The sequence below is a fragment of the Oncorhynchus mykiss genome, chromosome 18 (assembly GCF_013265735.2).
Source record: "Oncorhynchus mykiss isolate Arlee chromosome 18, USDA_OmykA_1.1, whole genome shotgun sequence".
Taxonomy (NCBI): Eukaryota; Metazoa; Chordata; class Actinopteri; order Salmoniformes; family Salmonidae; genus Oncorhynchus; species Oncorhynchus mykiss.
In genome coordinates this window covers 44,357,923-44,430,011 of record NC_048582.1, presented here as the reverse complement: position 1 = coordinate 44,430,011, position 72,089 = coordinate 44,357,923, and the positions used below count along the sequence as shown (strand labels likewise).

The window sequence follows — 72,089 nt, the reverse complement described above, 5'->3', positions numbered from 1 at the left end:
TGCTGCCAGCAGCTTTTGCATAGGCCAGTCATTCATTCCATGGAATTCAACTCTGAAGTCAATGACTACCGAAGTAGGAGACACTTTCAGTTTAAAAAACAGCTCATAACTGCTAGGTAAACTAACTTGATACTTCACATGAATCTGTAATTTGAGCCTTACAGCGACAGTCACATTTGAAATGCATGTAATAATCACAAACTGATCTTCGTCGATTATGCGTATCTACATGGCTAACGTTACACTTGAAAATAAGTTATTCATCATATTGATTTTACGGAATAATTCAATGAGGATCTTACCAGCTGGGTGGTCAACAAGTTGAACAACTTCTTCGTATCTCAAGTACTCATTCTGCTCTCTGCATTTCTGCTTTCCTTTGGCATATTCCACTTTGGCGCATCCAACTCCGAGTACCCTCATAGCCGAGACTCTGGTCACCTCCGCTACTTCCACCACGATCCTCCCGGCTACTTTGTCTCCACTGCAGTAGAAAGCCTTGCTAGGATCGCTGAAAATGACCTCGAACGTCTTCACTCTCTTCGGCATAGCAACCATGTTTGCTATTTAGTCGATATCCAAGTCTAATAGTTACACTGCAAGAAGTTCAGAGTTATTCCAACTCCAAATCAATGTTTTGTTGTTCAATAAGACGGTCAATATAATTAATTGATTGATTGAGGTTTAATGAACTACGACTGTGAAGCAGCGCAAAAATATTGCTTTCGTGTAAGCCTATCCAAAAATATCTCCAACCTACTGTCAAGTTAACTTTAGGAGCTACAAACAAAGGAGGAAGGCGCAGCTTTTATATGAGGAGGCCAGCCAGTGATTCACCAGCGTTGTTGATCACTTCAGCTGAGCATGTGGAAGCAGAATGCACAGCATGGCTCAGCGCATGAACATCGATGTTTGTGTCGTCTGTAACCAATCAGCGCCCGGGAACGGCGCGTGGACACCTCGTGGCTGAGAAGATAGAGCGAGTGCTCAGCAGCTGTCACAGAGGAAGGGTTTATGGAGGAGTGGCTAGATTCTTGTTTGTAGCTTTTTAGTCTGTGGTCTTTTGGAGAACGAAATTAACTTCACAAGCCTGGGACAGGAAGGATAACTCTTAAATATATGAATTAGTATAGGTTTTTTTACAGCCCCGTCGAGGTACATTTTGTTCAGATTTGACCCTCCTGGGAGTGGATAAAGAAGTGTCATGGCACTACAAACTACACTGAGTGTACAAACAATTAGGAACACCTGCTCTTTCCATGACATAGACCAGTGATTCCCATCTTTTTTCAGTTATTGTACCACCAACGGAATTCTGCTCTGCCCAGAGTACCCCTGAAGTATCATCTCATGTGCATTTTACCAGTAGGCCTATGGTCTCATGAGTCTTCTCAAGTACCCCCTGTGGATAGGCTAAGTACCCCCAGGTACCCCTGGTTGGGAAACATTGACATAGACTGGTGAAGGCTATGATCCCTTATTGATGTCACCTGTTATTAAATCCACTTCAAGCAGTGTAGATGAATGGAGGAGAGAGGTTAAAGATGGATTTTTAAGCCTTGAGAGGAAACAAAATCAAATATTATAGGTCGCATACACGTTTAGCATGAGTTATTAAGGGTGTTGCGAAATGCTTGTGTTCTTAGCTCCAACAGTGAGCTATATATATATATATATATATATATATATATATATATATATGTATATACACATATATACACACACCTACTCATTCCAGGGTTTTTCTTTATTTTAAATATTTTCTATGTTGTAGAATAATAGTGAAGACATCAAAACTATGAAATAGCACAGGGAATCTTGTAGTAACCAAAAAAGTGTTAAACAAATCTAAATATATTTTATATTGAGATTCTTCAAAGTAGCCACCCTTTGCCTTGATGACAGCTTTTCACACGCTTGGCATTCTCTCAACCAGCTTCATGAGGTAGTCACCTGGAATGCATTTAAATGATCAGGTGTGCCTTGTTAAAAGTTAATTTGTGGAATTTCTTTCCTTCTTAATGTGTTTGAGCCAATCTGTGGTGTTGTGACAAGGTAGGGGTGGTATACAGAAGATAGCGGTATACCAGGTCAATATTATGGCAAGAACAGCTCAAATAGCAAAGAGAAATGACAGAAAGTTTCTTCAAGTACAGTCGAAAAAACCATCCAGCGCTATGATGAAAATGGCTCTCATGAGGACCACCACAGGAAAGGAAGGCCCAGAGTTACCTCTGCTGCAGAGGATACGTTTATTGGAGTTACCAGCCTCAGAAATTGCAGCCCAAATAAATGCTTCACAGAGTTCAAGAAACAGACACATCTCAACATCAACTGTTCAGAGGAGACTGCATAAATCAGACCTTCATGGTCGAATTGCTGCAAAGAAACCACTACTAAAAGACACCAATAAGAAGAAGAGACTTGCTTGGGCCAAGAAACATGAGTAATGGACATTAGACCGGTGGAAATTATGGTGTGGGGGTGCTTTGCTGGTGACACTGTCAGTGATTTATTTAGAATTCAAAGCACACTTATTAACCTGCATGGCTACCACAGCATTCTGCAGTGATATGCCATCCCATCTGGTTTGCGCTTAGTGGGAATATAATTTGTTTTTCAACAGGACAATGACCCAAAACACACCTCCAAGCTGTGTAAGGGCTATTTGACCACGAAGGAGAGTGATGGAGTGCTGTTTCAGATGACTTGGCCTCCACAATCACCTGACCTCAACGCAATTGAGATGGTTTGGGATGAGTTGGATCACAGAGTGAAGGAAAAGCAGCCAACAAGTGCTCAGCATATGTGGGAACTCCTTTAAGACTTTTGGAAAAGCATTCCTCATTAAGCGGGTTGAGAAAATGCCAAGAGTGTGCAAAGCTGTCATCAAGGCAAAGGGTGGCTACTTTGAAGAATCTCAATATAAAATATATTTAGAGTTGTTTAACACTTGTTTGGTTACTACATGATTCCATATGTAATTATTTCATAGTTTTTATGTCTTCACTATTATTCTATAATATAGAAATAATTTAAAATAAAGAAAAACCCTTGAATGAGTAGGTGTGTCCAAATATTTGACTTGTACTGTATGTATATGATGGGATGTATAGACACATGGACCAAAAGTATGTAGACAACTGCTCGTCAAACATATCATTCCAAAATGATGGGCATTAATATGGAGTTGGCCTCTCCTTTGCTGCTATAACAGCCTCCACTAGATGTTGGAACTTTGCTGCTGGGACTTGCTTCCATTCAGCCACAAAGAGCATTACGCCTCGATCACACCGAAAGTGTCATTGCATGTTGGTACACCAGAAGTGTTTTCATTTCCATTGGAACGCTGTGTTTGCATTGCAGCCATGCTTTGCAGAGGCAGTTGCAGTGCGTTCTTTGTGGTGCATGCATTGGATTTATCAAACGTATGTATCAAACTGTATGTGTAGACTGCTTGACAGAAATGGTAGCAGAAGGTGAATGTTGAACTTTTGTTGCACACATGTCCAGATGATGCTGCAAACCATTTTGCGCAATGACGCTGTCGGTGTGATCGAGGTGTTTGTGAGGTCGGGCACTGATGTTGGGCAATTAGGACTGGCTCGCAGTCGGGATTCCAATTCACCCCAAAGGTGTTCGATGGGGTTGAGGTCAGGGCTCTGTGCAGGCCAGTCAAGTTCTTCAACACCGATCTCAACCACCCATTTCTGTATGGACCTCACTTTGTGCACAAGGGGCATTGTCATGCTGAAACAGGAAAGGGCCTTCCCCAAACTGTTGCCACAAAGTATGAACCACAAAATTGTCTAGAATGTCATTGTATGCTGTAGTGTTAAGATTTCCCTTCACTGGCGCTAAGGGGCCTAGCCCGAACCGTGAAAAACAGCCACAGACCATTATTCCTCCTCCACCAAACTTTACAGTTGGCATTATGCATTCAGGCAGGGAGCGTTCTCCTGGCATCCACCAAGTCCAGGTTCGTCAGTCAGACTGCCAGCTGGTGAAGCATGATTCATCACTCCAGAGAATGTGTTTCTGCTGCTCCAGAGTCCAATGGTGGCAAGCTTTACACCACTCCATCCAATGTTTGGCATTGCGCATTGTGATCTTAGGCTTGTGTGCGGCTGCTGGCCATGGAAACCCATTTCATGAAGCTCTCGACAAACAGTTCTTGTGCTGACATTGCTTCCAGAGGCAGTTTGAAACACAGTGGTGAATGTTGCAACTGAGGACAGATGATCTTTACGCACTACTCTCTTCAGCACTAAATGGTCCTGTTCTGTGAGCTTGTGTGGCCTACCACTTTGCGGCTGAGCCGTTGTTGCTCCTAGACGTTTCCACTTCATAATAACAGTACTTGCAGTTGACCAGGGCAGCTCTAGCTGGGCAGAAGTTGGACTTGTTGGAAAGGTGGCATCCTATGAAGGTGCTACGTTGAAAGTCAATGAGCTCTTCAGTTAGGCCATTCTAGTGCCAATGTTTGTCTATGGAGATTGCATGGCTGGGTGCTCGATTTTATACACCTGTCAACAACGGGTGTGGCTGAAATAGCCGAATCCACTAATTTCAAGGGATGTCCACATACTTTTGTATATAAAGTCTATGTACATCAATAGTTGAATTGCATAGCCTTGACTAGAATACACTATATACATATGAAATAGGTAAAACAGTAAGTAAACATTATTAAAGTGACCAGTGTTCCATGTCTACTGTATGTACATAGGGCAGCAGCCTCTAAGGTGCATGGATGAGTAACTTGGTGGTGGCCAGCTAGTGACAGTGACTAAGTTCAGGAAAGGGGACTGGGTGAAGGCTGGCTAGTGATGGCTATTTAACAGTCTGATGGCCTTGAGATTGAAGTTGTTTTTCAGTCTCTCGGTCCCAGCTTTGATGCACCTGCTCTGACCTCGCCTTCTGGATGATAACGGGGTGAACAGGCCGTGGCTTGGGTCCTTGATGATCTTCTTTGCCTTCCTGTGACACCGGGTGCTTTAGATGTCCTGAAGGGATGTCCTGAATGAGACATGGATTGTGTATGTGTGCCATTCAGAGGGTGAATGAGCATGACAAAATATTTAAGTGACTTTGAACAGGGTATGATAGTAGGCGCCAGGTGTCAAGAACTGCAACACTGCTGGGTTTTTCACGCTAAACAGTTTCCCGTGTGTATCAACAATGGTCCACCACCCAAAGGACATCCAGCCAACTTGACACAACTGAGGGAAGCATTGGAGTCAAATGGACCAGCATACCTGTCGAATGCTTTCGACAACATGTAGAGTCCATGCCCCAACGAATTAAAGCTGTTCTGAGGGCAAAATGAAGCTGTTCCTAAAGTTTTGTACACTCAGTGTATGTCAGAAGTGTTTGGAAAACAAAAAATATATTTTTTGTTAAACCATTTGGTCATGTTTCTACGTAGGCTTGCCCATGCCTACAGTTAGTGGACTAAACTCCACTCCATGTTGATACTTCAAAACATTTATGAAACGCCCAGCTTGAATCTATGTTTGTCCTCTGCAGTTGTGTGCCTTTCTTTGTTTGCTGGAATCCATACTTTTTCAATAAACGTTAATGAAATACCACCAACGACTGTTTCCTTGTTGAGATTCAATTGGCACATCCACATTTGCACGGGGCTGCCATCTTAGAGCAACAGCAACGAGCAAACAGTCGGTGGTTGTATTTTATTCATGTTTTTGGAAAACTCTATCAGATACTAGGTGCACCCTCTAGTGAGATACCGTAGCATGACATTTAAAAAAAAAAAGTAAAACACCAATCATGAGTCTAACTAATGTTGGGTTGAAGACAGACTTGGTAAACAATTTCAGGATAAAGAAGGGTCACACACATAGCTCATTCTTGAACTTGTTTGGAATATCCATTGCAAAACCACAGCTGGTTTCGTGCCAATTACATAATGTGTGAGTAAAGTTTGAAGAGACGTCCTGATGCTTTTGCTTTGACAGCGGTTGTTTATGAATATGCCAGGTGCTTTCTTGGAAGTAGGAAAACAGCAGACTCAAGCAATGTCAATGTTTGACTGCTGGCTTCCTATAGGTAATAGACATACTGTAAGTTTGACCTATTAATTAATATGACCCACAATATAGAGTTCCAAATAGTTATGGATTCTTAAGTTATAAAATGTATATAACTGGGCTTTACCCACATACCTTACTTTTTTCTGTGACTTCATTTAAATGCTAAAAAGTTATCAAGACTTCAAGTGTTCCCCGTCTGCCCTAAAATCTGAGACATTAGATTGTTTGATTAGATGTCATGACTCATATTGTACCCAGATAGCACACATATGTCTCACCAACGTTAGCCTGATGTTTACATGACACGTCGGGAAGATGTAGTATGGAGAGCATTTGGTAATTGGCAAGATCTCAGTGAGACGTATGTGTGCTATCTGGGTATTGAATGGTCTAAATTGGTCAAATTGCACCAGATAATCTGCTTCACCCACATTTTACTGGTGGATGAACTTGAAGGTGAATCAGAAGTGCAGAGAAAGTTGTTTCCCCTGTCACCACTAAAACTGTGATCACATTGCACCATCTAGAGGCAAAAGTGAGCCTGCTATATCTTATGTCAAACCCTGCATACCAACTGGTCAAAAGCCTAGTTTATACCTGCGGTATATTCATTACGTCTTGCAACAGAAAACACTTCCCATTTATTAACCTAACAGAAACAAACAGAGCAAATGGAATGAAGGGACCTACCTGTCCAATAGAAACTCTTCGTTGCAAAATATTTTCCGTTTATACACCCCTGGTTCTAACATGGATCCTGTGTCCTGATCTTACCCATATTCTGATTGTGCCCACATTTTCAGGCGTGTCTATACGTGGTATTTTATTTCCAGCCACTGTCTCATCTCATTCTTCACATTGTGACCAGATTTCCTGGTCCTGTATGACGCATATTGAAGCCCTAAGTCAATGTTGTCAGCTGTAAATGATTTTAGAGGGCGGTATAATGATGATTTAAATAGTATTTCATTTGTCACATGCGCCAAATACAGTTGAAGACTTCACTGTGAAAGCTTACTTACCAGCCCTTTCCCAACAATGCTGAGTTAAAAAGTACGAAAGATTTGTAACACAATAAAATAACAATAAGGAAGTGCATGTGAAGAATGTGGGAGTGTGAAATTATGTCTATGTGGGAGCGTGTGTGTGTGGCGTCAATATGCATGTGTGTGTGTTTTGTGTGTGTTAGAGTATGTGGTGTGTGTATGTGTGTGTTGGTGTGTCACAGGACCAGTGTTATGGGCGGGCCTTACGAGGCCTGGCCCACCCTACCACTCCTCGCCCATCAAAATAAAATGTTGAAATATTGATCATTTATTTGACCGAGACCCACGCTGACAGAAAGACGAGTTAATCTCAGAACGAGCTAAACAGTGCCCCGCTGTCTTAGTAGGTGTAGACCATGTGTCTGATGCTGTCTGGACAAAAAGTGTATAGCATCTCATACTATTTCTGGAGAGACAGCATCAGATACAGGACTACATATAGTAAGACAAAGGGGTGCTGTTTCGCTCATCAGATGCTTTCTCTGGTGAGAGAGATTCTGCAGAGAGGAAGAGGTGAAGCGAAAGCGCTTACTCTCGCCATAGTCTGTCCAGAATAAGCCCGATGCATTTATATGGGCATAATATGCAGACTTAAGCTTGACGCGTGCCTTCCCGCCTTTGGGACAATAACTCACATTGTTAGGGCGGAGACATGAGCATCTCATCATTATATACAGAACTCTGATTTCAGCCTCTTGCAAATCAGAAAGGAATGTTGGCTGGCGTGTGCACAGTGCACTATTAGGATGGTGGCTTCCCCTAACGTATACAAGGCACTCCCCCGACCTCCTTTCGGTAAATCTGACCACGACTCCATTTTGTTCCTCCTGACCTTATAGGCAGAAACTCAAACAGGATGTACCTGTGACAAGAACTATTCAACGCTGGTCTGAATCCATGTATCAAGATTGGTTTGATCACACGGACTGGGATATGTTAAGGGTAGCCTCAGAGAATAATATTGATGTATACTCTGATTCGGTGAGAGAGTTTATAAGGAAGTGCATTGGAGATGTTGTACCCACTGTGACTATTAAAACCTACTGTCGTGTCTGAGGACGTGAGGACTTTTAGTTTTTATTAAAGATTCCCTGTAATTATTATTACGCGATTAAACTGATTAATCATGTAACTGTAATGCAAGTGAGGGCAGGAAAACAACCTCTCACTCAATGTCAACAAAACAAAGGAGATGATCGGGGACTTCAAGAAACAGCAGAGGGAACACCCCCTTATCCACACTGACGGACAGCAGTGGAGAAGGTGGAAAGTTTTAAGTTCCTCGGCGTACACATCAGGGACAAACTGAAATGATCCACCCACACAGACAGTGTGGTGAAGAAGGCGCAACAGCGCCTCTTCAACCTCAGGAGGCTGAAGAAATTTGTCTTGTCACCTAAAACCCTCACAAACCTTTATAGATGCACAATTGAGAACATCCTGTCGGCTGTATCACCGCCTGGAATGGCAACTGCACCGCCCACAACCAAAGGGTTTGAGGGTGGTGCGGTCTGCACAACGCATCACTGGGGGAAAACTACCTGCCCTCTAGGACACCTACAGCACCTGTTGTCACAGAGAGGCCAACAAGATCAACAAGGACAACAACCACCCGAACCACTGTCTGTTTAATCTGCTACCATCCAGAAGGCGAGGTCAGTACAGGTGCATCAAAACTGGGACCGAGAGACAGAAGTTACTTTTCAATCTAAATGCCATCAGACTGTTAAACAGCTGTCGCTAACACAGAGGCTGTTGCCTACATAAGACTTGAAATAATTGGCCACTTTAATACTGCTACTTTAATAATGTTTACATATCTTGCATTAATCATCCCATATGTATGTACTGTATTTTTATACCATCTATTGCATCTTGCCTATGCCACTCGAACATTGCTCAGCCATATGTTTATATGTATATATTCTTATTCCATCCCTTTACTTAGATTTGTGTGTATTAGGTAGTTGTTGTGGAATTGTTAGACTACTTGTTAGATATTACTGCACTGTCAGAACTACAAGCACAAGCATTTTGCTACACTCGCAATAACATCTGCTAACCATTTGTATGTGACCAACACAATTTGATTTGAGATATTCATATGTTAGTCACAGATATAGTTGAAGTCGGAAGTTTACGTACACCTTAGCCAAATACATTTAAACTCAGTTTTTCACAATTCCTGACATTTAATCCTAGTAAAAATGGTCTTAGGTCAGTTAGGATCACCACTTTATTTTAAGAATGTGACATGTCAGAATAATAGTAGAGAGAATGTTTTATTTCAGATTTAATTTCTTTCATCACATTCCCAGTGGGTCAGAAGATTACATACACTCAATTAGTATTTGGTAGCATTGCCTTGAAATTGTTTAACTCGAGTCAAACGTTTCGGGTAGCCTTCCACAAGCTTCCCACAATAAGTTGGGTGAATTTTGGCCCATTCCTCCTGACAAAGCTGGTATAACTGAGTCAGGTTTGTAGGACTCCTAGCTCGCACACACTTTTTCAGTTCTGCCCACACATTTTCTATAGGATTGAGGTCAGGGCTTTGTGATGGCCACTCCAATACCTTTACTTTGTTGTCCTTAAGCCATTTGTCATTGTCCATTTGCGACCAAGATTTAACTTCCTGACTGATGCCTTGAAATGTTGCTTCAATATATCCACATCATTTTCCTCCCTCATGATGCCATCTATTTTGTGAAGTGCACCAGTCCCTCCTGCAGCAAAGCACCTCCACAACATGATGCTGCCACCCCTTGCTTCACGGTTAGGATGGTGTTCTTTGGCTTGCAAGCCTCCCCCTTTTTCTTCCAAACATAAGGATGGTCCTTATGGCCTAACAGTTCTATTTTTATTTCATCAGACCAGAGGACATTTCTCCAAAAAGTACGATATTTCTCCCCATGTGGAGTTGCAAACCGTAGTCTGGCTTTTTTATCGCGGTTTTGGAGCAGTGGCTTCTTCCTTGCTGAGCGGCCTTTCAGGTTGTTTCTATATAGGAATCGTTTTACTGTGGATATAGATACTTTTGTACCTTTTTCCTCCAGCATCTTCACAAGGTCCTTTGCTGTTGTTCTGGGATTGATTTGCACATTTCGCACCAAAGTACGTTCATGTCTAGGAGACATGATGCGTCTCCTTCCTGAGTGGTATGACGGCTGCATGGTCCAATGTTGTTTATACTTGCGTACTATTGTTTGTACAGATGAACGTGGTACCTTCAGGCGTTCGGAAATTGCTCCCAAGGATGAACCAGACTTTTTTTCTGAGGTCTTGGCTGATTTCTGTTGATTTTCCCATGATTTCAAGCAAAGAGGCACTGAGTTTGAAGGTAGGCATCCACAGGTACACCTCAAATTGACTCAAATGATTTCAAGTAGACTATCAGAAGCTTCTAAAACCATGACATCATTTTCTGGAATTTTCCAAGCTGTTTAAAGGCACAGTGTCACGCCCTGTTTATTCACTGTTGGTTGGGGTGTGATAGTGACTAGGGTGGGTCATCTAGGTGATTAATGGTTTATGTTGGCCTGGTATGGTTCCCAATCAGAGACAGCTGTTTATCATTGTCTCTGATAGGGGATCATATTTAGGCAGCCATTTCCCCTTTGTGGGATCTTGTCTACAGAGAGTTTCCTGTGTGCACACCAGTGGCTCCACATTTCGTTTGTGCTTGCTTGCTTGCTTGTTTGTTTGTTTTGTTTGGTGAGTTTCTATTTATTAAAATATGTGGAACTCTATGCACGAAGTGCCTTGGTCCAGTCATTTTGATGAGCGTGACACACAGTCAACTTAATGTATGTAAACTTCTGGAATTGTGATACAGTGAATTTTAAGTGGAATAATCTGTCTGTAAACAGCTGTTGGAAATATTACTTGTCATGCACAAAGTAAATGTCCTATCCGACTTGCCAAAACTATAGTTTGTTAACAAGAAATTTGTGGAGTGGTTGAAGAACAAGTTTTAATGACTCCAACTTAAGTGTATGTGAACTTCCGACTTCCAACTGTACCTTAAAAGGTAGAAGCGTGAATCCGAAAACCAGTCCGTATCTGGTGTGACCACCATTTTCCTCATGCAGAGTTCCACGTCTCCTTCACATAGAGTTGTATCAGTGTCACGTTCGTTATAATGAGTGGACCAAAGCGCAGCGTGAGTAGAGTTCCACAGGTGGAACTTCAAACAACAAATAAATAAATGAACGTGCAGTTTGTAGCGCACATAGCACTAAACACAAACAATATCCCACCACGCAGGTAGGAAAAGGACCACACTAGGTATGATCCCCAATTAGAGGCAATGATCATCAGCTTCCTCCAATTGGGAACCATACTCACACCAACATAGAAATTAAAGACTAGAACACACAGTCACACCCTGACCTAAAACACCATAGAGAACCCCGAGGGCTCTCTATGGTCAGAGCGTGACAATCAGGCTGTTGATTGTGGCCTGTGGAATGTTCTCCCACTCCTCTTCAATGACTGTGCAAAGTTGCTGAATATTGGCGGGAACTGGAAAACGCTGTTGTCCCCGGCGATCCAGAGCATCCAAAACATGCTCAATTAGTGACATCTGGTGAATGTGAAGGCCATGGAAGAACAGGGACATTTTCAGCTTCCAGTAATTGTGTACAGATCCTTGAGTCATGCATTATCATGCTGAAACATGAGGTGATAGCGGCGGGTGAATGGCACGATAATAGACCTCAGGATCTCATCACGGTACCTCTGTGGATTGAAATTTCCATCGATAAAATGCAATTGTGTACCTTGTCCGTAACTTATGCCTGCCCGTACCATAACCCCACCTCCACCATGGGGCACTGTGTACGCTGACATCAGCAAACTGCTTGCATACACAATGCCATTCATGCTGTCTGCCATCTGCCTGGTACAGTTGAAACCAGGATTCATCCGTGAAGAGCACACTTCTCTTATTTCAGCTCATGAAACATAGGAACAACAATTTACGTGTTACATTTTTATATTTTTGTTCAGTATAAATGTTTTGCCAAAATTATATAATTACACCTGTCTAAATAAAAATCATCTTAATACTTCACCAGAGAGCATGACTTAGCCACAGATGATCATTGGCTCAGATCATTAGCTCAGCAGCCACAAGAGGCTGCTGAGGGGAGAACAGATACATGATGATGGCCGCAATGGCGCAAATGGACTGTCATCAAACACCTGGAAACCATGTGTTTGATGTATTTTATACCATTCCACTCATTACCACGAGCCCATTCTCCCCAACTAATGTGCCACCAACCTCCTGTGGTGTAGGCTTATGCCTATTTAGGAATCCTGCAATTTGGGCAGCACGCTTATAGCTGATTGAGTTGCGGCTGTCAGTGAAAAGCATCTAAAATGTGTGTGTTTTGAGTATAATTGAAAAAGTTCCAACAAAAAGAAGAGGAGGGGTGGGTAGCTATGATGAGGCGTGTAGAGGAGACCGGGAATGGTTGTAACACATTCCACCTTTTCATTAGTTTCTCAGAGATCGTTTATGGTAGTGTATTCAAAACGTGATACAAACAACCTACATCTGTCCTTTACAACTTGGTGTTGTTACTATATATGTAAATCAAATTGCAAATGCACAATTTTGTCTTAAATACAAGGAGTGAAGTGTAACAATTTACCCCATAGTCTGGGTTAGTTGTAACAGTGCTTGTGGTGAATTGTAACAGAATGAAAAAAGTGAGTAAATCATGACATGCAACTAATTATTGAACGCCTTAATTGAGACCATGGGAGCCGACCGGTGTACATGATGAGACGGCTCCTGAAGGTTCGACCTCCGGGCAGGGATTTCCAGTACCTGGTTGACTGGGAGGGTTATGGCCTGGAGGAGAGGTGCTGGGTCTCCGCTAGGGACATCCTGGACCCAGGCCTCATCTCTGAGTTCCAATGCTGACACCCCGCTGTGCCCAGGTAGGACGCCAGGTGGCGTCCCTAGAGGAGGGATCTGTTTCATCCGTCTTTGTGATTGTCTCCACCCCCCTCAAGGTGTCACCCATCTTCCCCATTATCCCCTGTGTTCTCTGTTTGTCTGCTGCCAGTTTGTCTTGTTTGTCAAGTCAACCAGCATTTTGTCTCAGCTCCTGCTTTTCCCCAGTCTCTCTTTTTCTCGCCCTCCTGTGTAAATGTAGCCAATGAACCTTATGCATATGTTGGGTTGGCGAGATCTAGTATTATGGTTTACATGCAAACACTCAGTAAAAAATATTTAAAAAATATATATATATATATTTGGATGTTTATTATCATGCAATTGGTTTCTCACAGGCTTCCACATAGGTCTGTCTCGATGATCCTCATAAAAATAACAATTATAAAATTCCTTATAAACTTCATCATGACAAATATTGTACAATTTAACAGTGGATTCAGTGGTGTGTAATGTGACGTCAACTGTGAGTCTGAAACCTTTATGATGCTCAGTTTAAGTCTAAGAGTAGGATTTGACACTTTTCAAACATATGTATTTAATTTTCCCTTATACACAGTCATGTACCTTAGGATTTCACGATCCTAATTCCTTAAAAGTAGCTTTCATTCATCATTTTATATAATAATAATAAAAGCTTTAATGTTGTCAAACAATCTTAAACTCTTGACTTGACCAACCTGTAAGGTCGTTGTGGGGGCTAAAGACAGAAAGAGCCCCACATTAAAGTCAATGTACCTTAAAACACACACACACACACAACCATACACACACACACAAGATACAGCGAAGGCACAGGTGATGGTGTGTATCTGCACAGATGCTGTGCTAGGCTCAGTCACACCCTGATGTGCATCTGCTTGCGGTAGAACTCATAGTCCTCTGGTACAGTATCTGATGGAAAAAGATAGAAAGAAATATTATAACGTAGCCAGGTTAAATTCAAATTCAAGAAAATGATATTCTGAGAGCGTTGACGTACCGTTGCAGCGATAGCCCAGGTTGGACCAGATGATTTGCTCCTGGGAGAAGCAGAAGACGCCCAGCCTCCCGCCCCTCATTGAGGTGTCCACCACCACGCCAGAGTCTGCCACCAATGTCATGCCTTCATACAGCCTCACCCTGTGACATGGGTATACACAATGATCTCTCTATACACTGAGTGTACAAACCACCTGCTCTTTCCCTGATATAGGTTGACCAGGTGAATCTAGGTGAAAGCTATGATCCCTTATTGATGTCATCTGTTAGAGGGTGAATGGTCAAGACAAAAGATTGCCTTTGAAATGGTTATGGTTGTAGGTGCCAGACGCACTGGTTTGAGTATGTTAAGAACTGCAACGCTGCTGGGTTTTTCACTCTCAACAGTTTCCTGTGTGTATCAAGGATGGTTCACCACCCAAAGGACATCCAGCCAACGACAAGTCATTTATTAAAGAGGACAAAGGAGGCTGACACAAATTGTGCAATAGACGGGCTACAGTCCAGTATAACATTGGTGCCCAAAGACCCATAAAAGAATGCACAATTCGTCGTACCTTGACACGAATGGTGAATGGCAACCAACAACCTTACAGAGTTCCACTTCTTTCAGAAAAAGACAATAAACTGTGGTTGCAGTGGGCAAAGGAAAAAAAACACTGGACAATGGAGAATCCCAGTTCCTGTTGTTTCACGCTGATGGGAGGACTAGGGTATGGAGAAAACCAGTACATGTTTCCATCATGGCTCGTGTCAACATTGCAGGCGGGTGGTGGTAATGTGGTGGTGTGGGGTGCGTTTTCATGGCACACATTGGGCCCCTAGATAAAAGTGGAGCAACGTTTGAATGCCACATGATATCTGAACATCATTGACAATCAGATTCATCCCTTAATAGCAGGAGAGTGTCCATCTGTGAATGGATTTCTTTAGCAGGATAATGTCCCATGCCACAAGGATAGGATTGTCCAGAAATGGTTCCACAAAGGTGACAGTGAATTCAGCTTACTGCAGTGGCCTGCCCAGTCACCAGATCTCTGTGGGATGAGATGGATCAAGATATTCGGAGCAGAGATCCAGCCAGCTTGACACAACTGTGTGAAGCATTGGAGTCAACATGGGCCAGTATCCCTGTGGAACGCTTTCAGCACCTTGTAAAGTCCATGCCCCGACGAATAGAGGCTGTTCTGATGGGAAAGGGGTGCAACTCAATATGAGGATAGTGTTCCTAATGCTTTGTACATTCAGTGCATAATCTGAATTATATACAGATAGCCATAAAGAGCTATAGATCTATCTCTATACAGAAAACGGCTCAATTAAACAGTGAGGAACATTTGTGATGATGAAGTGCATTGGCAGGAGAATACAACTAGGAGTAGAGCATTTGTGGCTGTAATGCCCTCTGATGTTTTGCTCACCTGATGTAGCCCACCTGCGGGCGGTGGCTGAGGTGCCAACGGTAAGATGTCTTGTCCCTCCAGCCCACATTCCTGGGGTCCTTCCACAGCAGGGTGACCTCACCCGGGGTGTCGCCCGTGTGCCACAGGGCATTACGGAGGTATTCACCGGGACCCGTACGTGACTTAACTGCCTGTAGAGCAGAAAGAGTAAAGTCAAGTGTTTGGCTGTGGTAATCTAATATCTATTACATTTGAAGTTGAGGCATGTAGCTGGAACAACACAACATGATGGAGGTGGGATGTGTACTCCTATTGACATAAGACAACTTTGAAGGTCTGAAAACATCTGACACACGTTTGATGTTGGAGTGTAATGTCCCTTTAAAGCCAACAGATGCAGTTTTCTGTGTCCCCCACCTTCAGTTGCAGGCCTGGCTGGGCCATGGCCCTAAAAGGCAGCGACTGCCAGTAGGTCTGCTCCATCTGTTTCCACATGACCACGTAGAAGCTGGACGAGTCCTGGTAGCTGAAGATGAAGCCCACATAGTCATCGTCCGTGGCCGTGTTGATGTGGAACGTCCCCTCAAAGTCTACCCCGTTAAAGGCTGTGATGCCTGGTGGGGATCAGGTGGAGGGAGAGAGAGATACTTGACTTGTCATGCTCTTTATTGATACAGCTTCATTTAAAACTGAGAGAAAGTGGGATAAAGACAGGGGAAGGAGGAAAGAAAGACAGACATAAAGATACACAGAGCGACAGAAGGAGGTTTACAGACTTACCTATGGCCAAACCAGGGTCACTGTTCATGGTTTGAACAATTTCCATACCCTAAAACAAAATTCCAGAACAATTCTTAATTAATTAAAGTACATACAATGTAATGTTTGTTTTCTATCTAGGAATATTCCAAATGGTCACCCGATTGAGCACTATCCAGTTGGGGTCGATTTGGGCTTCGCCCTCCTGGTCCAGGATGACCGTCTGATAGGCTCTGAAGTCGGTCATTGTGACCTCAGCGCTCTCTGGACACACGTCAATCAAGTCTATCACTGAGTCATTGTCAAAGTCATTCTCGCACATGTCACCAACGCCATTTCCTGATTGGACAAGGGGGACAGAGGGAGAGATCAAAACACAAAATATACCACTCTGAGAACACCGATGGGGATGGGAGTATAGAGAGAAATAGGTTACTCTGGTATGACATACAGTATATTTTAGGACAAACATACATAGGTCCCTGTGGTACTTTGTCAGCAGGCCAATAAAATTCCAAAACATTTAAAACAGAATATGAAATTCTAATCTAACTTTAATTTCCAATTTCTCTGCGTGTCTGGAAAGTAAAGTAACAGATTGGGCCTTTAATCCTGTTAAGACTGGGCTACAAAGCATTTATTTCACTGTGACTCCTTCCATACTGTCAGTGTCTGTCTGGCTGGGGTTGGGGATGAGCCGGCAGTTATCCGGCCCGGGAGGTCCAGCATCTGGAATGCCATCGTTGTCGTCGTCATCGTCGCATTCGTCGCCGATGCCGTCGTTGTCTGAGTCCAGCTGAGAGCTGTTAGGGACGTCTGGACAGTTGTCCCTGGAGTCCTGGTGGCCGTCCCCATCCCTTGACACATGAGGACAAGACAGGGACATTAGAAACAGGCTCATTGACCCAGCAGGCAAGACTGGTTGAAATGATGTCAGCCTGACGTATTTTTCAACGTCATGGTCTTTCTTTTTCCCAACACAGTTAAACCAAAACCACGCCCCGTTATTCAGAGGGGCGTTCTACTACACTCCCATTGGCTAGCTAGCATTGTCTCACTCACAGGCGATCAGCGCAGAGACAGTGACCTTCCAAGGGAAGGAAAGTGTCATTGAAAAATTAGCTGCCTACCGTAATGCAGGCCTATTATTATCATGTTTGGTAACATTTGCCAATGTATTTATTTTCAGAGTTTCAATGAGTTGTAAAAATGTCTCAGAGAACTCTGCTGAGTTCCCTCAATTGAAGGTCAGCCAAGTTAACCTAGGCTACTTAATGTTACTAGCTCGGTATTTGAAGTTGTTACATTATTAGTAGTAGTCTATTATCAGGTAAAAGCATATGCTTATTGTTCATCATTTCTCAAATATTTATTAGCTAATCATTCTGTCGAATACGCTATGCTACAGCCATTGAATCTGTCATGGAGCGTTAAGGGACGTCAGTGGCTAGCTCGCTCCCATGACATTATCTTATTATATTTTTCAATCTTGAAGTACACGGGCAAATGTCATTAATCAGTGAAATTTCGCGCTACGTGATATTCACTTCCAGACTTGGAGACTTGGAGAGTGCTCAAAGCGTTGTAGAACGCCCCTCTGAGTAACGGGGTGTGGTTTAGGCTTAACTGCATTGAGAAGAAGAAAGACGTGTCATGGTCAGTTTATATACTTATTGTAAAATGATGTATTTTATACATATCTTTTTAATGACAATAAAAAGACAGCTTTACCTGGTTCAGCCTGGTTGTCATCTGGAGATATAACCAGATAACAACCAGGTAAACGGGGTCATTTTTGGGTTGTTATCTGGTTCTGAAGCCCCCTAAACCAGAAAACTAGTAGGATCACTCACATATCCTGGTTGGTGTCACACACATCTCCCACCAGGTCATTGTCCATGTCAGACTGAATGGAGAAAAGACATTTCAAAGATTTCCTCAATAAACAATATTTTTATTTCAGCTCTAAGAACTGTATTCTTGACCTCTGACCTGCAAGGGGTCATTGACTTCTGGGCAGCTGTCACATGCGTCTCCCACTCCATCCCCGTCACGGTCCGTCTGCATAGGGTTGGGCATCTTGGGACAGTTGTCCAGCACGTTTGGGATACCTGGCGAGAGGATGAGAAGGAGGAAGATGAGCGATTGAATTACGGTCTTGGGTCCGTATTCACAAAGCGTCTCAGAGTAAAAGTGCTGATGATCTAGGATTAAGTCCTCCCTGTTCATATACTCTTATTCGTTATGATCTGAAAGACAAAAGTGATCCTATATCAGCAATGCTACCCTGCAGGACTGAAACACTTAGGTTTTCCATTCTCTCCCTCTAATCAGGAACTAAATCAGACAAGGAACACAATCAATACAATGAATCAATCAATGAACTACCAGGTGGGGGGAAAAAACAGCAGTAATTTGGTCCTTGTGGGACAGTAATTGAATAGCCCTGTCATAAGCGATCCATAGCCTACCATCCCCATCAATGTCATTGTCACAGGTGTCGCCAGCCCCGTTTCCGTCGGTGTCCTTCTGGCTGCCATTGGGAACATTGGGGCAGTTGTCACACGCGTCCCCATATGAGTCTGTATCAGAGTTCTGTTGGTCCTTGTTGGGGACCAGACGGCAGTTGTCCTAGAAAAACAAAGAGGAAACACAAAATAGTGGGAAGTGGAGTCAGGGAGATTCCGTTTTGCTTAGTGAACATTACCCCGCACTGACAGAATACAAGGCTAGACTGACCTCCACGTTCTGGATTCCATCTCCGTCCGCATCTTCATCACACTGGTCACCTATACCATCTCCGTCTGCGTCTTCCTGGCCAGAGTTGGGTGTGTTCACACAATTGTCCTGCACAGCGAACACAACACATCATTTTTAGGGCAAGTAAGACATTTTGTGTGTGTGTGTGTGTGTGTGTGTGTGTGTGTGTGTGTGTGTGTGTGTGTGTGTGTGTGTGTGTGTGTGTGTGTGTGTGTGTGTGTGTGTGTGTGTTTGGAACAGGCTTACAGCTCGACAGTGATAGTCATTGTCTATGCAGGGGAGAGGCTGGTCGGGGTAGCCGTCGCTGTCTGTGTCTGGACCACACGTATACCCATTTCCTGCCCAGCCCACATTACACTGGAAGAGATATTCAGAGAGAATATACTAAGTAGTAAACAATTGGAACATGATTTCTTAATGATGTGATACTGTATAGCCAGATTACAACCAACTGGTTTCTGTTACAACCAGATAAAGACGTCTTTTCCATGACAATACATTTAGGGAAATATGTCATATTTTGGTGATTTGTCTAGTTGCTAAAAAGATATTGAAGAGATAGTTCACCCAAATAAAAAATTGTATTTTGGTTTCCTTACTCTTTAAACAGTGTATGGACAAGGTATGACAGCAATCCATGCTTTGGTTTAGTTTCCCTGGTACTAAAACATTAGCATGTGGAAACAGTGCTAGGGAACTAGACCAAAGCATACACTATCCATACACTGATTACAGGGTAAGGAAACCAATGTGTCCTTTTGTCATTTGGGTGAACTATCGCTTCAACAACTTCCTTTTTTTTTTGCCTATTGAGATGTGCTATATGTGTCTTACCTTGCAGGAGACCTCGGCAGCACCCTTTATGACACAGTGGCCGTTGACGTCACAGGGGTTGAAGCCCAGCGTGGCACAGGACCTCCGCAGGAAACAGCCCACCGTCTGGTTGCCCACAAAGCTCTCCTTACACAGACCACACCTGAACGAGCCCTGAGGGGGGAGAGGGACAGGAGGGTAAAGGGGGGAGGGAGAGAGAGGAAGGGTGAGAGGGAGAGATGAAGGAGGGAGTTGGGGGAGACAGAAGGGGAGAGAGAGGCAGGGGGAGAGAAAATTGTGTATTTCTTTAAGTGGTAAATCTTTACTTTAGAAACCTCTGACTCCCTTTCCTCTACTGACCTCTGTGTTGATGCAGACAGAGTTGGGGACGCAGGTGTTGGAGAGGTCAGCACACTCATCCACATCTGTGCACTCCTACAGAGACAACAATTTAAGGACAATACATCATGGCCATAAAGGCAATCACTTTGGCACGGTGCACATCCATACAGTGGGTGAGAAGAGGTGTCAATAGTGATGGTGTGTGTGCATGGCATGCATGTGCAAGGCTCCCGTGTGTATGTGTGTGTGTGTGTGTGTGTGTAGGCGCACAATGTTTATGTTTGTATGTGGGTGTGTGTGAGAAGCAGGGGGTCTTATGTTGGTCAGACCTGCTTGTGGCTCTTGGCAAACTCCACCCCAACCCCACTGAGGAGAGATCCTGAGAAGCCGACGGGACAGGGTTCACAGGTGAAGCCCTTGGCCGTGTTTACGCACCCCTCGGGCGAGAAACAGGGCCGGGCTACGGCACACTTAGACATAGAGACAGAGAGAAACAGAACGTAACAATACAAATGTCATTGTATTCAAGTTATTTTCGCACTGCAAAGTGCTTCACTTAATGAAGGCTGGCCGCCAAACATCAATTTTCTAATTGTTATTCTCTTGCAGCTGGGTTGTCGAGAGAAATCGTGTGCCACCTTAGCTACAAAGCTTTTAACCCAAGAATGTTAAGGAAATATCATGCTATCATTTTTTGGTGCTCAAGAAATAGAACCCTTAGAATACCTCGTCAATGTCCTGGCAGTGGGTGCCATTCCCCGTCATGCCTTCTGGGCAGGCACCACAACGATAGCCTGGGTACTCCCGGGTCTCTGTACAGGGAACACCCTTATAGCAGAGGTTGGGCTCGCAGCGAGAGTGAGGCTCGTGGAAGCCTGGTTAACAAAGACATAGAACATACCAGACCAGCGTTCAAAATAGGATTAGACATTTTTCAGCATGCCTTCGAGCCTGCACAGAGTGCATACGGGCAGGGTTTGCATTTTTTTTTTTACGTATAAATGAATGATTATGTACCCATTGATTCTTGAAGAATAGCCCTTATAAATGCCTTGTAAGCTTAGTTCAACTGTCGTATCCCATCAGAACCAATAAGCTTGTGTTACACCAGCGACTCCTGTGGCGGGCTGAGCGCAGTGTACGCTAACCAAGGTGTCCAGGTGCATGGTGTAAACAAAGTAAATGTAAACAAAAACTGTAGCCTCAAGATATAGTTAAAACTATAATTTTGACATCATGGATGGTCAGTCCTTCCATCCATAGCTCTGTCTATGAATTTGAGAGTGGTTACATTTCTCCAGCCCCATCGCTCAGCTTATTACCGAAACAGTGGCGGGGAGCTCTCCTTTTTTACAGTGAATTGTACAGTGAATTTTTTTTACGACAGAGCCTGGGCGCGAACCCAAGGCAGTGAATTGCCTTTTTAAGGGACTTTTCCATTGGTTGCATTGTGCCAGGCAAGACCAATCAAACACAGCTAAAGTATTTAATAGATTTCAATATATCTCTCTGTTGATTTCCTGTGCTTCTCGTCTATTTTTGTTGACCTTTTCTTTACTTTATCCCCTCTGTTTCATACACTAAGTCCCAGCCTTAGTATAGTGCTGCTCTTCAAGCACTCACCACACGCTTGGCACTCCAGAATGGTGTTCCTAATCAGAGACATCTCCTTCACCTGTGAAGATCACAAACATACATCAGTCACCAGAAATGTCTCATTTTTTAAACTGTATTTGTACGTATACTGTAGTTACTCTCGAGAACAAGGGTATTTGTCCACTGGAAGGTCTTCTTTTGTATTTATTTATTTTTCAGTGGAAAATGTCACGTTTATTTAATGAATAAAGCAAATCTTTTCTTTATGACATACCTATAGTAGAAAAGGGGATAATGCAGTATCTTCTTTCTAATAATTTAAACTTTATTTCTCAACTCCTAATACACTCAATGGGGTATCTGACTTAGGCTTTGATAAACTATCTAGCAAATCTATTCATTTTAAAATGTTGATTACTTTCCCTTGCCATTATCATTCACCTGATGATAAGACAATACGTGAATCACTGTCACTTCCTCCTGTGCCCCCCCCCCCCCCCCCCCCCCCCCCCCCCCCCCCCTCGCTCTCTTACCTGTTCCCTGATGTCCTCTCGGAGTTCACCCAGGATCTGGTTGAAGATGATCAGCTGGCCAATCAAAGCCTTGGTATGGTCACCTGACACAGAGATGTCCAACCATTAGAACATAAGCACAAGGAAACATTTAAAGTAAATGATAGCATTATACCGGTAGCTATAACTGTTAGTTAGCATTTGGGTAGGGGAAGGTTGATAAACCATAATTTTTCTGATTGATACTCACCCAGAATGCCATTGACATCGGCACCAGCTATGGAGACAGAAAGGTCCACTTTAATCACAACACAACACAGTCTAGTTATCTTGATATGCTATTCCTAACAATGCCTCTCACATACATGAACTACTACCTGTAAACACCCCTGGCATTCAAATGGTCATGCTGAAAATAGACCAACTTGTAATGAGATTAAAAAAGAACAACCAGTATGACATTTCTATGTTATTTATGTTGTCTCACCACTAGAGGGGATTAAAGTGATAAGAATACAGTGCCGAGATCAGCTTCTATTAATCCAATGAGTCCCACCGTACGGTAACAGGTAACAGTCTCTCTATATAGACGGGTTGCCTCCCAAAATGTACCAATGTTCCAGCTTACACATCTGTAAGTAATACATGTCAATTTGGCAGAGAGGAAAGGGCGGAGTTGGGACTTCTGGCTTCCTACATCACTGCCTTATGCACCTGTTGCCCTAGCTTGAACATCCCCCGGACACAAAGTAGTACAGTAGCTAGCAAGATAGAGATCACGGAGATAATTTTTTATGAGTGCATTTCCCTAGTCTGAAACAACTAACTTCACTAAAACCACTACAAAGGTTTTTCCTGCAAACGTCTTCCTTGGGATTTGTTTGGAGAGTTGTCTGTCTGAAGAGGACCTTCCCCGGAACATTTTTTACCCCTTTTCGAAGTTACCATGACAATCCGTCATTAATCCCAGACCTAGTGCTGTTGCTCCTAGGTCTGTGTTTCCGAGGCTGAAGTGAACACAACGTTATTTTTTATTTATTTCACCTTTATTTAACCAGGTAGGCTAGTTGAGAACAAGTTCTCATTTGCAACTGCGACCTGGCCAAGATAAAGTGCAGCAATTCGACACATACAACAACACAGAGTTACACATGGAATAAACAAAACATACAGTCAATAATACAGTAGAACAAAAGAAAACAAAAAGTCTATATACAGTGGCATTATATACATTATAATAAATGAGTATGAGGATCATTTGCATGTGTTTATGGTTGTATACCATAAACACATAGAGTGGCAGGTAGCCTAGTGGTTCGAGAGTTGGACTAGTAATCAAAAGGTTACAAGATCAAATCCCTCAGCTTACAAGGTGAAAAATGTTGTTCTGCCCCTGAACAAGGCAGCTAACCCACTGTTCCTAGGGTGTCATTGAAAATAATAATTTGTTCTTAACTGACTTACCTAGGCAAAATAAAGGTATATTAATACAAAGATTGTACCTGAATTCTGAAAATATGTATCACCCTGAAATGGACAATCGGTCAAGATTCCTGCTTTGGCTATGGAGCCACCCAGAGCCATTTTCAGAGAGTCCACTGAGCCCTGAAACACACACATGCACACGGTGCAGTTAAAGATGCACTATGGAAAACTCATTTAATGGTTGCTAAAATTCTATTAGTTTGCCTTATTTCGGTTTATGTGACAAAACAAGCAGGTATAGTGTAAGTATAGTTGTACCATCTAAGCCACTGTGAAATACATTTTCCATAACCAGAAATATTGTATTTTAAGCTGTTTGAACACAGATAGAACAATGAGCCAGATATTTCTCCCAGTGGAGGCTGCTGACGGGAGGACGGCTCATAATAAAGGGCTGGAACAGTGTTTGATGTATTTGATACCATTCCACCTATTCGCTCCATCCTGATTTCACATTATGTATAAATGTGAAGCATCAGGTTGGAGTTTCCGCTTACTACCAAATATGGTGATGAGAGGAAGCCCAATGACTGGCAGTGGCATATTGTTCTGCCCAACATGATTAGTTGCACATGCAAACCGGCACATGATTCATTTGCTCCCATTGGAAACGACAGTTTCTGGTCTGTCTTGGGTTAGTTATCAAAATCTTTGGTGCGCGTGTGCAATAACTCAATTCGCCCTTGAACTCCTCCTAAACAATGCAAAACGTTTTACTTTGGCAAAGGGTAAAGTCTACATAACGCAGTCCACTCTGTTTCAGATTCTAGTTTTGGAAACAGAAAATTGAATATTCTGTACGGATCAAATGTTTCATTGATGAGAAAATTTGCAGAAAGTCGGCCAAAATCCATCTCGTTTCATCTTCTCACCGTGCCGGTGTTGTGCCGAAAATCTCCCCCCTGACAGAAGTAAAATGTTGGCAAGCAATAAACATTTCAGAACAACTATGGCTGAATTATTATCCTTACACTTTCAAAAATACTAGTCAAATGAGAAATGGGAGAGATGACGAATTTTGGCAAAGAGATTTATTTATAGACTAATACAAAAATCAGTAACGGATTTAGGTACGGGTGACATGGGCAGCTGCCCATGGCGGCATCCGCCGCCCCCCCACTGAAGGGGGGGTTCACCCAGGGTGCCATACAAGCTACACTTGAAACAAATAGCCAAACCTGAAAACCGAAGACAAAAATGCTTTCTGTTACTAAAATCAGTGAAATGTAGGCTAAACTGACAAAGGAATGAAGAGCAGAAATCTTAACTAGCAAGCAAGTCGCAGCATGAAGAACGCGAAGGGGGGGGATTCTGGCAGGGGGGAGATTTTCGGCACAACAGCCGGCCACTGGGCTTCCTCTCATCACCTCATTGGTAGTGAGTAAAAACGGCAAGCGGATGCTTCACATTTACACACCCAATGAAATATCTGTCTCAGTGTTCTATCTGTGTGCGTACTTCACAGAGTAGGCCTTCCCTAACGGAAATATGCAAATAAATGATAGAATGCGCCAATAGGATATCACTAGCTCGTCCTTAGCTCTACCCACCTATTTGCTTGTTCTGCCCACTATGATTCATTTGGGTCCATTGGAAACTACAGGCCTTGGTCTTCCTTGGGCTAGTTATAAAAAATATTTGGTTTGATGCAAAAAATAAACTTAAGTACGGGATATATAGCATCTATATAGCACAAATAGAACAGATCGACCACTTCTTAGACTTCCTTTCAATGAGAATGACAGATATATAACTCACATGTTAATGTGAATTTGGTTGGGTTGTCAAGAAAGTTACATATTGCAGCTTTAAATTGTGTGCGCAGTCTTATTGAACTCTCATACACACACAAAGGGGCATGGTAAGTGGAAATTCATGCTAATTTGTATTTGGAGTAAACTACCACTTTAAATCAATGTCTAGACCTAAGACTATGATTATGCAACCAACCCAGGCAATGTTCTCTACAGATCCCCCGACTGCAGCTCCTCCAGGACTAAAAGTGTCTGCTAAATGGCATATACTGCCTCAAAGAAATACCAGCCCGTTCAGAGAAGCACAAGATTGAACTTCACTTTTTACAGTTTTCCCCCGTTAGTTAACACTATCAACATTTCCATCTACTGTGGGAATTGTGATCGAATCAACGTCACATTAGCCACTTTCAATGCAACATGACAATCACGGTCGGGAGTATATGCGCTTGTTTTGAGATCAAGTCTAGAGCTGTATCCACGTGTGTACATTTGTTTATCTTCTTTGCTAGTTAGTGTGTTATTTAGCCCAGTTATAGCAAATGTCTTGTCAGAAATGGGAGAGTGAATACTTCCTACAAGAGCACAAAATGTGTACATTTCTAGCCATCTTTGAAAAACGAGTCAGGTAAAGAGCTTTTTTATGTCTTAAAGCGGCATTGTTGTATTTTGAGACAGGCTTGAATAATCAAATAAGTAGCCAATTGTCACGGTTTTCTTGATGAGAAGGAGAGTCGGACCAAAATGCAGCGTGTAGATTGCGATCCATGTTTTAATGAACAAACGTAAAACACGAATCAATGCAAACACTACAAAATAAAGAACGTGATGAACGTAACGAAAACCTAAAACAGCCTATCTGGTGAAAAACACATAGACAGGAACAATCACCCACAAACACACAGTGAAACCCAGGCTACCTAAATATGGTTCCCAATCAGAGACAATGACGAACACCTGCCTCTGACTGAGAACCATATCAGGCTGAACATAGAAATAGACAAACAAGACATGAAACATAGAATACCCACTCAGATCACACCCTGACCAATCAAAACATAGAAAATACAAAGTAAACTATGGTCAGGGCGTGACACCAATAGGCAGAGGGTAGAATACATTTGTGTCTGATTCTCTTTAATAATAATAATGCATTTCATTTTGTAAAGTGTTTTTTTGCATCAAACACAATATAACAACATTTTCAGTCACCTCCTTGTCTGAAGGACAAGTGGATAAACAGATTAATGTTTCTTTGAAAGGTCTCCTGGAATGTAGGCCTACATTGAACACCACACATTGGCTGCTACTGTAGGCTGAATGAACAGCTATTTCCATGTTAAAATGTTACGGGATGCATTTTCTCCCCAAAATTGCTTATGGTAGGCCACTCCGGTACAGTAGGTCTACATTATGATCAAATAGACATTGTAGCCTACCTGGCCACTTTTAAAATTGTAACTTAAAGATGGTACAGCCTCAGTGTTCACAGTAAACACATGCAGGAAGTTCAGCAGACCTGTAATTTGCTCAGTGTCCGAAAACAATTAGAGGGAGCAATGACTCCAGGTCTTACTTAGACATATTGAGGCACATGCTCTGGGTTGTGTTCATTGGGGCACACTGTGGCAAAAAAATTATCAAAACGTTGTGAGACGGAAAACAACTGTTTCTTATTGGACAAGTTCTGATAGTACCTCCCCTGTTTTACTCCCCTTCCGACCATTCCTTCTGTTTTATGGCTAGTGAACATGATCCTGGTCAGAAGCCGTGTACACCTGCATGCATATCAGCTGAGCGGCCCATTCAAGATAAGAGACACAAGCTAGGAACAATAGCTGCAGTGTACCCTCTCCTTTTAGATCTTTCCTTCCTCCCTCCCTTTCTCTCTCTTTCATCCATCCCGACACAGCCCTCTCTTTGTCCACAGAGAGTGTGGCACCTATCAGACAGATAGTCATACATGCTGACAGCACCACATGGTTACAGCTAACTAGTTCTCCATTTATGCTTCGGCATGAGCCATAGACATGTAGCTGGTAGATAGGATGTGCAGCTCAGCTCTGTTCCATGTAATGGATGAAAAGGTGCTCATAGGAAAGTAGACATTTAACTGCTCACAAAACTTGAAGTTGCCTATGAAAGCTAATGTCTATAACATCATATTAGCCATGCAAAACTATGCAATTTGCTCAAGTGGCATAGATGTCAGCTGTGGATAGAAGATTAGTCATGTAAAACAACCATAAATGAGCAACACTCGTAAAATGAAGAATTTGTCTATCATTGTGGGCAGGCTGGGTTTGTCTTTCATGTACGGTATAGCCAAATGAATGACCTAATTACATTTGCTTTAGTCTTAAAGTAGTGTAGTAAAAATGGTTAAGTTAGGAAGTACGATTAGAGACATTCTGAGTCTGAGAGCATTCACTGAAACGTGCTCTGAAGAAATAGAGGTAGACTAAGCAATATGACAATTTGCAGCCATGCCGCTTTCTGCTTCACAAAAACTATTGGCTCTTCCCAATTATTGCAGGCATGCCCACATTGAGGCATGCCCACATTGGGACGAGCCAATAGTGGAAAACATAGGGCAGATTAAAATGTTGTTGATGTTGCTTTCTGTAAGCAGGATACCGCACCGTGTATGATAATTTCTTATTTCTGAGTCTACCTTTAACTTCAGTCTAGGACTGCTGGGAATTTAGGAAAAAAAAAAAAGGTTGTATTTTATCACCTGTAGCCTGGCATAGGCCTTCTGCCCATTTCGTATCTCCACAGACTCCGCCTCTGATGGGAGCTGGACAAATGACGGCAGGACCTGTGCTGAGTCTGCCAATCGGCAGTTAACATAGAGTTCCATGTGGAGGTGGTTTCGTCGGAGCCCACCCACGTGGAGGATGAGTGACTGGGTGCGTCCGTCTGAGAGGCCGGGGTTCTGGAGGTTCACTGTGTGGAGTTTACCGTCCTCACGTACATAGCGCACCAGAACTGAGAAATATAAAGGATAAAAAAATCAGGTAATCTCTTGTCAACAGATCCACGGAATTATAACTGGTACCATATAATTTGTCTGGAAGTAATGGAATGTGAGGGATAAAGAGCAGCAGTAGTTCCTGTGTTCAGATTTTTCGTCACTGGTTATTTGGACAAATCACGATTTCGCAGGTGTTAGCATCTTTCGAATTTTAGAAGTGGAGGGGACATTTGGCACATAGACTTTCTCCTAATATCTATTGGACAGTAGGTCCTAGTTTTGGGTTTTCGTTGTTCCATAGCCACAAAGTCAAAATTGGCTGCACCGTAAAAATGAATGAAAACAAAAAAAGTGATTTTTGCTCAAGATTAACACGGTTGAAATTAGCAGAAGGGAGGGGTTTGGCAGAGAGTTTCTGTTTGAAAGGGGGAGGAGACTTCGCTTTCTACAAAGGCAATCACAATTGTTAACTATTGTTAATGGAATCCCCCCCCCATTTTTGTTACAAACTTTCGAGAGATAATTTGACTTCTAGGTAACTGAGATGAACTTGCCCGTAAATTGCAAAGAAAGAGGGTGGACCTCCATGTTCCAGTTCCACTCCTCGTTCTAAAATATCTTAATCCCTTCTCTTAACATGTATGGACCCAGAATTTAAAGATCGGGCAACCCCGAGCATCATTGAAGCTAGCCTACATAGAACAGTTTGTAGAACACGAGCACCATATGAAAAAACAACAACCTGCATATTGGTCATTGTTTTGCAACTATACAACCCTCTCAGATCTCCAAGTGTCAATGGGATATGGCTAGGGGTCGATTGGGGAATCCCACTATTGGGATTGGGTGACTGTGTCTTAGGTATAGGCCTTGAAGAAAATCAATTTAGGCTACACCAAAATATCTATCACACTTCCCTCCCTATCCCCTCTACTGACAATACCCTACCTTTGTTGACCTTGCCCATGAGGGCCACCTCCAGGTACTTCCTGTTGTCGTCTTTGTTGTAGACGCCCAGCAGCACTCCTCCCAGTTTGGGCGGCAGTCGCAGAGTGGACACCAGGTACAAGTCCGACACGAAGCCCAGAGCCCCCGACATCTTCCCCACCGCGGACGCACTCTGCTTGGCGTCGTGCAGCTCCAGCATGTCAATCACTGAAAGATGGTGGTCCAGTTTGAATACTTTGGAAATGCATCCATCGACCCCTTTTCTGCAGTCAAATGACCATGGCCTCATGGGTGGAAAAGCCACCGAAAATCCAGTGTTTCTATATCAAACGTTTTTGTTAAATTTCAGTCTTCTGTGATGTATATAAAGTATAATAATTTAATTTTGCAAACTCAAAATTGAATACTCAACTCTATATCTGACATGGTACAGGTGTCTTCTTTTTCTAAAGCCTGTAACCATGTTTGTGAGGTGTATACTTTTGTTTCAAAGTAGATTTGTTTCAGACTACCAAGAATCACTGTGTGACCCTGATTTAGCCCACGGCAGTAAATTAAGTGGGCACATGTGTAGGGTGTGAAAAAAAGGAGGGATGGATAGAGATGCAAAGGGTAGAACAATAGGGATATTGCAATAGAGAGAAAATAGGCATACACAAGAGAAAGAAGGCGAAAACAGGCGACGCAAAAAAAATGGATATGGGAGAGAGTCAGAGAGATGCAGTGAGAGAAGAAGAGAAAGGATTCATTTATTGACCGTGGGGGATTCATCCTTTTGAGTTTAATGCCACTTTGGAAGGTTTATTGAGAAAGTATAAGCCAGAACACAAACTCAATGCCTCTTGTCTTCATCGTTCTGGTCTGTTGCCCCTGCCGCAAAATTAACACATCTCACAGAAAATGCCAGCCTTTGCTGTCACTGTTGGTGGCAGAATTTATGTCTGTCGGTGAACTGGGTGCTGCTGGAATCTTTTCTTTATGAGATGTCTCTCCATTTAGGGTGAAATGTATTGGTCTTGTAAACATAGGTTAATGACCAGGGTTTAGCAATCATGCCTGATGTGGGGCTGCAATATACAGTACGTTCCTTTGCTTTTTTCTCTAGGTGTCTGAACGCAGTGGAAACACTTTGAGAGGTTAGAAATACTGTAGGGAGAAACAAACTGGAGTGCAGATGACAGGGAAAGTCTGAAAATGCTTGTAGCTTCATGAGTTGCAAATGTGTGCAGCAAACAAAAACTGAAATGTATAAGTTCTCACTTGTAAAGTAACAAGTGCTGCATGTACAAGGCCTAGATAAATGAGATACTTTCCCCTATGAGTGTTTTGCCTGTTCTCTCGTCCAGGTGTGTGTGTGTGTGTGAGTGAGTGAGTGAGTGAGTGAGTGAGTGAGTGAGTGAGTGAGTGAGTGAGTGAGTGAGTGAGTGAGTGAGTGAGTGAGTGAGTGAGTGAGAGAGAGAGAGAGAGAGAGAGAGAGAGAGAGATGAGAGAGATGGCAGAATAATCTGACAGACATACCAGCCTCTTTCTAATCATTCTCTTGCCTCCCTAGTGGCTGCAAATTCAGCAGTCTGCATGACACTAAAGCCATAGACATCAGGGGTGCCTCTAAACACCAATTCTCCCCTTGTGGGTGCCGTTCTCTGCATACCTTCCGCCCTTATAGTACAGGTCCACACTGTAAGACTTTTAGGTAATTTCAACAGTAAAACACTGTAGAATGCACAGTAAAATACCTTAGATGTGTTTTACAGAATTAATGCTGTAGTTTGCACTGCATTATGGGTAAAATGCTGAAAAATACTGTTATTAACTGTAATTGTAAGCCTCCTGTAAAAATTACTCTAACTTAATGTTTTTCTTTACAGTAGTACCCGAACTCTACTGTAGTTGGCAGTGCCAAACGGTCTGTGGTGTGTGTGTGTGTGTGAGCGAGAACGAGAGCTGTATCTCGTAATTCTCAGGGCAGGTCTGCCGGTATTGACTAGCAGAAGTTAGCGGGTTACGATAATTAGGCTAAAGTTAGGGAAAGCTAAAAACGCTAACAATGTCCCCAACATGACTCGAACCTATCTACAACCAGGCCTGCCCTGAGAACAGAATTGATTTCCACTAATGTGATGCTCCGCGCCAAACGGTTGAAGTCGGACGTTTACATACACTTAGGTTGGAGTCTTAAAACTCGTTTTTCAACAACTCCACAAATTTCTTGTCAACAAACTATAGTTTTGGCAAGTCGGTTAGGACATCTACTTTCTGCATGACACAAGTAATTTTTCCAACAATTGTTTACAGACAGATTATTTCACTTATAATTCACTGTATCACAATTCCAGTGGGGCAGAAGTTTACATACACTAAGTTGACTGTGCCTTTAAACAGTGTGGAAAATCCCAGAAAATGATGACATGGCTTTAGAAGCTTCTGATAGGCTATTTGACATCTTTTTAGTCAATCGGAGGTGTACCTGTGGATGTATTTCAAGTCCTACCTTCAAACTCAGCGCCTCTTTGCTTGACATCATGGGATTTTTTTTTTTTAATCAGCCAAAACCTCAGAAAAAAAATTGTAGACCTCCACAAGTCTGGTTAATCCTTGGTAGCAACTTCCAAACGCCTGAAGGTGCCACATTCATCTGTACAAACAATAGTACGCAAGTTTATACACCACGGGACCATGCAGCCGTCATACCGCTCAGGAAGGAGACGCGTTCTGTCTCCTAAAGATGAACGTACTTTGGTGCGAAATGTGCAAATCAATCCCAGAACAACAGCAAAGGACCCTGTGAAGATGCTGGAGGAAACAGGTACAAAAGTATCTATATCCAGTGTCCTATATCGTCAGCAAGGAAGAAGCCACTGCTCCAAAACCGCCATTAAAAATCCAGACTATGGTTTGCAACTGCACATGGGGACAAAGGTCGTATTTTTTGGAGAAATTTCCTCTGGTCTGATTAAATAAAAATATAACTGTTTGGCCATAATGACCATCGTTATGTTTGGAGGAAATAGGGGGAGGCTTGCAAGCCGAAGAACACCCTCCCAACCGTGAGCATCATGTTATGGGGGTGCTTTGCTGCAGGAGGGACTGGTGCACTTCACAAAATAGATGGCTTCATGAGGGAGGAAAATTATGTGGATATATTGAAGCAACATCTCAAGACATCAGTCAGGAAGTTAAAGCTTGGTCGCAAATGGGTCTTTCAAATGGACAATGACCCCAAGCATACTTCCAAAGTTGTGGCAAAAGTCTTGACCTCAATCCTATAGAAAATGTGTGGGCAGAACTGAAAAAGCTTGTGCAAGCAAGGATGCCTACAAACCTGACTCAGTTACACCAGTTCTGTCAGGAGGAATGGGCCAAAATTCACCAATTTATTGCGGGAAACTTGTGGAAGGCTACCCGAGATGTTCGACCCAAGATAAACAATTTAAAGGCAATGCTACCAAATACTAATTGGGTGTATGTAAACTTCTGACCCACTGGAAATGTGATGAAAGAAATAAAAGCTGAATTAAATCATTGTCTCTACTATTATTCTGACAATTCACGTTCTTAAAATAAAGTGGTGATCCTAACTGACCTAAAACAGAGAATTTTTGCCAGGATTAAATGTCAGGAATTGTGAAAAACTGAGTTTAAATGTATTTGGCTAAGGTGTATGTAAACTTCCAACTTCAACTGTATGTACTAATTCCATATACTATATACTTCTATATACAGTGCCTTGCGAAAGTATTCGGCCCCCTTGAACTTTGCAACCTTTTGCCACATTTCAGGCTTCAAACATAAAGATATAAAACTGTATTTTTTTGTGAAGAATCAACAACAAGTGGGACACAATCATGAAGTGGAACGACATTTATTGGATATTTCAAACTTTTTTAACAAATCAAAAACTGAAAAATTGGGCGTGCAAAATTATTCAGCCCCTTTACTTTCAGTGCAGCAAACTCTCTCCAGAAGTTCAGTGAGGATCTCTGAATGATCCAATGTTGACCTAAATGACTAATGATGATAAGTACAATCCACCTGTGTGTAATCAAGTCTCCGTATAAATGCACCTGCACAGTGATAGTCTCAGAGGTCCGTTAAAAGCGCAGAGAGCATCATGAAGAACAAGGAACACACCAGGCAGGTCCGAGATACTGTTGTGAAGAAGTTTAAAGCCGGATTTGGATACAAAAAGATTTCCCAAGCTTTAAACATCCCAAGGAGCACTGTGCAAGCGATAATATTGAAATGAAAGGAGTATCAGACCACTGCAAATCTACCAAGACCTGGCCGTCCCTCTAAACTTTCAGCTCATACAAGGAGAAGACTGATCAGAGATGCAGCCAAGAGGCCCATGATCACTCTAGATGAACTGCAGAGATCTACAGCTGAGGTGGGAGACTCTGTCCATAGGACAACAATCAGTCGTATATTGCACAAATCTGGCCTTTATGGAAGAGTGGCAAGAAAGCCATTTCTTAAAGATATCCAGAAAAAGTGTTGTTTAAAGTTTGCCACAAGCCACCTGGGAGACACACCAAACATGTGGAAGAAGGTGCTCTGGTCAGATGAAACCAAAATTGAACTTTTTGGCAACAATGCAAAACGTTATGTTTGGCGTAAAAGCAACACAGCTGAACACACCATCCCCACTGTCAAACATGGTGGTGGCAGCATCATGGTTTGGGCCTGCTTTTCTTCAGCAGGGACAGGGAAGATGGTTAAAATTGATGGGAAGATGGATGTAGCCAAATACAGGACCATTCTGGAAGAAAACCTGATGGAGTCTGCAAAAGACCTGAGACTGGGACGGAGATTTGTCTTCCAACAAGACAATGATCCAAAACATAAAGCAAAATCTACAATGGAATGGTTCAAAAATAAACATATCCAGGTGTTAGAATGGCCAAGTCAAAGTCCAGACCTGAATCCAATCGAGAATCTGTGGAAAGAACTGAAAACTGCTGTTCACAAATGCTCTCCATCCAACCTCACTGAGCTCGAGCTGTTTTGCAAGGAGGAATGGGAAAAAATGTCAGTCTCTCGATGTGCAAAACTGATAGAGACATACCCCAAGCGATTTACAGCTGTAATCGCAGCAAAAGGTGGCGCTACAAAGTATTAACTTAAGGGGGCTGAATAATTTTGCACGCCCAATTTTTCAGTTTTTGATTTGTTAAAAAAGTTTGAAATATCCAATAAATGTCATTCCACTTCATGATTGTGTCCCACTTGTTGTTGATTCTTCACCAAAAAAATACAGTTTTATATATTTATGTTTGAAGCCTGAAATGTGGCAAAAGGTCGCAAAGTTCAAGGGGGCCGAATACTTTCGCAAGGCACTGTACCTACTGCAGGTTTTCTTAACTAATCTACTAACTAGCTAGCTAACGTTAGCTTGTTTGGATTGTGTTCGCTAACAGTATAGCCAAGATGACATGTCGTTCTGTTGCGTTGATCTTCCTTGCTGGTAAAATAATCAGTGATATTGTAGCTATAGAGCAACTCATTTTAGTATTAACAACGTGCAGAAATCCATATGTGTGTTTCTTTGGATAGGATACTTAACCGGTGGGTGCATGACATGGGTGACAGGGTGCTAACGCTATGGTATTAGTGGGAAAGTTGTCGTCGGCTTCACCAGACAAAAATACAGTTAGTCTAGGGAGGGAGCGAGAGTTTAGCTATGTCGAATACACATTTAGTTTGTCAGCAGGCACAGATTGACATTTTGCCTTGGGATGTATACTTTTTGGGTGATTCTGTAGTTGCAATGAGAGGAATGAAACTCTCAGATGAAAGGGGAATGGTGCTTGCTAACGTTAGCTATAGCTAGGAGATGGTCGAACTCTATTAGACACCTTTCTCTAAATATCTCTGGTTAACGTTAGCTCTATTCAGTCTCGGGGTGCGTGTGATTTAGCAAAAGTGTAGTGTAATATTCCCCCTATGCTTTTGTCCATTAAATTAATAAATTCAGCAACAACAGGCACAGACTGATATTTTACCCTGCAGGATATTAAAGTTATCTATTATTTTCTTCAGGTTGTGTGGTTAGCTTGCTAGCATTATTCAGGGCGATGGTCGTAGCATTTTTTCCACGTGAGTTGAATTTTCCTTGTGCTTTTGCTAATCTTTCAGAAGTGATCCTTATCAACCATTAATTAGGCAACGTTAAATGAATGATATCTGAAACATCAGGCACAGACTGATATTTGATTTAGCCTTGTAGTCTATAATTATTTTCTTTAGATTGTGTGGTTGGCATAAATTGCATATTAATGTATAGCTCGATAGCTCTTTTGGTGTGTGCATGCAATTTGGTGGCTGCGGGGTAGTGTCATTTTTATATTGCAGGCTGACTGGTAGCTGGAAGTAGCTTTATTGGGGGTATTGCAGGTATAAATCCTGCAATTTCTGTTTCCTTTTCATTACACATGCAAAAAAAACATAGAAATGTCGTGAACGACAGTTTTGCTTGTGGGGTAGAGTGCCCTTGCATCACTACTTGTTACACTACCCCGACCTCATCCTGCAATTTGGGCGACTCATTCGTTTGTGGGCCCCCGGGGTTTGAGAGCAAGCTCTCCTACTTCAAGGAGTGTGCCAGAAAACTTGTCTGAGAGCCACCAGTTACTACAATCTTACTTATGCAGCGGGCAATTGTCATGGAAGAAAATTATGACGGATACACATTTGGAAAGATCTCACTGATTCTGGTCACAGAATCACAGGTCCTTTTAATTGTTGGGGTGAATCAGTCTGTGTCTCCGGTCAATCTCGGGGTTCAATTTATACCAGATTCTCTGATTAATTATGTGTGTGTTAATAAAGATAGATTGAATAATTATTACCCACTACCAGTTTATGAAGTGTCAAGTTTCTATGTTGTTTCCCTGCATCACTCAGTGTGTTCTCCTTAAACCAGTGTAGGCATGGAGGGTCTTCAAGATGCAATTCAACACCAATTGCCCGAGTTGGAGACCGAGATGGTGAGATCTTTGTTGGAGCATCTGAGGGCAAATGTTGGCGTGGAGAATATTAACGACCTTGAATATGTTCAGCCGGAGGACATCAAATACCATTTGACACCAATATAGAGCCGGGAATTGCTTCAGTCCTTCAACCAAAGAGGTGAGATCTTGATTGATAAATGTAACATATTTATGTAATTGTTATGAAAAAAGGTGCTATCTAGAACCTAAAATGGTTATTTGGCTGTCCCCATAGGATAACCCTTTGAAGATACCTTTTTGATTCCAGGTATATGTATAACCCTTTTGGTTCCAGGTAGAACTCTTCTGGGTTACATGTAGAACCCTTTCCACAGATGGTTCTACATGGAACCCAAAAGGGTTCTACCTGGAACCAAACAGGGTTCTCCTATGGGGACAGCCAAAGAACCCTTTCGGAACCCTTTTTCTCAGAGTGTAAACACAGACACACACAGTTAAAAAGGTTCTGTAAATAATGTGTTTGTTTGCCAGCAAAAGAAATGGTTTATGCTATGATGGAGCGAGGCATATGCAATAAAAGGGACGGAAATGACAAAAATACATAATTGTACACAAATATACAAGTGTTTCTGTAAATTGTTTGTTTGTCCTCTTGTGCTGGTATGGAGTGCAGCACATAGCCTAACACACTTTTTTTCTTTGTTTTTTTTTTTTAAAGAAAATGAAGAATGGATAGGATCTGTAACAATGGATATGACACTTGTCCTCCTCCAAGCCTCAGTGACCTCCAGGAACAGTGACCTTTCCTTTTCACCAAGTTATTGCTCTGCGACCACTTCACTACCCTCACTGGCATCGTGATTGACAGTTGCCTGACTCAAACTCTCCTGAACAAGGGTAAGAGAATGGTCAACTTTTCTAAAAGCCAAAAGATCAGGTTGAGAAGAGAGATCCAGTGCCTGCTGAATGAAATCGGCGGTTACATCAAAGGCAGTGGCGATCTAACAGCCACTGCTCCCATTCTTTTGCTGATGACCCACTTTAAAGAGAAGGACAAATCTCTGCTTCTCTTGGCAGATGTAAGGAACAGTGTTTTTAGACTTATAAAGTTTATATGATTAATGGTGTTTATACTGTACTATTGCGCATGATTTTAATATTTTGTATATGTATGCTTAGTGATTTTAGGTCACTGCAACTCGGGTTGATGTTGAGACGCAAATTCCTTGGCCAGACACACCAAGGCTGATCATGCTTGGTAATACATTTATTTGATTTAAGGTGGAACAGAAATATATAGTATTGTGGTAGCTATCTAGAGATGTCTAGTAAGTATACACTAACACCCTTACTTTTGTGTATTTCAGGAAACACTCTATTGGGTTCCTCAAAATGGATGGTGTCTATCGAGGGGAGAGTGGTCTGTGTTATGGACAGTGAGTCTAACTTTGCTGCTGCCCTCTCTGTGCTCTTCAGCACTTTACCAGGAGTCGACCTCTGCAGTTTTGGAGCTGATACAGAGGTAAGCATTGAACATTTATTGATCCAACAGCTACATTTAGCATTTGTTAGTTACATTTCAATTATATTTCTTATTGTTATTTTTTCAATGCCTCAACTGATTAAATATATTTTATGTTGGGTTGTACAGGTTCCTGGTTCGAATAAACCCTGAAGGAAACAAATGCACAGCGAAAGCAGAAGTGAGCCGCAAGACCGGAAAGGTCGTTCAGAGGAAGCCAATGCCAATTGACCTACATGTTACACGCTTTCTCACAGACCTGAAGGAGTTTGAGTGGAAAACTCCAACATGTAAGTACACAAACAGACACACCTGATGAACACAAACTTTATTTGTCTGTTGTCATCTGCCTTTTTACCCAGCGAGTAGTAGTAGTAGTCATAGCATTAGTTATAGTAATAGTAGTAGTAGTAGTAGTAGTAGTCATAGTCATAATCATAGTAATAGTAGTAGTAGTAGACATAGCATTAGTTATAGTAATAGTAGTCATAGCATTAGTTATAGTAATAGTAGTAGTAGTAGTAGTAGTCATAGTCATAATCATAGTAATAGTAGTAGTAGTAGTCATAGCATTAGTTATAGTAATAGTAGTAGTAGTAGTAGTAGTAGTAGTCATAGTCATAATCATAGTAATAGTAGTAGTATTAGTCATAGTAATAGCAATTTCTTTCTTTCTATTCTTTCTATTTCCATGTTTGTCCTAGTTGACGTGTCAGAGCTAAGGAGGGACAGAGTTTCAAAGATTGAGGTGATAATCTGCATGCCACCGAGATTTATTCGAGACTTTATTCGAGCATCTCTCATTCTCGCAGAAATCCTGCCCAACAAAATCCTGCCATGAAGGTTGGGTCAACAAATGATCTGCTTGCTCCATCCCGGATCCTGTTTTGACTTGCGGTAGCGTGCTTCTCTGGCTCCAGTCTAGCCCTGCTCGCTCCTCTCTATCATCCTTCTCTCTCAGACCCTTTCTCTCTCGTTCTCTCTCATTTCTCTCTCAAAGACAGGCAGGCAAGCAGTTCTTGCTATAGTTTTTTTGTAAAAATGTCTCCCTTTTGTTTTCCTATTTTTCATTTATCTGTTTAGATTAGATTTTTTCTTACAAATCCTGTATTTTCAATAATGACCTATTCTGATGTTTTGGTTTGTGTATGGTGAAGTACATTATTGGCCAGTGTTTGTCAATGTTCTTATCACTGTATCTCTCTCTGTCTCTCTCTCTCTCTCTCTTTCTCTCCCCTACTATCTGGAGTTGTAATGTTGCTCTATTCAAGTGTTGTTCTTTATGGTTAAAGTGCAATTCATGTGAAATTCGTGTTATGAATTTGAATAAATACATTTGTACACGTATTGTTTTTCTTACAATATTACATTTCAGGGAGCTGTCTTCTAAAGACAACCTGCAATGCTTTTAGTATTGTAAAATAATTGTATATTACTGTAGGTATTTCCCTGCAAATTTACAGCATTATACAGACACCACAGTTGCCAGTTTAATACTGTAATTTTGCTTTACAGCAGTGATGCTGTAATATAGTTTACAATATGATTTTTACTTACTGTAAAACATATTACAGCATCCTTGCTGTAAATTTACAAACCCAGTTCTTCTGTGCACCAGAAGAATAGCCAACTAAGCTAAAACGTTCAGGTGTCAGGCAGTTACAGTACTTATCTCTGCATGGTTTACCAAATCACCAGTTAGTAATGAACCTAATGCCTAGGCTTTAGTTCAGCGGGTTAACACAGTGTCGTGGTGTGTAGGAAACCCGGGTTCTAAAAAAGTATGTATATAAACCCTGGATTACTGGTACTATGTATTGGCCAATGAGAGGCTTTGAAGCCACCAGTAGATTCATATTGGCACTCAGAAGAAGCAGTCCTCCATATGAATGAATGGAATTCGACAGTATTTCAATTAAATGTTACAAGGACAAAAATACACGTGTTTCAGTATTTTGTTGTTGTAGTGGGGGCAGTAGCATTAGAACTATATCCAAATACTTGGATATATTTTGTATCTTTATGTTTAGCTCACATAATATACAGTGCATTTGTAAAGTATTCAGATCACTTTTTTCACATTTTGTTGTTACAGCCTTATTCTAAAATGGATGAAATGTTTCTCATCAATCTACACAATACCCCATAATGACAAAGCAAAAACAGGTTTTTAGACATTTTTACAAATATATCAAATAAAAAACAGTAATACCTTATTAAGTATTCAGATCAGGTGATTGAGCTCAGGTGCACCCTGTTTCCATTTATCATCTTTGAGATGTTTCTACAACTTGATTGGATTCCACCTGTGTTATATTCAATAGACATGACTTGGAAAGGCACACACCTGTCTATATAAGGTCCCATAGTTGACATTGCAAGTCAGAGCAAAAACCAAGCCATGAGATCGAAGGAATTGTCTGCAGAGCTCCGAGACAGGATTGTGTCGAGGCACAGATCTGGGGAAGGGTACCCAAACATTTCTGCAAGAACACAGTGGCCTCCATCATTCTTAAATGGAAGAAGTTTTGAGCTACCAAGACTCTTCTTAGAGCTGGCCACCTGTCCAAACTGAGCAATCGGGAGAAGGACCTTGGTCAGGGAGGTGACCAAGAACTCCAGAGCAAAGCTGTCATCAAGGCAAAGGGTGGCTACTTTGAAGAATCTCAAAATATAAAATATATATATATCATATTTGTTTAACTCTTTTTTGGTTACTACATGATTCCATATGTGTTATTTCATAGTTTTGATGGCTTCACTATTATTCTACAATGTAGAACATTGTAAAAAATGAAATAAAAACCCTTGAATGAGTAGGTGTGTCCAGACTCTTGACTGGTAATGTATACCATCCTTCTGGACACCCTCTTCATTCCCCTATCCCCAACTTTAAGAACACTGTTAAATAACTGCTACTGAGTGGGGTGGGCTTGATTAGTAGACCAGAATGCTGAGCACTGCAGATAGAAATGCACCGTATAGTACCGATTCTCAATTGTATAGGTGAAGAGTGAGTCCAGTCTATATAGAGTGAGTAGTCTATACCTACCATATCTAGCTACATCATTCTGAATGTTCAGTCCCACTGAAAGCAGCCCTTGTGAATGGAAAGGCAGAGCAGCAATGACCCTAGGGGTTAAGAATTTGTGAGCTGGTTCTTCTCTTTAAAATGACGGTTGTATGGGCCAGTATCCATTAGAAATCAGTATGATGGACAGGTGTAATTAGAATATCTCAACTATCTCCTCACTCTCAGTGGGTCATAGTTGACGTTTACACAGACACACACACACATCTTGAGGGGACATCCATTCGATCGCTGCATCATCATTGTGGGCAGGTCCTTGTGAAAAATGATGCCCATCATCTATTGTTTGGCTCCATTGCACCGTATGGTTCAGCAACCACCTACTAGTGGGAGGTGGACCCATGAGTGCTTATTGTTTCACTGGTGGAATCTTATTGCTATCTTAACAGCAATTAGCAGACATCTGGTCATCTATTTTGTCTTGTATAGAGACAGCAGCCATTGTATCTTAAATTAAGTTTAAAAAAAATAATAGGCTATAGCTGTTTTTATAAAGCAAATGTATGCTTAACATGTGTCATTTACAGTGCAATCATAAAGTATCCAGACCCCTTGACTTTTCCCACATTTCATTGCGTTACAGCATTATTCTAAAATTGATTAAATTGTTAGATTTAACGGTGTGTAGATTGATGAGGGAAAAAAAATAAATGTTATTCATTTTAGAAAAAGGCTGTGAGGTAACCAAATGTGGAAAAGTCAAGATGTCTGAAAACTTTCCGAATGCACTGTATTATTCACATGACATTGCAATGTAAAATGATAGAGATTATGTAGGACGCAAAAAGCAACTGGGGCGTTTTTGTGGTGTGGTCCTTCAATTTGCATGACCCCAAATATTGAACGAGGTGATGAGCGATTGCAAGCAGTTCAGAAAAGCGCACATTTCGCGTCCGGCACAGAAGTGTCCATTTGGGGTTTTTTGACACTCGAGTCTATAATTTGGTCAATTGAATGTAGCCTAATTAGAATGCCTCAACACCGCTTTCATTCAAAATTCTAGTGAATTTGATAGGAATTACAGCAGTAATCATGAACCTTTTTTTACTATTGAATTATTCTACAGAAGTTGTGGCACACAGTCAGTGAACGATGCAGAGGGGCTTCACTAACATTGTAATGAAAACTAACATCAGAATAATACTTTGTCAAAGCATGCGTAATATGTGTTAATTACCTTGCATTTCTGAAGACCTGCTGAAGCCCAAGAGAAGCGACGCGCTCACAAGTAGAACATTTTGCATAAGCCTCCCCATATCCATCGTAAAGGCACAACGTTTATGAACGTTCCCCAAATAACCTAATATCTAACTTTTCAACTGTGACTCCACCGAAGTAAAGAAACGCGAGTGGAACTGTGTGAAGACTCCTCGACCGGCACGCTGACCAGCGCGGATGGGTTGTCAAGAAATGTTGTCTCGCACGGTCGCACTCCGCGCGCCAGCCAGGCAAAAGAATGCTTCGGGTGAAGGTGAACGATGTCAGCGGGTCTCACTCGTGATCCGAGCAGCTTGGGGTGTGCTGCGCCGAACACTTTCCTCATCTCCCAAATGAGAAACATGAGATGGGCTGCGAGCTATTACAGACAGTGGACAGGGCAATATAACGATGCTTGTCAATCAAATACAAGTTTTACTGCCTCTGTGCGCTCACTGTCTCCAGCTTGCATAGCCTAATGATAAACTGACAATTATAAGACTGCTTACTTGTACATGACTGCAATCACACTGCATGTTTTATTATGGTGCAATGAGTCTGTTTCATTTGTGTGCATAAGACTTGTTTCCTTCCCCTACCAAAAAAATATGTTTTGAAACTGCAGTAAAAGTGCAGTAACTTTCAGTGGACTCTGCAGTGATATTTTGGACATACTGCATTCTAACTGCAGTTATACTGCACTCTGACTGCAATCTTTTTTGTAAGGGTTAAGCTCTCATAAATAAGGGATATTCATTTCACAACAGCACCATTTTATAAAAAAAAGATTCCCACAGGATTGAATTGACAATCCTACTAGACCAGAGCTAACAGCCACATTTGACCCTTGACAACATCTGGTATGACCTGCCAACGTCTTCCAGAATGATCTTATGTATTTATGAACATTTGTTTTTATTGTCTCTTGGCCTAAGTACCACTGCTGAGATTATGTCATGGCTTTTGGGTTTATGCCTTCACATTATACTTTTCTTTTCTGAAATAAAGTGGTTGCAGATTGATTCTTGAGAGACTGTTTAACCTAAAGTATAATTAGTGTGATTGATCTAATCCATATATGTCTCATTGGCAATGTTTTGGCCTGCATTGTACAACGTGGCAACACAGACAGGTCAGAAGGTTCCTGTCGAGACAAAACATATGGTGAAAATAATATCCCGCTCCTCGTAGTAGTTGCCTCAAATGTAGATCATCACAGAACACACAAACATTGTTGTCAGTTGGAGACATTTATCAGCATGTTATTGAGAGTGTATGTATTTCATTGTTTATATGCAACCTCAGAAGAGCAAGAACCAGGGCTTGTTCAGGAGAGTGTAACGTAACATAACATAACATTCAGATAGAAATGTTTTGTGGAGACAATATATGATTGTCTGCCCTGTAGACTATAACGCATTGTGTCTAATGCTCTATTTATGACTTTTCTATACTACATGAACAAAAGTATGTGGACAACTGCTCGTCGAACATCTCATTCCAAAATCATGGGCATTAATTAGTGAGGTCGGGCACTAATATGGAGTTAGTCCCCCCTTTACCTCCACTCTTCTGGGAAAGCTTTTTTTAGATGTTGGAACATTGCTGCGGGGACTTGCTTCCATTCAGCCACAAGAGCATTGGTGAGTTTGGACGATTAGGCCTGGCTCGCAGTCAGTGTTCCAATGCCTCCCAAAGGTGTTCAATAGGGTTGAGGTCAGGGCTCTGTACAGGCAGGGTCAAGTTCTTCCACATCGATCTTGACAAATCATTTCTGTACAGACCTCGCTTTGTTCACCGGGGCATGGTCATGCTGAAACAGGAAAGGGCGTTCCCCAAACTGTTGCCACAAAATTGGAAGCACAGAATTGTTTAGCATGTCATTGTATGCTGTGTGTAAAGATTACCCTTCACTGGAACTAAGAAGCCTGAACCTTGAAAAACAGCCCCAGATCATTATTCCCCCTCCACCAAATTTTACAGTTGGCCCTATGCATTCTGGAAGGTAGCGTTCTCCTGGCATCCGCCAAACCCGATTGGTCCTTTGGACTGCCAGATGGTGAAGCGTGATTCATCACTCCAGAGAACGGGTTTCCACTGCTCCAAAGTCCAATGGTGGCAAACTTTACACCCCTCCAGCTGACGCTTGGCATTGCACATGATGATCTTAGGCTTGTGTGCGTGCGGCTGCTCGGCCATGGAAACTCATTTCATGAAGCTCCTGACGAACAGTTATTGTGCTGGCCTTGCTTCCAGAGGCAGTTTGGAACTTGGTAGTGAGTGTTGCAACCGAGGACAGACAATGTTTACACGCTACGCGTTTCAACACTCACGGTCCCGTTCTGTGAGCTTGTGTGGCCTACCACTTAGCAGCTGAGCTGTTGTTGCTCCGAGATGTTTCCACTGCACAAGAACAGCACTTACAGTTGACTGGGGCAGCTCTAGCAGGGCAGAAATTTGACAAATTGACTTGTTGGAAAGGTGGAATCCTGAGCTCTTCAGTCAGGCATTCTACTGCCAATGTTTGTCTATGGAGATTGCAAGGATGTGTGCTCGACCTGTCAGGAACGGGTGTGGCTGTAATAGCCAAATCCACTAATTTGCAGGGTGTCCACATACTTTTGTTGTGTAGTGTATCTATAATAGATGCGTAAAAGAGTTCAATTGAACACAGACTGTGGGTTATAGAAGGACGCCAGATTGGTGCACGCTGAACAAATCTGATCTAACAAAGTGAATATTCATCAAATCCGTCATGGTTTATGTATTGTAACAGGCCCACATTGTGTATACTAAAGTCAGATTTTGATATATTTGGCTGTTTTCGCTGCATAACATTAATAGAAGCAGTCCCTTTTCAGGTTTAGAAGAAGTGACTGCTAAATGCTAACTCCCGTTCATATACACTTGTAGCATAGCTAGCATAGACAAATCGGTGGTGGTATTCAAAGTTGTTTTTAACTGTAATGCAGTTGTTTGGTCATGATGACATGAACATATATTGGGGTTGACATCCATACAAGCATTGTACTCCGATTTTTACCTCAACATAGTGCAATATAACATAAACAATAGCCTAAATGTAGGCTAATTTTGCTGGGGGCAATGAGGAGATTTGGGATCTTTACCCCACAGCATCTTTCTCCCATGTGTTTCCATGGCATTTCCATTGTTTTGATGCGTTCTATTGACCTCTTTACCACATCTATGTTCTGTACGTTTTATGCCACTGAAAGGAGAATTCTGACAAGAATTCTGACATGATTGTTGAGTGGTAAAGAAAGACTAGCATGGGTGCCACAAAAGAGCATATATATATTTGTTTTCAATCACAGGAAAGGAAGAGGGACAGCATTCTGTTCCACTCAGTGCTCTTCCATCTTACAGTCTACTAGTGAATTGCATAGTGCTGGGAAGCAGAGCTGTACAGCATCATTCTTTTTCTATAAGTCACCTTTCTTTGGGTGATCGATAAAAATAATACTGCGTTCGTGAGACAGAAACATTCGCTGTGTTACCTTAAAGTCCCCTTGGAAAGATCTCAAACAATGTAAAGAATAACTTCCAGGTAATATATCTGCTCTACTGCATAATTCTGTCAAATATGTTTTCCATTGTGATTTTAGAGGTAAAAAAAAGAAAAGGCATACTTTCTTCATAATTCTTCAATTATATTAAAACTCACTTGAAGATTCTGAGACAAGAAAAGGTATGCCTTCCAGGGATGTCAAGAAAACAAAAATCAAGCCCCAATAAAGGAGACAGCCCAACTTGGCATGTCGGTGGATGCCAAGAGGGGTCTGTTCTGACAAAGGATTATCGTGCATTGTGGGGGATTGAGATTTTTGAGGAATGTAATCCCAGTTCCCTTATTGCAGTACACAGAATAAATTAGAGAACGTCTATTTTCCCTTCACAACGTCTCCTTGTCCCTAGTCCCATACAGAGCCAGTACTGCTCATTCCTCTTCCTCCTCCTTGATGTGGTGGGGTCCCACTAGCGCTGCCTGCGGTCAGACGTGCTGGATGCTGACGATCCCCATCAAAATGGCATAGCCCAGCATGGAGCCCATGGCGAACAGGACCGACAGGATTTGGTTGCGTTGTTTATTGGGCTCGTTGTCAAAGTCACTACCATCCGAATAGACTGAAACCTGGGATGAGTGTCAAAAGAGAAGAAAGCATGAAGTCTCTGCACCTCAGTATCATGTATCATGTCTCTGTATCATAACAAAACCAGTTTTTGCAATTGAATGTTAATACAGTTAGAGTTTTCAGTGTTTTGGAGTTGAGTATCACACTGCTAGACTAGGTACTCAAGATCAGTATGTCTCAACTCTGGTTCTCGAGTATCCCAAACAGTCCAGCTTTTTGATACAACCAGTCAACCAATCACCCACTTGACAAGTTAAAATCAGGTGTGTTTGCCCTGTGCTACAACAAAAGTGACTGTACTGTTGGGGATACTACTCGAAGAACGGAGTTAAGAAATCATACTCCAGGGACCTTACCTCCGCCCTCTGAGGGGAAATAGAGGACCAGGCCGTTGGTGCAGTAGTGCCGCAGGTTGTCCTGGGAGTTGAGGTGTTGGTGGAGTTTCCCATTAGGCAGCTTCACCTTCAGCAGGGGGGCTAGGTGACCGAACACATAGGCATCCAAAGAGGATGGGCTGGGGAGACAATGCACAAAGTGCATTTTCTGCACAGCAGCCACTTACGAATCCTTGAAGAAGAACTTGTGTAAGCCCAGGCGGTGAGAGAGCAGGTTCATGCACTCCAGCATGTCATGGTAAAGCTGTGGAGGGGATCCAAAGCACCCAGACAACCGTCTGCATGGACATACAGAAGCATTCTCAGCCTGAACAGCTGTATTTGCATTTATGAAAAAGGTCATCAGCAAGCAAGTGCACATGGAGCTTATTTATGACCCATCCCTCAATGAAGCCAGAACATGGTTATGTGTACAGTTAGTTAAACCAGGGATGGGCAACTCCGGTTCCCCCCAAGGACCGGAGTTGCCCATCCCCCAGTTACAAACCGAGTCAATGCACATGTTGATATAGCATAACAAATAAAATAAAAAAATATTTTAGGGTGGGATCGTTGAGAACAATACCCCTTTATTATTAAACCGCCCCCCCCCCCCCCCCCCACCCCCCCTCCCCCGAACCACCTCACTAATTATTCCTGAACGTGGTTTCCATGGAGATGAACCGCCTGACCCAATTACCACGTGTTGTGAAAACACAGACTGTTTTGGCTTTTTTCAATTACCATGAACTACCCTCTCCACGTCAGGGTACCAAAGAGGCAATCCAGGGGCCTCTCTCTGGTAATCGCTAGCTGCTATTTACAATGTGGACTACTTTGATGATAGTCCATCCATAGACTTGACCGTATAACTCTTATCATTTCACATCTTATTATCATCTCATGTTTCACCTCCTTTCTCTGTGCTTCTCAAGACACTCTTTCATCACTCCCCTCCATCTCTTATTTCTCACTGTCTGAATGATCAACTCTTTGTTCCTCTCTTTTGCATCACCCTCCTCTTCTTTACCTTTCATCTCCTCCCTCCACCTGTTACCGGGCCATTTGCCAAATCCCATTGTGTCAATTCACACTCAGTCTTATCTTCTCCAATAATATGTATTTTACACCCTCAACCGTCCCTTCTCACCTTCTCCAGCTGATGCCCGGGCTCCAGTGTGGGGTCTCCCCTCACCAGCCTCAGCCTCTCCAGTTGCTGGTTGTGAATGTGGTTGGGCAGCAGAAAGTTGAGTGGGAAGGTGATGTTCTCGGCGTTCCAGCGCCGCGTCACGTCCACTGCTCCCAATTTGTTCATCTAGGTCCAAAAGGCTCCATAACAGCTTCTACCCCCAAGCATAAGATTGCTGAACAATTAATACAATGACCACCCGGACTACTTGCATTGACAACCCCCCCCCCCCCCCCCCCCCCCCCTTGTTTTTACACTGCTGCTACTCGAGGTTTAGTATCTATGCATAGTCACTTTACCCCTACCTACATGTACAAATTACCTCGACTAACACGAGCCTCTGCACATTGGCTCGGTACTGGTACCCCAGGTGTATAGCCTCGTTAATGTTATTTTATTTTTAACTTTTTTAAATTTAGTTTATTTAGTAAATATTTTAATAACTATATTTTCTTAAAACCGCATTGTTGTTTAAGGGCTTGTAAGTAAGCATTTCACAGTAAGGTGTTGTATTCGGCGCATGTGACAAATAAAATTTAATTTGATTCCAGCAGACACTGGGAGATGAATTCACCTTTCAGCAGGACAACAACCTAAAACACAAGGCCAAATCCACACTGGAGTCGGTTACCAAGAAGATAGTGAATATTCTTGACTGGCCGAGTTACAGTTTTGAGTTAAATCTGCTTGAAAATCTATGACAAGACTTAAAAATAGTTGTCTAACAACAGTAAACAACCAATTTGACAGATATTGAAGAATTTTGAAAATAATAAAACAGGCAAATGTTGTTGAATCCAGGTGTGCAAAGCTCTTAGATACATACCCAGAAAGACTCATATTTTTATTTATTTGAACTTTTACCCCCTTTTCTCAGTCTTGTCCCATCGCTGCAACTCCCCTACGGACTTGATCGAGAGTCATGCATCCTCCTAAACACAACCGTGCCTAGCCACACTGCTTCTTTTCACACTGCTTCTTTTCACACTGCTTGCTTTACCCGGAAGCCAGCCGCACCAATGTGTCAGCTTGCAGACCCCCAGCCCGCCACAAGGAGTCATTAGAGTGCGATGGGACAAGGAAATCACGCCTGGCCAAACCCTTCTCTATCCCGGACAATGCTGGGCTAATTGTGTGCCGCCTCATGGGTCTCCCGATCACGGGCCGGCTGTGACACAGCCTGGGATCGAACCTGGGTCTCTATGCAAGCACAATTGCTTGCACTGTGATGCAGTGCCTTAGACCGCTGTGCCACTCGGGAGGCTCTATGCATTTCATTTTCAATACGTTTAAAAAAAAATCTAAAATATGTTTTCACTTTGTCATTTTTGTGTGTAGATGGGTGACAAAAAAAATCTAATCTAATCCATTTTGAATTCAGGCTGTAACAACAAACTGTAGAATAAGTCAAGGGATATGAATACTTTCTGAAAGCACTGTAGATGGATGGAGGGGAATAGAGGGGGAATACAGTACTCGCTTGAGCAGTGGTCACCAACCGGTCGATCACGATCGATTGGTCGATCACCAAGGCATTTTCTATTTCTTATTTGTTTCGGGTGAGAGGCAGCCTCACTGCTGCTCCCTCCCTCCCCTCAGACTGACCATCAGATGCAGGCCATCAGTCAAGTAAAACAAATAAGCTAATTATTATGCTCACTTAGCTGTGCCTCAATTAATACAAAAAAGTATCTGTTACCAGTGTGATCACATGCCAAAATTGTTGAACTATAATTTCAAAATGGTCTGAGAAGAACAACATTGACAGGTAATTCAAGCACAGCCAATATGCTGTGGGCTAATTGTGTGCCGCCTCATGGGTCTCCCGATCACGGCCGATATAATGTATTGGGCCTATAAGAAAATCTGTGCGGTAGATCTCAGCTTGCATTTTGACTCAGAAAGTGATCTTGACTCAGAAAAGGTTGGTGACCACTGGCTAGAGCAACTAGATACAACAAATGATGATCAAAAGGCACTTCATAAATCCAACACAACAATGAAGATCAAATGCACCTTTTTTCGAAACAGACCTGTGAATTAAGAGGACAGGACCACCATGACTTTCCAACAGTTGATCCTTTTGTTGAAAATAACTTCAATTGCTAGGACGACTATTTTGAAATCGAGATGTTTGACGACATGATGCATGCAATTTAACCAGGGGCACAACAGTATTTACCTGACCATCTTGGGGTCCCATTTCCCTAATCGTAAGGCCAAACTGTTGCTTTATTCCCAGAGGCTCGGTGCAGATGCAAGGGGTCACCCCAGGTGTCGTCAAAGATGCCGGAGACTCTTCTGCTTGTTTCTAGATGCAACTCCATCCACCCTGAGACACAATGTCTGTCGCCCGTTTCATTACTGCCCTCTTTTACACAGGATGCCAGATGCTTTTATACACGAAATGCGGCACAGGTTGGTCATGGTAAACTTATGAGGGATTCTCCACAGGGCCCAAAGAGTAAACACAGGCAAGCCATGTCCGTCCCTGAGCCTTGTTCCAATGTTCATACTAGCCTACTACTAAGAATACATGCCCAATATATTGCTGCACACTAAGTGCTATGCTAGAATGGAAATTGGAACATGGCCATTAAGCTTGGTACTATAGCTGCTAATCAATGCTCAATTAAGCTTCAAAAGTTTTGAAGACTTCAAAGGCTTTGACGATGAATGCCTACTTCCCCTTTAACCTTAACCTGAGTAGAAGTCAAATATTTCACAGTTCCAAAGAATATTTCACAATAGCTTGCTTTTCTTGTAATGTTGAGAGAGAAACTGCATTACCAAGACAGAACCTAGCATTTAACCTTGCCCATGGAAGGTCATGCCAGGCGAAAGCATTTAGAAAGCATATCTATTAGGAGTGGTTCAGACAGAGTTTCTTTTAGCTTTTTCAATGACTTGAAAGCGTTCCTGAATCCACAGGGGTATCTGATCCGACTCCTCCCCCTGGCACAGACTAAAAGAGCAGAAACCTTTGATATTTTTTTTATCATCAACCTCCACCGAAAGGCGATAATGGGAATGTTAAAATGTGGGGATGTTTTTTATGTGTCTGTGTGTGTGTTAGGGTTAGGGTACTTTAGCATGATCTGCTACACCATATTCACCCTTTTACTTCTCTTTTATTTTTCTCTGTTCTACATGGTATGTGAAAAGAGAAAAATAATCCATTAACTGTCTTCTTTTTCGTTCCTCCATCGCCCTCTCCACAGGCAGAAGTTATCTCACCAATGCAGGCAGCAGTTTCTCCTCCAGTAGGAGCCAGAGTGTCTGCCCCTTCCTTGGCTGAGAGGTCATAGTCAGCATTGTATTTCTGAAAGACAGGACAGTCAGCCACTTAGTTTAGATATTGGGATATCAGGTCCTAGATGAGAGCATGGATGCATGGTCCCCCTTACAAAAGAGTCAATAGAATTCACTAGGAAAAAAGGCATTGCAAAAGTTAAACTTCTGGTGAAAAGGCCTTTACAAAGCTCAAAGAGTTTGAAGAATGTGCTCAACATCCACTGAAGTAGCTAGCAAGTTTACTAGATAGCTACAGTAGAGTGGAGGCTGCTGAGGGGAAGGCGGATCATAAGAATGGCTGGAACGGAGCCTATGGAATGGCATCAAACATGTTTGATACCATTTCACTCATGCTGCTCCAGCCATTACCACAAGCCTGTCCTCCCCAATGCCACCAACCGCCTGTGCTCCAGTAGTTGCCTTGGTAACCAAAAGAACATACTTGCTAGTTTAGCTAGCCAAACCATCAGTCCTAGCTTGCCATAATGAAAATCAAATTCAACAATGCCAATAAGGTTTTCAACTTGGCTTTTGAAAGTACAGAAGCTCAATAGAACATGCAATAATGAACTATAGCCATTGAATTCTACCGTGCTGATACACCATGTGTTATAGGGAAATAATGCACGCTCTAGAATGCCCTTCAAGCTAATCAGAAACACGTATTCAACAATGCCATGGTATAAGAAGTTTTAAAACAGTGAAAACCAACTGCAATCTTTAAGAGAAAAGTGCTGCCAGCTTATTCTGTAGTGTAAATTTGAGCACTAAAGTTTGAGCGCTATTGTCAACACAAAGCAACCACAAACATCTATTAAAAACCTTGTTACCAAAAGAAAGACCATGGCAATCATCAGTGTCAATAAATGGAAGGATCCTAGAATGGCACCTTAACTTACCTCTCATCGTTTGTCCACTTCCTATACACATGGACCCTTTGCCAGGACTCATTAACCATAAACCTCTTTGCCAAGACGCATAACTGTCAAACCGCTTCCGTAAGCCACAATAACTATAAAACACTTTGCCAAGACCCAAGACTAAACTAAATGCCATGACCCTGACCTGCACACTCATTTCCAATGAAGTTTTATATTGTCAGTGTCCAAAGAAAAGTATAATGAAAGCAATTGAAAGCAGTCATTAATTTATAAATACTGTGAATACTAAGGCCAATATAAGTGTTTGAAAACACCATTTGAATTTGAACGCTGGCCTTTTCCTATGGTGAAATATCTTCTATTTTTTCTGTTGTTTTGAAAAAACAAGCTTTTTTTAGGACTCCAATGAGACGGTCCCAATTCAATCCCTACCCTCCACCCTGGCCCTAACCTCTCAATCGGTAAGGTGGAAGCAATATGGTGGACGCTTACCACAACACTGCTAAACTGTTGCACAATCTGAGAGATATACTACAAAGCAGGATCAATGAGTTAACTTTGAGAAAGAACCAAAAATAACTATTGATTGATTTCTGAAAGCTAAACTTAGATGTGTTTTGTTGAGTTCACCCTCCCCCAGGGTGCACATTTTTGGTTTTCACCCTGGCACTACACAGCTGATTCAAATAACCAATAATCATCAAGCTTTGATTAATTGAATCAGCTGTGTAGTACAAAGATATGCACCGCGGGGGTGGGGGGGATGGACCGAGTTTGGGAAACTCTTAGACCAATTAGACCATGTCCATTTCAAGCTTATCTCCCTAAAATATTATATTAAGGCATGTTAGCTGGCTAACTCATTGATCCTGATTTGTAGTATACCCTCCGGTGACTTTATGAGAGACCCCTCTAATATATGCATAGAGTTTATGATCTACGATTTCTACACCTGAGACTCATAACCCAGCCTAAAACACTAAATTAAGCCTGGTGAATCAACATGCCAAGACGTTCTACCAATACAAGTCAATGCTCATAGCCAGTTAACCTCAACTTATAGCCAGTTAACCTCTACCCCAAGACTCACTGTCCATGATCAATAAACCACCAGTTCCCTAGACACTAATATATAAGGGCCTCCAGTTTGCCTACCATATTGCTTTTGCATACCAGTAGTATCAGTATCACACTGATGCAGGTGTCCCTTCTTAATATGTTTCTTAACCATACTTCTTAATATGGTTGGTATTCTGACCAGTTGCATCACTGCCTGGTACGGCAATTGCTCGGCCTCCAACCGCAAGGCACTTCAGAGGGTAGTGCGTACGGCCCAGTACATCACTGGGGCAAAGCTGCCTGCCATCCAGGACCTCTACACCAGGCGGTGTCAGAGGAAGGCCCTGAAAATTGTGAAAGACCCCAGCCACCCCAGTCATAGACTGTTCTCTCTACTACCGCATGGCAAGCGGTACCGGAGAGCCAAGTCTAGGACAAAAAGGCTTCTCAACAGTTTTTACCCCCAAGCCACACACACACACACACTTTTTCCCCCCCTTTTTAAAATGATTTATATATTTATTTATTTATTTTATTTTTCTCCGCACTATTGGTTAGAGCCTGTAAGTAAGCCTGTTGTATTCGGCGCACGTGACAAATAAACTTTGATTTGATTTGATTTCAGGTGAACACAACAACTAAATAACTAGTACCCAACCCAACTATAGATGAGGATGTCTTCTAGAGATTCATCATTACCATGTAGTCACTGGAGCTCAAGAAAACTCTTCTGAAACCAAGTTGTGCCTTGGCAAAATAGGATTTATTCTGCATGCCCAGAATATATAACCAGGAGAAAATCCCTTGGGGCCAAAAGCATTACACATTGGACATCAGTTCCTGACTATGACGATCCCTACAAATGGCTCTGGATATCAGTCACCTGTTTCTTAGAACAGTTTAGTGTTACATAAACACACATCTGTTTCCTACAGAACAGCTCCTAATTTGGAAGGGCATGGTTACCCACATGTTTCCTGTGTAAAGGGATGGGGGGTGGAGGGAGAGGCTGTCTTTCACCTGTTCAGTATTAATCTCCCCTGTGGGAAGGGGAAGAGACATGGTGGGAATAGGACTCACCTGTTTTCTAAGGTGAATGATGACATTACTGGGTTTGGAAAGACTACCAATACTTTCCTCTGTGGTCTTCAGTGCCGGCAAGGTACCTGAAACGAGGGACCAGAACAGTCAGCCCAAAGGGCACTTTCAAGAACGTCTTTATTGCATTCGTGCTGAGCAGATTATCAGACCTTACAACACCTGGAAAAGTGTTTAACATCTCAGCAATCACATTAATATGATATAGAGATCTTCTAAGATACGTAGCGAGATTGCAAAGAAAACGACCAAAACCGGAACCATTATAATCACAGACTCGTCTGAACCCCCTGTGGCGTGAAGAAGACAGGAGGCTACAGCCAAAATGGGCTGGAACACAAAGGAGGTTGTATTGGGAGAATTAAGAATGTCAGGTGCTTGCGAACCTTTTGGTGCTTGCAGACGTTTTGTTACCCCACGACCTGTGAACCCTGTTCTACTCTAGTGAGAAGAGGGGGAAAGTGAGAGCTTCCTGTCCTCATATATCAAACCATCGCTCTCTATGTTTCTCAGGGTGAGTGAACGCAGACTGTGAAGTAAAGCTATGTTCTACTCAGGTGATGTGTGACCCAGTGACTGTATGACCTGTGACCCTTTACTGAGTTCAGTGAGGAGGGAAAGGTCTGATTTCCTTTTCTTCTCCCTCTTAACTCAGAAGAGTGTAAAGTCGGGTTCACCGAGGGCAAGTTCATTCCAAAAAAAGGCATGGTGAGTACAAGGGCTGGGAATCGCCAGGGACCTTACAATATGGTATTGTGATTCTCCTGATTCTATAGTGTTTGCGATTCGATTGCGATTTAATGTTCCAAACATATTGCTCACTGCTGTAGAGAGACAAGAGAGGATGAGAAAATTACTTTAGATCTGTCATGGAAATAAAAGTGATGAAAACATGTTGGCTCACTATTTAAAGAAGATGGAGAACAAGCTGAAAAGGATGACAAATAGTGGCATTTTGGCGCAGGTACAGCCGACTAGCGCTAGCTAACTCTACCTAGCAGAAAAAAATTGAATCTATACTTGGAGTCAAAGTGTTGACATGATATCATCCAAAATAACACTGTGAATTGTAACTGTATACATTTTCCCCCCCATTACTGGTGCGTACCTATATCAGAACATAACATAGCAGTTCCCTGGATTGGAATTACCTGTGGGATTTCTTCAGAGGTTGGTGATCTTGTGGACTTTGAGTGGAGCGCCAGGAAACTTGGCATAGGCCTAAAAGAAAGAAAAATATATGGATGAGAAACGGATGAGAAAACAGTTTCCAATAAAGGTGTCATGACTCCATATAATAATAATATATGCCATTTAGCAGACACTTTTATCCAAAGTGACTTACAGTAATGCGTGCATACATTTTACATATTGGTGGCCTCAGGAATCAAAACCATAACCCTGGCGGTGGAAGCGCCATGCTCTACCAACCCGAGCCATACAGGACCACAATAATACTTTGGTGCCTCCTACTTTATGACAGCGAAACACCTCGTTTACCACAGAGATTCTTATCCAGCAAGAAAATCACCAGATCGCACTGACGGAAATTACATGTCTTTGGACCTGAAGAGAGGTGCTTGACTCTTTTCCTGCCAAATAACTCATTACCTTCTGAAAAGTCAGTGAGTGTTAAAACAACACAATGGCTCCTTCAAAGACATATATTTTTAGGAAGACTCAAAAGGCAGGAATATCCAGGATTATCCTGCCTTAACAAGACAAATGTGTACTGGCCTTATGCTGACAGGGGAAGTGTCTGAATTTGTCTATTTTTACTACATTTTAAGTTAAACCCTGGGATATGTCAGGCCAACAAAATGAAACAACCAACCTGTGCTCCCTAAATTATGCCTACGTGTAGGCCTAGGCTAGGCCTCTTGAAAGTTGAGGAGGGGGGAATACATTCAATATATGAAAACAAAGACATCAATCATCGCTTTGGCACGAAGTAGGCTAAAATGAGTTGCCCTTACTGGGCTAAATTACATGTAGCTTGGTGGTGGTGGTAGTGGTAGGGGGGGAAGAGAAAGGAGAGGGGTGACGAGGCCCTAGGTTGTCTTTCTGAGTTTCAAACCCCCCATTTTCGGAACCTGCCAGAAAACCGCAGTTAAAAAACATTAAACGCAGATACCCTCACCCGGGACTGTTTGCAAATTCCGCTGAGGATTGAGGCATTCTGTGGCGAGACGAGGGACAAGCTCGGAGCGCTTTATAAATCATCCTCATTTTTGGGTGTCTGCAGGAATGGAGTGGAACGCATAGCCTATTTCAAATAGAGAGGGCATTAAAAACCTACAGAACACTAAACAAACAAAACACAAGCCAAGTACGCTAGCCTCAACTTGGCCCAAATTTCAAATTTATTTTGAAATTAATCTTGGAAACGTTCAAAACAAGGGCCTGAACATGGCCAACAGCATACTACAAATAGCCTAGTTTGATCCAGAATTTAGTTACTGGAAGGAGCTAGCCTAGAGTAGGATATACAAAAAAGTATGTCAAGATTAAAGGTAGGCTATGCCTGGATAATAACAAAATCATTGACTTTACCAAAATTCCCGGGTTTTACATAAATCTTGGTTGTCATTTTCCTGGAATCAGGAGAGAAAATAAGTACAAAACCTGGGAATTTTAGGAAGGTTACTGGAATGTTGCAACCTTATATACTTTATTGTTAAGTAAAAAACAAGTCGCCGGAAAGTCAAAGAATGAAGACAGCAGCTAGACCAGAACATTGGTACTCAGCCAGATGGATGTGTATACAAGAAAATGACCTTTAACCCTCCCACAAGAGCATTAGCTGTAGTGCACCCCTCCCTCCCTCCCTCAGAATAGGCCATGGCCTCTGTGTGTGAGTGTAGTTGTAATAGTAGAGAAGGCTCAGGGCATTGTGGCTACTACCATACGTTAGAAACCATACTCCACCCCTCTCGGGTGTGGGTTCAGTAATGGGAGACCCCACTTTGTTCTAGACGAGAATGAAAACCATTACATTATTTTCCTGCCACAGGAAAAATAATTTGAGTGTTTCCTTCCCTCTGTGGGTTTTGCAATACGCTTTTACATCCCCTTTCCTGTAGACAAATGCTATTTAGGTTTGCCAGCTGAAGCGTGTCTGGCTAGAGGGACACGAAAGAAACGTTCAGGTTTAGATCACTAACCTAGCTACCTAAGTGATTAAACAGAAGCTGACATGAACACTGTTCATGAACATGGTTTTAACTGCTTTGGATTATGCCATAGCTGCTCGAGATAGAGAGAGAGAGATGAGATCGTCATCTGTTTAGATACAAATCATGGAAGTTGAGAAAGCTTGACAAGTATACGGGTTTTTAGACCCCCTAAAAATACATGTCAAGGAGGGAGCCACAGTAATTGTGAGAGGCCTTTATGGGTTGGCAGGACATTTCTTTGTGGCTCCCAATCACATCTACTCATTTTTTTTGTTTGAATTTATGCACTGGTGCCATGGCAACCAAGTAGGTGTGGGGCATGTTATCAAGATAACTCTTGTAAGGATTTTTACCCAGTGTTGCAGTACTCAAGACCAGTCTTTCTTCCCCGAGACCAGCCACGACCAGCAGGAGTAAAAAAAAATCAGAATAATCATTCCATTCAGACATCGCATAAAAGTGCTTTTCGCCAGGCCAAACACTGTATATACATTTTTGAAACATGAGTATATCTTATCGCCTACTGAAACCTGTGATTCCTACTTTACTCATAACATTACTGTCCTTTACTTTCATTAAAAATATCCTGAAAACTTTGCGCAATTTCCTTGAATCGCTGGTAGGGAAGAGTGGGGGAAATTGTTGGAAAGTTGTGTGCTCACTATTAGTAAAGGTCAGACTGGAAAATTATAATTGTATATGAATTTATTATAGAGACATGTTTGGGCAGTTGCAAACCTATTAGACCTAGGCCTCCAGTGTGTGTCAGGCTTGTGATGCTGAAAGGACAGCAACCGTAATACCAGCGAACTCATGTCGGAGAGTGCAATTTTTACTTACAAAAAAACATTGTAGTCAGAGTGCAGTATAACTGAAATACTGCATCTAAATATTTATGTTATCTTCCCCTTTCTTGGCTTTGCTCAAGTTTCTTTGAACCCCTCTCGTGGTAGTGATGGTTGCACGCTGTTTAGACAGCTGCACTGGGCGGTGAGATAATCCATGCTGGGGTAATTGAAAACAGGCCAGCCAGGGTCCAAAGCAAGTCCCTCTAACACCAACAAAAGTGGGAGCCGGTCCCTTTCCATGTGCCACCATTCACAATGACATCAGCATTAATTGTGTGTTAGATGAGCAGACATTGAATTAGGATTTAGAATAATTTAATAGGATCTCTATGTTAACAGCCCTCTGATGTTCACTGCGGTAATTAACCATATGAATTACCCTATGCCAAATACAGAGCAAACACTAGGCTAACCCCTTAATGGTTTAAACAGTCAATGATCTCAAACAAACACCATCTGGTAATCATGGTCACTTAATACCCTAGTGTTTACTCTGTCCATAAATATTTTAGTGTATGACCTCAGATAATTGTATTTTTAGTTAGTAGTAGTAAATTAATCTAAACAAAACGTCAATGCTATTTTAAATAATGTTAATATTTCACTTCACAAATGAATGCATATTGTGGACTGGATATTGCAGTGGCCACTGATCAGCCAATATATTCTCATTCGGTGAGGTTTTATTGGCAGTTGGCATCCAATATGTTGCATTACCGCTACCAACTGAACGGGAGTATAAATCCATTATACGTTTTGATACAAAATTGAAAAAGGAAAAAACAATTAGTCTGCCAACCCAATGTCCCCTCAAAAACATGTTGACACTGAGCAATTTCAGGTCTGCTAAGCGTAAACTTGAACGTTGTGAAAATTCTGTGCAACTTCCAGCGCGCATTTACTGGGAACACTGAGGCTGTACCCGCTTTAAGTTACAGTTTTAACAGTGGCCATGTAGACTATTGTGGCTATTTGATCATAATGTAGGTCTACCAGAGTGGCCTACCATCAAAAACAATTGAGTAAATGGATCCCATAACATTTCAACCTACAGTAGCAGCCAATGTGTGGTGTTCAATGTAGGCCTACATTCTAGGAGACTTTTGAAAGAAAAACGTGCAGCGCTTGATATTAGCCTGTTCATCATTCAGACAAGATGTGTGATGTAAGAAACCACTTTACAACTTAAAATGCATTATTATTCCCATTATTACAGAGAATCAGTCAAATTATGCTACCCTTTCCCTTTCCAATGATGTCTAGAAATGTAGACATTTTGTGCACTTGTGGGAAGCAATCACCCCCTATTACTGACAACAAATTATCTATAACTGAGCTAATAACTCACTAACTAGCAAAGGATATGAACAAAATGTGCACGTGTCTACACGCAGCTCTCACTGTGATCTCAAACCAAGTGCATCTATTCACGACTGCTCATGCTGTAAACACAGTCCAGTTCAAAGTAAATGGCACAGATCCATATACGGCAAAGGTCTAATTGCGTATAGGCCTACTGCAGCTCTGATTGTTTATGCCGCACTGGTCTGTGTAGAGTATGGGCTGAGTATCAAGAAACAATGCAATAGATGCATTCTGCCTACAAAATGTCTTAAATAGTTTGTTTTGTTTTGGTATTTTGCATTGAAAGTGGTTAAAACCTGTTTGGGATAGGGGCAGCATTTTCACGTTTGGATGAAAAGCGTGCCCAGAGTAAACTGCCTGCTACTCAGTCCCAGTTACTAATATATGTATATCATTAGTAGATTTGGATAGAATACACTCTGAAGTTTCTAAAACTGTTTTTAATTATGTCTGTGATTATAACAGAACTCATACGGCAGGCAAAAACCTGAGAAAACTCCAACCAGGAAGTGGGAAATCTGAGGTTTGTAGTTTTTCAACTCATTGCCGATCCAATATACAGTGTCTATAGGGTCAAATTGCACTTCCTAAGGCTTCCACTAGATGTCAACAGTCTTTAGAACCTTGTTTTATGCCTCTACTGTGAAGGAGGGGGGAATGGGAGCTGAATGAGTCAGAGGTCTGCCAGAGTGGCATGAGCTGATCACGCGCGTTCACGTGAGAGGTAGCTTGCGTTCCATTGCAATTCTTCCAGACAAAGGAATTCTCCGGTTGGAACATTATTGAATTATTGAAGATTTGTGATAAAAACATCCTAAAGATTGATTCTACACTTCGTTTGACATGTTTCTACGAACTGTAATATGACTTTTCTTCTGAACTTTCGCCTGGACTTGCCCGCACGTCGTGAGTTTGGATTTGTGAACTGAACACGATAACAAAAGGAGGTATTTGGACATAAATGATGGACTTTATCGAACAAATCAAACATTCCTGGGAGTGAATTCTGATGAAGATCATCAAAGGTAAGTGAATATTTATAATGCTATTTCTGACTCTGTTGACTCCACAACATGGCGGATATCTGTATGGCTTGTTTTGTTGTCTGAGCGCTGTACTCAGATTATTGCATGGTTTGCTTTTTTGAAATCTGTCACAACGGTTGCATTAAGGAGAAGTATATCTCTAATTCTGTGCATAACACTTGTGCATAACACTTGTATAACACACTTGTATCTTATATTAAAGTTTATGATGACTATTTCTGTAAATTGATGTGGCTCTCTGCAAAATCACTGAATGTTTTTGGATATAAATATGCACTTTATCGAACAAAACATACATGTATTATGTAACATGAAGTCCTATGAGTGTCATCTGATGAAGACCATCAAAGGTTAGTGATTAATTTTATCTCTATTTCTGCTTTTTGTGACTCCTTTCTTTGGCTGGAAAATGGATGTATATGTTTTTGTGACTAGGCTCTGACCTAAAATAATCATATGTTGTGCTTTCGCTGTAAAGCCTTATTTGAAATCAGACACGATGGGTAGATTAACAAGACGTTAAGCTTTAATTTGGTGTATTGTACTTGTGAATGTATGACAGTTAAATATTTCAAAAAAATATTTTAGAATTTCGCACGCTACCTTTTCAGCGGAATGTTGTTGAGGGGTTCTGCTAGCCATAAGAGTTATTGTGTTGATTAGATCACAACTACCACAGTAAAGGGAAACGTTCTAGGAAAACCCTAGAACAGTGGTCACCAACCTTTTCTGAGTCAAGATCACTTTGAGTCAAAATTCAAGCTGAGATCTACCGCTCAGATATTTTTTTAACATGACTGAAAACATTAACATGAACCATTAACCAAATAAAAACAGTACTGTAGCAATGAGGTTTGTTCAGTAAGCTATAGGCCCAATACATTATCAACACATATTGACTTTGCTTGAATTGCCCTGCCAATGCATTGTTGTTACAGCCATTTAAAAATATATATATTTCCAAATTAGAGGTAGGCTATATGAACACATCAGTAACAGATCCATTGTTGTATTACTTGTGAAGCACAGCTGAATGAGCATACATCTAAATAATTTGCTTTTTATTTGTATTTTACTGGGCTGATGGTGCCTACATCTGATGGTCAGTCTCAGTGGAGGGAGAGAGCAGCGGACTGAGGGTCTGCCTCTCAACATCCTCCGCTCTCCCTTTCCTCCACTTACACTGACCAAAATGAACACATCTTCATGATGATTTTGAAACTCAAGTCGCACCGCATAATTTATGCCGCGTGCACAAATTCATGTTTTTTACTCCTATGAACAGTGAAAGTGAAATATTCCTCGATATTAAAAAAGACTAAAGCCACTAATAATAACAACGCAAGCCTATAGATACACTTTCCTACTCATTCATTACTACTGCAGTGCTTGTTGTAGCGCTGGGTGGAAATAGGAAGAACGTGCATTTTATGGCTTATAAAAGTGTTGAACACAAAGTGTTGACAGCGGTGAATGAACTCACTCATAAAAAACGCATCTATTTCCTGTATTCGTTGACAGTCTCTATAGTCATGATTTTAAATATTTTGAAATCTCACAGTATCAAATTTGATGTAGCTTTCTTTTATGTCTGCTGCGTTACTGCAGACATGGTTATCTGAGCCATCCGATTGGCCAGCGGCACTTGATTTGTACCTTTTAGACACATGAAATGGTTCAAAATAGCAACAGTTTACCTAAGCGACGCACAGGGCAGCTGAATTGGGTGCACCTACCGCCAACAGCCAGAGACAAAAAAATATTTTAAAGGAACACAAGGCTTTTGTTGTTTGGCGATCGGCTAGGATCGCCTTGGAGATTGACACCTGTGGTAAATGCAATTGATTGGACATGATATGGAAAGGCACACACCTGTCTATATAAGGTCCCACAGTTGACAGTGCATGTCAAATCAAATCAAATCAAATCAGAGAAAAAACGAAGCCGTGGTCCGTAGAGCTCCAAGACAGGATTGTGTCGAGGCACAGATCTGGAGAAGGGTACCAAAAAATGTCTGCTGCATTCTCAATCAGGGACAGCTGTCTATCGTTGTCTCTGATTGGGAATCATACTCAGGTAGCCCTTTTTCCCTCCTTTCTTTGTGGGTAGTTGACTTTGTGAGAGGCTTCATAGCCATGTTAAGCTTCATGGTCGTTTTGTATCGTTTTTGTTGGCGACATTCTAATAAAAAGGAATATGTACGCACCACACGCTGCACCTTGGTCCGCTTCTTACGATGCCCGTGACAGTTAGTATGTGTGTGCACAACTGAAAGCTTGTAGTAAGTGACTGAAAGTGTAACTGATTGAAGTCCTTGGTCCAAAAGAGCCCTTATCCTAACGGGCAGATGAGCTGTTGCTGGAGGATCTCAGTAAAGGGCAGCAGGGCCTCCCGGGTGGCGCAGTGGGCACAATTGGCATAGCATCGTCCGGGTTAGGGAGGGCTTGGCCGGTAGGGATATCCTTGTCTCATCGCGCAACAGCAACTCCTGTGGCGGGCTGGGCACAACGCGCACTAACCAAGGTTGCCAGGTGCAGGGTGTTTCCTCTGACACATTGGTGCTGCTGGCTTCCGGGTTGGATGCGCGCTGTGTTAAGAAGCAGTTTGGTTGGGTTGTGTATCGGAGGACACATGACTTTCAACCTTTGTCTCTCCCGAGCTCGTCAGCATAACATCTATCTGATCTGCTGCCCTTTACTTTTTAAAATTCTACTCCCTTTTTCTCCCCAATTTCATGGTATCCAATTGTTAGTAGCTACTATCTTGTCTCTTTTCTTAATTCCAACAGATAATTGTCTGACAGCCACATTAAAGTCTGGCCAAAGGGCTGTATTCACAGGAGACAATGACACTGACCTGTATTGTCAAGTGGACGATCTACTGGTACAGACACAGCCAAGACTCTGATCCACTACACTCGCAGCCAAGTCAGTGTCTCAGATGGAGGGCAGTACTGGTGCATAGAACTGGGAGAGAGGATTACACCCGTACAGTGATCCAATCCAGATAAACGTTACTGGTGAGTCTGAAAAAAACTATATTTCCCACCTAAACATGAATGGATAATTAATTTTAGTGAATTATATTGTCTACACGTGATCCATTTACAGTTCTTATTCTAACAACAAACTTTTTGTCATGAGTATCAATTAATACATTCAGAATTGTAAACTGAGTTTATTGTGTGTGTTGTGTTTGTACAGACCAACCCAATGCTGTTCTGACCCTGCAGACTGACTGGCCCCAGATATTCAGTGGAGAGATTGGCACTATTAGATGGAAGAGACACAAACTGGGAGTATGAGTGGTATAAGGACAGGAAGGATTTTAAGCATATTTTTGTTTATTGAGTTGTGGTTGAATCATGGTTTGATTGTGTTGTTGAACTATAGACTGCTTGTGCCTCAGTTTACATTTTTTTGTGGTCTGAGAGGCATTTGAGAGGTAGTCAACATGTTTGATGTTGTCAAATGTTGTGTGGTAGGCTGATGACTCCTGGTTAGTTGCCTTTGACATGGGCACTTGCCAATACCCCTTACAGAGGTTGGGTGAGGAACTTAGCAGTGCACAATAAGCTTAATAAGATCATTCATTCTGAGCAGAATGGATGAGGTCAGGTAGAGGTCAAATGTTGAAATGGAGGTTTGCATCCTGATATCCATACAAACCTAGGCCTACACAAACCTGTGTAGTGTTTTGTTTCAGTCTTTTTTACATTTATTTTTTACCTAAACTCAACCTTTTCAGGGTTCTTGTGTCATTGAAGTCAAAATTTGACATTTATGGCAGATAAAATTTAACATCTGCGGTAAGCAGGATGGATGTCAAATAACATCATGATTGATTAGTTCATGTTGCTCTTCCATAAAAAAAACACTGAAAACACTGCAGATGGCACTTCATGAACCACGGTATAGGTAAATAGCAGACAAGGCAAAATTAGGTCAAATATGAATCATTACACCGCTGGGTGGCACTAACCACATACAAACAGCCAACAGATTGCAGGCAGCCAGAATGCAAACATTTTAATTTTTTATAGTTGAAATTCTGGACCCAATGTCTCACCAGCCTGTATGTGACATGATAATAATTTGGTCTTACATTGGTAAAGACAATCCCAGCCTTGAAAAATGTTGTGACCATGGAAGAAAATGCAAGAAAACAGGTACTGTACCTCGTGTTGTTGATTATTTGTGTTGTGTTGGATTGTCAATCGGGCAGCTCAGTCATAGCCTAAGTGCAGTATATATAGCCTATATTGTGAGTCTTATGCATGGTTGGTTAAATTACTTTGGGAATGTTATAGATTAAAGTTACTAGTTACCTATCCAAAATTGTAATCAGTAATGTAACTTTTGGATGAACCCAACTCGGCAACATAAAATGATTACTTACAGTTACTTTTGGATTACTTGCACTTTTAAAATGCATTAGAAAACAAAAGGATCCATCAAACGCATTTAGTGTTTTATCATTGTGGTCTCTGACTTGTGGCCAGGTGGAACAAACTTAAACTTGTGCTATTTCTCAATGCTGAATTGAATGTCATTGCAATAACAAAAGTGTCAAAGTGTTTTTTTTCTGCAAACATACTTTCTGAATTTAAAATGAATCCGAGTATTTTTTTTTTTAAGTATCTGCAATCTGATTACAATATTGATTACAAGGTAACTGAATAGCTTGTTTAAAAAAGAAAAAATCAGATTCCATGTAATCAGTTACTGCCCAACCCTGGTCTTATTCATAGTTTTATTTGTGGTTGATAAGTCGCATCCCAAAGTGTTTGCCATTCCACAACAGTTCCAACATGACAAGTCTTTTGGTTGCATACAAGGACTTAATAATAGTAAGCAAAGGTGTTCCCTATTGCAAGGCTGTGCAACAACAAATACAACCTATTTATATATGGATTAGAAAGCCAAGCTACATACGTCAAACAATTTTCTTTGTGTCCTCCTTTGACTCACCCTCCTTTTTGAAGGACGATTGTAGGAATAGGTTAGTCAAAAAGCTAAAGTCAAGGTGATGTTTTGTTCGTGTATAAACAGGTCCTCATCAATGATGAAATTTGAAATTGAGTTATCAATACGTTTAAATTCATTATAAAATAGCTTTTTGATCGAGCTAATGAAAATGCTGATTTAGTCTGAGAAAACACAAAGTCAGAGTAAATGGAAAAACTTCCATTTGGTTAGCACTCAAGTCTCAATTGCATGCCTTCCACTCTCATCAGTCTAAATTTGTATTTAATAGTGTTATCCAGGAGCTAATACAACTATTAAGCCATTTCCCATTGTATTATTAAATTAACGCAGCCCAGACAATGTTTTACACAAGTGTCAGGACACGAACCCTCGCCCAAATAAAGATATTCAGTTTTTTCCAATCCACATGGGTTCAGCTCATGAATCACCGAAGCAATCAGAGTTGAGCTGTGATTCACATCACACAATTTCTTTTAGCACGGCCCAGCCTCAGACTCACGCGGCTCCTGTCGAGTCACACCTGACGTAGGTGGCCCCAGATAAAAGACTGGTACCTCACCCTGCAGATGACAAACTACATCTCACCATTAAACTCCATACTTGAGAAGTTAAATCGTTTGTATCATACATTTGGTTTAATTTGTTTAAATAGCCAGATTTTACCCATCAAGATGGTACTACCTTCAGCTAACCATTTGAGGATTACACAATGCATCTTAATATTTGCCATCTCAGGTAAGAAAATGCATCCAGTTAGGTAGGTACAACATTATTGTTGCTTTATGGAAAAAGGAGAAATATTTCTGAGGCTTGAAGTTGGAGGAATTGTAACTATTTGGTAATGTACATATTATTAATAATACATATATATATAATATTGTATACCTTAGTATTGAGACATTATATTGATTTTACAATGCAATCTCTTTCAAAAACCTAATGCACACTATATGGGTACTTGGGTAGTACTTAAATGACAGGAAAATCAAATTTTGTGAGATGTTTAAGTGTCTTACAGACTGATTTTGAAGTAATCATTCCCTTCAATTATTGTTATTTAATATGTTTGTCTATCAATTTCAATATACTGTACCACTATTATACAGCTGAAGTCGGAAGTTTACATACACCTTAGCCAAATACATTTAAACTCAGTTTTTCACCCCTCAAAAATTCACAAGCCTAGTACAAATTCCCTGTCTTAGGTCAGTTAGGATCACCACTTTATCTTAAGAATGTGAAACGTCAGAATAGTAGTAGAGAGAATGATTTATCTCAGCTTTTATTTCTTTCATCACATTCCCAGTGGGTCAGAAGTTTACATACACTCAATTAGTATTTGTTAGCATTGCCTTTAAATTGTTTAACTTGGGTCAAACGTTTTGGGTAGCCTTCCACAAGCTTCCCACAATAAGTTGGGTGACTTTTGGCCCATTCCTCCTGACAGAGCTGGTGTAACTGAGTCAGGTTTGTAGGCCTCCTTGCTCGCACACGCTTTTTCAGTTCTGCCCACACATTTGCTACGGGATTGAGGTCGGGGCTTTGTGATAGCCAACTCCTTGTTTAGCCATGCAAGGCATTCTTCAACCAAATGCCCAACCCGCATAGCCTGCTGGGTAATGTAGTCTAAATGTTATTAACACACAAACCATAGTCTGTTTTTTTATGGCGGTTTTGGAGCAGTGGCTTCTTCCTTGCTGAGAGGCCTTTCAGGTTATGTTGATCTAGGACTCATTTTACTGGGGATGTTGTCACAACTTCCGCCGAAGTCGGCTCCTCTCCTTATTAGGGCGACGCTCGGCGGTCGACGTCGCCGGTCTTCTAGCCATCGCCGATCCACTTTTCATTTTCCATTGGTTTTGTCTTTGTTTCCCACACCTAGTTTTCATTTCCCAATTACTGGTCATGTATTTAACCCTCTGTTCCCCCAATGTCTTTGTGTGTGATTGTTTATTGTTCAGGTCGGTACGTTTCCGGCTGTTTTTTTCCAGGTGCTGTTTTCACCCGTGCTTTGTGGCAAAAGTTATTTTGTTTGCACATTGGTATTGTTACTTGTGCTATTTCTTAGGTAAAGTGCGTTGTTCACTCATCTCTGCTCTCCTGCGCCTGACTTCATGCACCAGCTACACCCACCGCCTGACATATAGATACTTTTGTACCTGTTTCCTCCAGCATCCAGCATCAGCAAAGAACAAGGATATTTGCTGATGTTCCGGCATTGATTTGCACTTTACGCGCCAAAGTACGTTCATCTCTAGGAGACAACGTGTCTCCTTCCTGAGCAGTATGAAGGCTGCGTGGTCTCATAGTGTTCATACTTGCGTACTATTGAGGCACTGAGTTTGAAGGTAGGCCTTGAAATACATCCACAGGTACACCGCCAATTGACTCAAATGATGTCAATTAGCCTATCAGAAGAAATGGTGATACAGTGAAATAATCTGTGTAAACAATTGCTGGAAAAATTACTTGTGTCAGGCACAAAGTAGATGTCCTTATCAACTTGCCAAAACTATAGTTTGTTAACAAGAAATTTGTGGAGTGGACTCCAACCTAAGTGTATGAAAACTTCTGACTTCAACTGTATATTATTTTATATATTAGCGTATGATATATAAAAGTATCTATCTGTACACATTTTGTATAGTAGGCCTATAATGTTATTAATAATATATCTGCTTGATTCAGTAAACCACCTTCCTTCACTGTCTATTTTTGAAGACTGTGTATTCAATGGCCCTTACCGACATTCAGAAAGACCAGCAGATCAAATTATTGTGTCCCTAGCGCCAACTCAAAGCACAAGTATATATTGTGATGACTATGAAATGTCTATTAAATAACAAAGTAGACAGGCTATAATTTGGCCCAACTGGTGATTCAGGTGTACTTGATGGATTTTGAGTGGGAAAAGATGCCCTAGTTTCTGTGACATGATAATACTATTATTTTGAAATATATCCATAATTCAACTCGATCTACTTTGGTTTGACTAATTTGAGCTGAAAGGACAATGGTCCTTGTATACTGGGTTTCCAACCCTAAATGGCTTGCATAATAATGACAGTTATGGAATCGCTCAAGAGTATTCTCTACAGTCAGAACTCCATGAGTGTCCTGCAACAACTAATTAGCAAAGTGTTAACACTTTTGAGAGGGGTATTGTACTTCAATTGATGTCTGATGTGGATAGAGTAAAGCTAAAGAGTAATCCAAATTAATACCACACCTTTATGAGTAGCTGATACTCCATTATGATTGTTATGTTTCCTAATGGGCCACCAGATTTGCTCACTGTATTACTTTTATATACACTCTCAAACCTAGCCTGAAGACTTGATATTGAATTGAATTCTACATTGGGCATAAATGAGCATTTGAATAAGGAGTATAAAGGTTCCACTCACAACCTCTACAAGCCAGAATGTTAAATAAAATTAGATTTGAATTTATTTTACACGGACAACAGGTAAAGTAAGTTAAAATATAGTTGTATTTATCATTCTGGCTTGTAAAGGTCTTGAGAGGAATCTTTTCTAATCATAACACTCATTTATACCCGATGTTGAATCCATTGGAATCTCAAACTATACAGCCAACAGCTCTGTGTGTGCTACAGAGATAGTATATTAATTTGATCACTCTTTTGCTGCTGACAATTTTCCTGCACGGCAGGAAATGCACATTTGTCGTGAATTTTCCAGGTTTAAAAAGGCTTCTAAAGTTAGTCATTTCCCTTTATGTCAGACCTGATTTGCCATAATGAAAAATGTATCAACTCTTATAGAAATTGTACATTTGTTATAATCCACATAATTCACATGTTCTGTTGCTGCAGATTTTCCTGCTGTAGAAAACTGGCTCAAATGAAGATCCTACATCTGTTAGTACTTTAGGCTACCTAAAAAAATCACAAGATGAAAGTTATAGAAGTCCATGTTACACTCATAGCCTTAAATGATCCACTTGAGTAAGGTGAATATTTTTGCTTGCCACAGGTTCCCTGTGGTCAGTCACTCCAGCAGGTATGAGCACCACCCCAACAACAAAAAAGGTTTTCCAGATGGGCATAAAGATAACCAACCGGGTCTTCAATGACTCCCTATTGAATCCAAATTCTGAGGACTACAAGAAATTGTATGGCGAGGTCAGCCAATTGGTAAGATTGAGAACCATGCCTTGAATTAAACAACACCACAATATAAACTATACCACAGCACGGGCCTATGTGCCGTTCTGGCTCAGAAAAGGCTGACTTACTTACAATATTATCACAGCAGGAATTATCTCTATAAGTGGTCTCATGACAATGATGAAAATTGTGACATAATTTAGTGTTTTTCAGCTTGCTGATGCCTACAATTCTCCTACATCCGGAACAGCATCCACTTATGAGGGCGTTGCAACAATGACTTTCAGGTACTGTAAGCTTGACTAAGTCACCTGAATCCTTCAGATCAGCTTTTGAGAGGATGTGTAACTAAAGTATAAACTCACTCCATTTAAATCTGTCCTTGACAGACCGAAACATGAAATTATGAATTGGAATGACTTGCCTCATCTAAACTATGTAAGCTTGTCAAAATTATAGCTTCAATGTCGAAATAACCTTTAGGTTAAGTTTTGATGGGTTGTGGTAGTGTTTTAAACAGCCATATCAAACTTTGAAACAAAATAAAAACATGAAAATGGCTGTGATCTTCTGGTTTACAAGACGTGTTTAATGCCCACCTCCACCCGGTCAAGGTTGGGTGGGAATATTTTATTATACTGTATCTAACATTCTTAATTTTCTGAATCTTATCTTTTACAGAAATGGATCAGTGATCGCAAACGCTGACATAGTTTTCAACACAATGTCTATCAATGGATTTGTGGTCAAGTTTGATTTCCTGGATCATATCGAAGCCAATCCTTCTGCCTCTCTCCAGATAGATACAAATTATATTCAATGTAAGACATACAAATATACTAATTGCATTTTTCCATAATGTAATATTACATCATTACTCAGATTTTTTTTTACCTGAGTGATTTCCCCCTTTCTCTTTTCAGCAGAAAATGTTGTGGCTCCAACCTCAACCATAACCACCCCCACCTCAACCATAACCACCCCCACCACACCTACTACAACAATAACTCACATGACTGCAACCACTACTAACCCACCAACAACCACAACATTGGCTCCAAATACAACTATGAAAATTCTTACAACTTCTACCTCATTGGCTCCAAATACAACTGCGACAATTCCAACCACAACCACCCTGTTGGTTACAAATACAACTATGAACATTCCTACAAATTCCACTCCATTGGTTCTAACTACTTCTACGAATATTCCTACAAATTCCACTCCATTGGCTCTAACTACTTCTACAAAAATTCCTACAAAATTCACCTCATTGGCTCCAAATATAACTGCGACAATTCCAACCACAACCACCCTGTTGGTTACAAATACAACTATGACAATTCCAACAACTTCCACCACATTGGCTCTAAATAGAACTATTAACATTCCTACAAATTCCACTCCATTGGCTCTAACTACTTCTACAAAAATTCCTACAAAATTCACCTCATTGGCTCCAAATATAACTGCGACAAATACAACTATGAAAATTCCAACAAATTCCACCACATTGGCTCTAAATAAAACTATTAACATTCCTACAAATTCAACTCCATTGGTTCTAACTACTTCTCCGAATATTTCTACAAATTCCACTCCATTGGCTCTAACTACAACTATAAACATTCCTACAAATTCCACTCCATTGGTTCTAACTACTTCTCCGAATATTTCTACAAATTCCACTCCATTGGCTCTAACTACAACTATAAACATTCCTACAAATTCCACTCCATTGGTTCTAACTACTTCTCCGAATATTTCTACAAATTCCACTCCATTGGCTCTAACTACAACTATAAACATTCCTACAAATTCCACTCCATTGGTTCTAACTACTTCTCCGAATATTCCTACAAATTCCACTCCATTGGCTCTAACTACTTCTACAAAAATTCCTACAAAATTCACCTCATTGGCTCCAAATATAACTGCGACAATTCCAACAACCACCCTATTGTCTAAAAATACAACTATGAAAATTCCAGCAACTTCCTCCCCATTGGCTACAAATACAACTATGAAAATTCCAACAAATTCCACCCCACTGGCTCCAGCTACAACTACCCAAATTCCAACAACCCCATTGGCTTCAACTACAACAACAACATTTCTCACAACTTCCATCCCATTGGCTCCATCTACAATTACGAAAGATCCCTCTTTTGGCAAAACCACACATGATCCAATTACCGTAGTAACCTTCTCTTCCACTAAAGGCAGCGGAAAGAGAAACAGTGGTGTACTCCCTACATCCGGTCCTACAAATATGTCATCTTCAATGACAACTGGTGGTTCAGGAGGAAACAACAAGACAATTCA

The 72,089-nt window shown here is 41.5% G+C and overlaps 2 protein-coding genes, 1 long non-coding RNA gene and 1 pseudogene across 4 annotated transcripts in view; 1 reads left to right on the top strand and 3 right to left on the bottom strand.

Moving 5' to 3' along the window:
• LOC110496349 (thioredoxin-interacting protein) overlaps positions 1–807 on the bottom strand; it is a 4,020-nt gene extending 3,213 nt beyond the window's left edge. Inside the window, exon 1 of the mRNA XM_021572190.2 lies at positions 303–807. Coding sequence (XP_021427865.2) covers positions 303–558 — 256 coding nt within the window. The 5' untranslated portion in view covers positions 559–807. The remainder of the gene's footprint in view (positions 1–302) is intronic.
• Positions 808–13,360: 12,553 nt separating this feature from the next.
• Positions 13,361–42,516, bottom strand: LOC110496347 (thrombospondin-3b). The gene is made up of 23 exons (XM_021572189.2): positions 42,138–42,516; positions 29,398–29,604; positions 28,210–28,463; positions 23,736–23,838; positions 22,484–22,510; positions 22,255–22,337; positions 21,749–21,800; positions 20,852–21,000; positions 20,455–20,595; positions 20,144–20,218; positions 19,805–19,957; positions 19,217–19,327; positions 18,950–19,057; positions 18,682–18,841; positions 18,203–18,321; positions 18,064–18,116; positions 16,874–17,067; positions 16,371–16,549; positions 16,232–16,280; positions 15,869–16,065; positions 15,470–15,642; positions 14,050–14,189; positions 13,361–13,961 (listed from the first exon to the last, which is right to left on the bottom strand). Exons 1-23 carry the CDS (start codon positions 42,220–42,222, stop codon positions 13,906–13,908), a joined length of 2,868 nt encoding a protein of 955 aa, XP_021427864.2. The 5' UTR covers positions 42,223–42,516; the 3' UTR covers positions 13,361–13,905.
• A 2,996-nt stretch (positions 42,517–45,512) lies between these two features.
• On the bottom strand, positions 45,513–55,646 carry LOC110496832 (annotated as a pseudogene).
• A 10,417-nt stretch (positions 55,647–66,063) lies between these two features.
• LOC118936320 overlaps positions 66,064–72,089 on the top strand; it is a 10,739-nt gene continuing 4,713 nt past the window's right edge. Inside the window, exons 1-5 of one of the 2 annotated variants that reach the window (XR_005037493.1) lie at positions 66,064–66,364; positions 69,628–69,788; positions 69,975–70,048; positions 70,443–70,582; positions 70,685–72,089. The exon at positions 70,685–72,089 is cut by the window's right edge and continues 286 nt beyond it. This is a non-coding gene — a long non-coding RNA (uncharacterized LOC118936320). The remainder of the gene's footprint in view (positions 66,365–69,627; positions 69,789–69,974; positions 70,049–70,442; positions 70,583–70,684) is intronic. The other variant, XR_005037492.1, reaches the window with a different exon arrangement.

Coding starts and splice junctions, on each gene's coding strand:
- LOC110496347 (XM_021572189.2), bottom strand. CDS start 42,222: ATGGATATGGGGAGGCTTATGCAAAATGTTCTACTTGTGAGCGCGTCG. Junction 17,068..18,063: donor TGTGACACCAACCAGGATAT/GTGAGTGATCCT, acceptor TCATGTGTCAAG/GGATGGGGACGGCCACCAGG. Junction 16,066..16,231: donor TGACCCTGGTTTGGCCATAG/GTAAGTCTGTAA, acceptor GATCCCCACCAG/GCATCACAGCCTTTAACGGG.